Source organism: Micropterus dolomieu, linkage group LG10 (assembly GCF_021292245.1).
Source record: "Micropterus dolomieu isolate WLL.071019.BEF.003 ecotype Adirondacks linkage group LG10, ASM2129224v1, whole genome shotgun sequence".
Classification (NCBI taxonomy): Eukaryota; Metazoa; Chordata; class Actinopteri; order Centrarchiformes; family Centrarchidae; genus Micropterus; species Micropterus dolomieu.
The window spans coordinates 18,623,295-18,695,383 of record NC_060159.1 but is presented as its reverse complement, the minus strand read 5'-3'; the positions used below and the strand labels follow the sequence as shown (position 1 = coordinate 18,695,383).

Genomic DNA, 72,089 nt, shown 5'->3' with positions numbered 1-72,089 from the left:
CATTTGATACTTAAAGTGATTTATCACTGAAAAATACCAAATATTGTCTGGTTCCAGCTTCTCAAATGTGAGTTTACAGTTTATATATCTGTAAATTGAATATCTTTGGGTTTTGGACTGCTAGTTGGTTAAAACAAGCAATTTAAAGACTTTTTTGAGGGCTTGGAAGATATGATGGGCATTTTTTACAGACCAAATGATTAATCAATTAACTGAATTATGCTTTATAAATACTCTTGCCTTGCCTTAATTGAAATAGTTGTTTGTTGCAGCCCTGGAATATATGAGAAGTAATTTCAGGACTGAATGATTAGTCTATTAATCGATTTGTAAATCGGCCTAAACTATTTTTAAGTAATTTTAAGTTGAATATTTTTAGATTTTGGAGTGCTGGTTGGAGAAACCTGTCCATTTAAAGATGACCCTTTGTGGTCTAGGGAGTTGTAATGGGCATTTTTCTGATGTTTTTAAGACAAAATGATAATGAAATTCATGGTTAGTTTCAGTCCTAAAATAAATAAAGGACGGATGCCAGATACTGTAGTCACATGCGAACTACAAAGAAGCTATTATTTAATGTCTGACAGATCATGAATGCCTGAGTCATGTCCCATCAAAGCACACATTTCAAACAAAGATAGCTCATAATGACACTACACAGCTTCAGAGTCAGTTTATTTACTATAACTGCACTGTCACTGCAACATTTGACTTCAGATAAACCATTCTTCAGATAAGCATTAGCTTCCTCGCAAAGAAGAAACATGTAGCTGCAACTAACGTTAAGCCATTTGAAAGCATGCGTCTCATCTTAAGTCATTTATGAATGACAATGGTTTATGCCTTCCGTCTTTGACCAGAAGGAAGTATCTGTACTGGTTAACAACGGTTGATGAAAAGTAGCTTTTATGTGACGGCTGTTGTTTAACATCTGCATGACAAGCTAACAAGCCATTAGCTTGGTATTTAGCAGCTAACGTTACCTGCTAGTAACTTAGATAACGTTACAGTAACGTTACGTTAGCTACAACTATAACAAAACCGTAATAAACGAATTAGCTCGATTAATTAACTTATTAGCTAGCTGATAAGCAGTTAAAGGTAATTCACCTTTTGTGTTGAAACCAAGTGAAACACTGATCCTGCTCTGTTTTAGCAGTGTGATACTCCTACAGTGAAATTAACTATGAACTCATGACACCAGTAGAAACACATAATTTAATCTACTCACTTCGCCGATAACGTGTTGATAGAGCCCGTTGTGAGCATAAGCCCCGCAAGGAACAGTTGGTATTTTGTCCAAGCCATGCTGGACGTGAGAATAGGACAGACAAAACGACGATCACCAAGTTGAGACAGGTTGTTGTGACTCTGTCCGTGAGACCTGCTCTGCCTCTGAACGCCACATGACAGCTCAGAGTCAGCTGACCGCAGAGCAAACTACAGGCTGCCTTCAGGTCATGTCGGAAATGACGGAACACACCAGATCAAAAGGAGAGTCTCAGTAAAAACTCAACTAAGACACCAAATATTTACGTACAAGCAGGAAGATGAAAGTTATATTTTATAATTAATACATTTTAATAACCAAATTTTAAACAGAATTGTAAAACTAGGCCTCTTCCCTGTATTTGGAGAAGCAGCGTTCCGTTTTTATGCTCCATATGGAACAACTCCCAGAAAACTGCAGGTCTGCTGAAACTCTCAGTTCATTTAAATCAATACTGAAGACTTTTCGTTTTACCACTGGCTTTAATTAAATCAATTTCAAGGCTGTAGAGGAATAACTTACACTGCACTGTAACTTCTACTGTCCTGTTTTATGCTGTATTTATCTCTTTTAAAAAAGATTTTATCCTGTTTTTATTTTCTGTTTGACCCTTTTAAAAATGTATTTAAATGTCTTTTTTAAATTTACCTATAATGAGTTTATGTTTTATGTAAAGCACTTTGAATTGCCTTGTTTTTGAAATGTGCTATACAAATAAAATTGTCTTACCTTGCCTTGTATTTAAACAAGATTCAAAAAGGTACCTTGATACAATGACAAAGTTTTCCAAAAACCTTAAGACTATGAAAACTGTGCTTTTACTTACAACCTTTGTGTTAGTTATATTTTTATATGTATATATTTATGCTACCCCGCGACCCGATCTCGGATAAGCGGATGAAGATGGATGGATGGATGGATGGATATTTATGCTATTTGGTCTTCTGTTGTATCGGCCTGTTCCCACTGCCTAACTTTGTTTAGTTTAGTAAAATGTGCAATGTTTAATAAACCAACATCTAATTTTTTAAAAAGCAACACCTAGCAAAAGAAATGAATAATAATATTAAAATAACAATTTTAGCTAAGGTACAATGTTCTTTCTTGGCCTTGGAAACAGAAGCTGAGAAAATAATCTCAACACAAGGTCCATTCAGTAGTAGTCTGGTGTTTTTGATCACATCACATGATCTTCATCAGTAGATGGCATCTGAACAGTTGTCTTGCCATTGAATGTATGTAATTACAAACATTTCAATGAAATGGGGGGGAAAAAATTTAAATTTGAAGATGACAATCAAAAGCTAAATGGACATTATGGTGAGATGTTGTTCCTCTCATTAACAATAGTCTTATTAGTATGCAATTTGTGAAATTTGATGAGTAATATGCAGTCAATGTATTTATTATGCTGGTAAAAATCATACTTACTACTATGACATTCTTGGATTAGGACTGCAGAAGCTTACCTGGACCACCTCAACTATATCCATAAATAAGCCTAAAACTGTTGCTTTAAAGAATCTAGTAAGTTTACAAGCGAAGTAGGAAAACTGCAGTAGTAGTGATCCTTTACTTCTGCTCATCATACTGGCAGGAGTTCTCTTGGTGTTGTTGCAATAAAAATAGTGGTAAGGTTTGTTTGGTATTATTTCCCAATACACTTAAATGCAAGTTGTTTTTATGGTCATAATTAAATAAAACAGTCGTTTACGAGTGGACCTTTAAGGCAGCACGGTATGCATCAAGCATAAACAGCAGGGGGAGTCAAAGACCAGATGAACCCTCTTGGATTTTAAAATGGGACCACAGCAAAATTTCCCCCACTGTGGCCTCACATTGCTTAAAATTAGAACATGCACTCCACTTTCCATGAGGATGCTGTCCCTTAGCGCTTATGAGATCAATTTTAGGCTTTTCAAAACCTACAAATGAAAAGTTATAAAATTAAAGAAATAAATTATCTGATTTGAAATGAAGTTAAGGTATGTGTGTTAAAGGTTAATCCATATGTTCCATAGGAGATAAATGCTACCACAAGAACATGAAAGAAAAGGATTTTAAAATGATCATCTCTGAGGCTGCACACACTGAACTGGAAGGAATTAAGATGTGTCACACACACACACACACACACACACACACACACACACACACATTTCTTTGCTGAAGAAATTAAGAAATGGGCTTATTATGAGCTCTTCTCCTTGTTCCATTCCTTTGGTGTTAGAGGGTGCTAAACAGGATTCTTGGTGACTTCCCAGACTGTTGATGAGATCAAGGAGACATCTGCTCAGTGACTCTTTGTGAAGTGTCTCATCTCACTACTAGACAGCAGTAAAACCTCTTGGCTCCTCACCACTTAACATTTAGTAACTGTAATTCTGTTCAAGTGCTGTCATGAAGGCAAAAAATCTTGGGCTGTCTTGTGACTTGATCAAAAGAAATACATGTCTGGGCAGTTGTAGACTTACTAATCAATTGACGTCTCTTCTAAGAGCAACATCCTGGTTTGGCCTATTGATCATGTCATATCTTGATCTTGTCATATACCCTCAGTGTGTCCTTTCTGCCTCCTGCCCCCCCTGCTAATTTGGCCCTCTGTCCTCTGTAAACTGTGTGACCCTCTTTAGGTCTGAATGCAAATGCCTCACTTCCTGCCTTTTGCTTCCATTTGTAATTGCATTCCACCTGATCACTGCCTTACCTTAACCTTTGATCACTACTTTATACATACTGCCAAATTGTTTCATGGTATAGAAGTCCATTTCATTTGCTCAGATCCTCTCTGTGTCTGTGAGTTCAACAGTGTGCCAGCAAGCTTTAATAAACTCACACCATGACAGCAAACTTCTGAACTGGACTTGATTTATTTTAGATCTCCTACATGTGTGTCTCATAGAACTGGTATGTACTTGTAATGACGATTCCTGGGTATCTGACTGGTTGAAGTGCTGGATAATTTTACTGCAGCAGGATTTAATCCGATTATGAGCTATCACATATGCCAAATTGACATTTTGACCAGAACAAGGCACAACCGAACCCAAAATAGTGTGTTAAAAAAGGAAAGGGTTCATCCTCAGCATTAATATGTCTATTAGATTCAAATAAATCTTTTTAAATAACAAGAAAAAGTAGTACTTGTTGTTGAACGTTGATTATTGCAACAGTCTTTCCTCTTACCTTAATCAAAAAACCCTGAAATGATCACAGACTGTACAGAATTCAGCAGCTAGGCTTTCAACTAGAACCAGGCTGTACGATCACATCACACCCATTTTAGTTTCTTTGCGCTGGCTCCCTGTCTGTTTTCTGTTTTAGGACTGATTTTAATATCTTATTGATTACTTCGGCGGCTCGCTATGGCCTGGCTCCAGCTAATATTTTAGATCTTTTAACTCCTTATGAACCTCTGTGCAGTTTAAAATCTTTGTACAGGGGTCTTTTCCTGTGTCCAGGTTGAGAACCAAAGGGAACAGACTTTTTATTTTCAAAGCTCTCGAGGCCCTAGAACGACCTATCTGAGGAAAGCAGGATCTCAGAGTCAGTGTCTTCTTTTAAGTCTCTTTTTAAAAACACACTTTTATCAGAAGGCTTATCCTGACTTTATCTGAGCTGCTATTTATTTTTTAAAGTTTTTATGCTAGTTTATCTAAGCATTTTAAACTTCACAATGGTATTTTGTGTCATCTTCTCTCTGTGTGTCTTTTGTGAAGCTCTAAATACATTTGTTTGATTAGTGCTTTTTAAATAAAGTTTATTATTATTGTTATTATTAAGATGTCTTGCACTGGACCAAACAAGATGAACTAACAGACAAAGACCCCCACCAACAGTGGCATTTATGAGTCCTGCTGCTATGGGTGGGCAGATTGATACCTAAAGTAATGATACTACCAATAATAAAGTCTTCAGCAATAAATCTGAGACTCAACAAATTTATCTATCTTACATTTGATCACATTCTGGAGACATTAATTTTTCTAATTTTTAGTGGCTCTTTGCTTCTGTGCTGCTGTTGTGTACATACATCAACCACTCATGCAACAATAACCATTTATTAAATGCATGTACTGCACAAAATTTTGGCTTTACATCATCTACAGTGAACCTGTATTTCTTTAAATGTGCCCTTGAATGAGTCAGAACATTTGTGGCAGCCATAAAAAAATACCAGTGCCCAGGAGCATTATCATTTCATGCTGAATGGCCTGGAAACATTTGATTGACAGCCAATCTCCAGTGGTGTGAGGTTAGACCTGCGGGAGGGAAAGGTGACGAGGGAGCACTTTGTGTGCATGCAGCTCAACTGCGGCCATTGAAATGTCACATGGCATCGTCAGCTGAGAAGAGTGAGGCGGGTCACAGTTTATTAAAAAGCTTCATGGGGAACTGTCCACCTTTCTGCTCTGCAGCTCAACAGTTCAAGGTGAACTGACAGCAGAATTGTTCATTATCACTGGCACAGCAATGCTCACCTGTGCATACTTAACACAGATATCACTGGTGACCCTGCGACTCTGTGCTGTTATATAACGTGTAACATCTGCAGTGTGCAGAGCAAACACAGGGCTGTTCAGTTCAAAGATCCTCTGCTGACAAATGTGATCAGTAATTTAATCCCTGGGAGGCTTTAAATCTATGCTATAATCTGATTACCTTTAATTACTTTGTGACTGGTTTGAAGCCTACAGTATGTTGTGTAATAAAACTAAGAAACCTATATCACAGAATGGTTTTTATTCTACAATGCAACTAAAATCTCATATATTTTAAAAACAATTTATTGTAATTAAATAATATCTAGTCAAGGGTTACCTGGCAAGACTTTATTTTTTTCTATATAATATTTATAAACAGTTTATAAACCCATATGAAATAGTTTGTAACACACTACAATGTTGTTTTAAGCAGATACAAGGAGTATTTATTCATTTATCAGCAACTATATATTAATTAAATACGTTTATGACATGTCATTTTCAGATGCAAAATGGTTTTCCACATGCATGGGGAAAATTTCACAAATACTGGTATCACAGAGTTGTACTTATACAAAATAATACCCAAATGAGGAGTGATAGTTGTTGATACACCCATTACTAAACAATTAAAATTTCCTTATATACATTTTTTCCCCGTCTAAGGGTGATATATGCATTGAACCAGACATAGCTAAAATCAACTTCTCATCTGCTGTCCCTGGGCAGACGTGATCAAACCTTGTAACACAATACTTTTTGATTTTAGTGCTACATCTCAAAACGTCGTGCTGATGTATTGAGTCTGTAAATGAAGCTGGGGAAGCACCGTGCTGATTGGCTTGTAAAGATTGAAAGCATTCAAACATCAATATCTTCACAAACCCTTCAAAATCAGCTGTCACTGCTGTCCTTGGTCTTAAGTGTGTTTGGTCCTACAAAGGTTAAAACAGATGGCAGTCAAAGGCTACCTGTGGAGTTTAAGACCTCTGCACTGAGAGGCTGTAGAAGAAGGAGACTGCAATCTATTAAACATGGATGTAAACAATGCAGTATTTAAAACACTTCAATGTTAGACCTCAAGGATACACACAACAGGCCTCACTGCAAATCTGTGATTCATCACTATTTTCATACCTGAATTTGTTCATACTCTGGGAACATATTTACAACTAAATATGAAATTGACACCCTCTCATCCTCATCAATTATTGTCATAAGTAAAATATTCAATTTAGCTTACAATGGAATATGAACTTTTTTCCCTCCACTTTTTTGTGTCCATATTAAAATATAACAGTTTTGGCTTTCATTGGTTTTATTGACTTGGCCAAAAGTGAATAATATAATATGCCTTTTCTGGTTTCCACCTCAGACACTATTGTTTCAGTTTCTTCAGTTGTGAAATTCTTTCGCTTTTTTGCTTTGCTGGAAATGCTTTTCTCTTAGGACAACTTCACTGCTTTCTCCATGATACACCTCTGGGCACACATGTTTCTTTGCGCTCGTGTCAATTATTCATGCACACTTATTTTGTGTGCAAACTAATAACATTACTACGCACATATTAACGAACGAGGCCCACTGTGTTTTGGTTAGTGACACTGAATATAACAACACAATTTCTTTGCAAAAAACTCCACGGTGCACCTTTAAGAACAAGTGGCTTTAACCTAATCAACTCTGTTGCTAAGCTACTGCACATCTTGCTAGATACGTTTGATGACTTTTCAAGTCTCTGTAATCAATGTAATTGTTTTCTACTTTATATTTGCTTTGATGTGTGTTTTCTTCTCTTGACTGGTCACCTAAACATAAACATTTCCACAGCAATACTACTGAAAGTGTTTACTGCTGTCTCTAAAAAGTTTCCATTTTATTTTTGTGGTTGTACTATTGGTCCATATACTTGAGTTTAATTCATTTTTAAAAGATTAACATGATGGTACCATGCAGATTACTGAGAGCTGGGTTCAAATTTTTCTGATGATTTATAGTGGAAAATAGTAGGCATTGCAATACATTGTCAGGAGCTTGGTTCAGTTTTTTTGAAAGAGTCATTAATAGCAGAGACAATGCTACATGTTTGCATTTGTGCTGTTGTTAAACACTTCCATGACACAACAGATCCTTAAGTGCTTGTGTAATGTAATTATTCATCTGACCCATCTGGCACTGTTGACCGCTCAATATCCTCATGCATTTTCGTTTCAGCAAATTACCTGGAGGGCCCAGGAGACCCGGAGCCATATTGATTAAGATCAAATAATTTAATTAACCGTTCAGGTCAGCAGGATCAGTGGTTGTGCAATATTATCCAATAGGAGCAATACACTTTAATGTCTGAAGAAACAAGGAGATACAATCAAGTTTTTTTTTTATTGGCCAGTATTATGTGTATGTGTTATTATTGCCATCTTAATTGCAACATACAGTATAATGTTAATATTAGTTGCTACAGCTGGCTGAAGTTGATGGTTAGCGTCTGATAATTGTAAATTTACAAGATCAGTATCACATTTATTCCTTCTTGACGCAAATATGTTTTCAAATTTTTTAAATCAAATCATAATGTATACCTTTTCTTTCCACGTACTCCCTGGCAACTGTAGAAGGACCACCTGGTTGGGAATCACTGTTGAGTAAAGTAAAGTTTTATCATCACTTATGCAAAAAGAACAAACAGAAAGTGTCAGTTGTAGGGTTTGTGTGATCACTTTCAGATGTGTACAGTCATCCTGTGACTGCACTATGGCCTTTCCTGTTGAAAAAGTGGCTCATAATTACTGGCATTGCTTATTCGTCATTTTACCTGACTACAATTTATTGTGTGAGCTTTTAATACCAGGATAGCACACAGCTACAGCTACCATGAACTCTGCAGACACAAAGCAAGACTTCCAGGCAGAGCTATTCCTTTAAATATCATTCTTTCCATTTAGGTGTAAGTGTAAGGTTAAGACAGGAGCTAATTCAGGGATAAAGATCAAATTAAGATTGAAAATCTGTAGCTAAACTATATACAGAAAACTTTAAGGGAGTTTGAAATTAAAATGATTGAGATATTATTCACCATTGTTCTATGACAGAGCATGGCTTGCAGCAAAACGAGTGAGATCAGAAGCCCAAGTCCATATTTGGCAACAGTAACACAAAGACAGATTGTCTTTCTGTGAGGGTGAGATCACCATAATAATACTGGACTGTAAATCTGCCTCAGCATAAACTTGCTGGCTTTGAAAATACAGGACTGGTTAAATGTTACTGGTGTTTTATGGACAAGCAATGATTGATGACAGCTTCTTTGATTTATAACGTGGCTAAACCCTGAACAGAAATAACTATCAAATGGAAATCAATCATCTCTGTCTGTTACAAAAAATAATTTAAGAGTCACAATATCTTGCTTAATTGCATATTCTTTGTTTCACAAACTGCATGCTGTGACATTTTACCTTGTACAGCAACTTTCCTGTTGGCTTTGCAGAATGTTAATAAAATGCTTTGATATGCTGTGCATTTTAAATTATGACAAAATCTCTGACGCAGATGCGCCTGACCTGTGACCCACTGTCTTCCCTGTCCACTCGTCTTCTCTGTAACTATCATCTACTGTATCAGCAACACACCAGGACAGTTGTCGTGATTATTCATCAGCCGCTGAGGGCTGTCATTCGTTATGCAATCGCTCTCCAGTGGTCCTCAGTGTGCTAGTAGCTGGACCCGGTGCGCTCTTGAAGAGGCCATCAAGCCCCCTGTGGCTTTAGAGAAATTATTAATTAGCTTGTCCCTTTGAGAGATTTCAGTAGGCCCAGAGAAGGATTGAATGTAAATTATTCTTGAGACAGAAAAGAAAATTCACTGATGGCGTCCTAGTGAATGCACTTTCCTTGTTTGTCAATGTATATCATTTGTTGGTTTCTTGTTGAGACAGGACTATTAGTGCTAATTTGCTATGGAGCAAATTAATTAAAATTTTTCCTTGCTGAGCAATATACATTTTAAATACAACATACAACATGATTAGAATGCCTCATTCCAATTAAAGAATACATTTTTGTGCCACATGTCTTGTTTTGAAAGTTGAGTGTCTCTGAATTTAAATTAACATCATCAGAGAGGTGCTCAATGATAGATAAAAAGGGTATGTCAAGGCACTTTCTTTTAAATGCAAAGTGTAGTTTCTTTCTACTGCTACCCCTTTGTTACTAGATGCTTCATTGGGGCTATTTTGAATCTTTGCAGAAGATTTTGAGACTCTGATTGCCCATTTATCACTGAGTGATTCCTTAATTAATAGAGCCTTAATCATATCTATAAGCTGTGTGGTTAAAGTGTTTTTTGTCTTACAGAAATATTGTTGGGTATGATAATTGTGCTAGTGACTACAATTAAAAGATCATTACTAGTGGGGTTGATATCATCATTAATCCCTGTAATTCACTGTCCAGAATCCATGTCACACTCCATGGTGTTGATCTTACAAAAGTGGTGTGTATGGATTTCACAACAATTACTTCAGCTCATATCTGGGCTGATTATCTAACCTTCGAGGAGCTTGGCGACATGGCCGGGACACGGCGGGTCTTGCAAATTTTCCTGCAGATCTTCTTGGAGGACACCTAATCACAAGTGACACAGGGGCAGCACTGCCGATTTGATGTTAATCCATAGTGAAGTCAGAAACATTTCCGAGGCTCTCAGCCATTCCTTCTAGATAAAAGGGCACAATTGAAATTGTGCCAAGAAGGCTGTGATGTGATACCTATTTCAGTCATTTACACACACCTTAAGCAAGGAGTAAGGAGTAAAAAAAACTTCACTTTATGCATCAAAGTAATTTACTGTCAAGCTTGGAAATCTGCCAGCACCCAGCAGCTTGTATCTGTGCAGGGTTTCTCTGTTGTTCTGGTATGTGTTGCTCTGATTGGCATTGAATATAAGCTTTTCTTGATCCCTTACAATTTGTGTGCATGTCACTATGTAAGGTGTTAACATGGGCTCAAGATTCACATGTTGTCTTTTTCCTTACCTGAATCTATTCTTAACTTCTAAAATTTTAATTCCCAATTATACCAGTAAGACATGTGGTGAGGATGTTTTAAAAAAGTATAAAACAAAAACACAATGAACTCTTCTTTTGGCTGTCATAGCAGAGCTGAGGTTCCAAGGTTGACATATGACAGAGCCTCCCTGAAGCTCTGTCTACTCTTGTAAAAGAGGGTGTTGCTTTTTCAGTTTTTGAACTCAATGCACTGTGACACAGAGGAAAAGTCTCCGAAGGAATAGGTAAGTATGATATTAAAAATATTAAGAACAGGATGTGAATAAAAGATGAGAAATATTTTTTTCAGTAACAACACAGGTGAAATTATAGGCAACCAACATCCAACCCACTTTTGCTTTACATTTATTCATTTAGCTGATGCTTTTGTCCAAAGCAACTTACAATTGCTATATATGTCAGAGATGACAGGCCTGGAGCAACTAGGGGTTAAGTGTCTCGCTCAGGGACACATTGGCGGATGTGTCACAGTGGGGAAATGAACCTGGGTCTCTCACACCAAAAGCATGCATCTTATCCACTGCACCATCACCACCCCATCCTACATGACTTGAATGAAGGAATGAAACAGAAATACATTTGCTGAATCACTTGAATTCTTCCATAACAGCCTCAATCCTGTCAATAGAGATACTGAATGAGTTTGGTTTGGTTGAATGAATGTATGGCCTTCTGTCACAGAACTCTACTTTAGCAGATATAGTAGACTGTGTTCACTGTTGGACGGTAATTTTATTACTTTCTGCAGTAACAATTAGTTTAACTACTTACCAGTAAACCCCCCCCCCCCCCCAAACTAACTTGTTACAACCTCATTTTTGTTGTCACCCCTCTACTGATTTAAAATCCGACAATACAATCACATCCTCAGATTTATTTTCATAATATTTCGTGCGTGCATGTCACCAAGCAGCCATCTTAGATGGAAAGGCTTACATTCAGCGGGTGGTAATATTCCCCTTACTTTGATTTGACCTTGTTTGTTGTCAAATATAAATTATGTGCAGGTTGTGCTCTTTCCACTGCAAAGAACACAAACTCAAACCTCCTGAAACACCTTAATTGAGGACATCAGGCTGTGCAAGTGAAAAAGAACTAAAGAAGCCTGAGGCTGGATATGTGTGGTGGATGAAATGTTGCTTTTCTCCAAGACTGACTCTCCATCTTTCAGACAGATCCTTGCAAAAAATAACTGTCAAAGGCAACTGCTAGTTTGAAGCCTTAGGGGTGCTTACCAGCGATTACATATGAAAAGTCTGAATCTTGTGGGACGTGAAGAAATATAATGAGTAGTGTAATGAATTACTGTTGGCAGGGAGTCATAAGTAAAGTAATAATATTGAAAAAGAATAACATAATAAGTAAGTAATGATGAGTAATTAATTAAATGATAACGAGCCAAACACTGTGTTGATGCAGGAGGTGCAGTACCTGTTCTTTGATGTCTGAAGCACTTTGATCGTCCCTCTGCCGTCCTACTCAACCAAATCAACCTGGCAAACCTCCCCATTAGCCGTGCATTAGCTCTGACTCCATGCACAGACCCACTGATGATCCAACACCAGATACTTAAACCACACAAAGACCTATTCGTATATTTTTCCACTGTTTATTCAGCTTTTCTTCACCAGGCTTGGTGTGTTGAGACAAAGGATGTCTTCCTGGGCCGAAACGGCAGCAGCACATTTACAGACAGAGAAATGACACAGTTCAGTATAGATAAAAGATTACTGAACAAGGAGAACAGAGAGCTGAGGAAAGGGAGAGCAGCACACACGCACATACGCACACACGCACACACACATACACACATACACACACAAACGCACACACACGCACACACACACACACACTTGTTTAAAAGTTTAATTGCTTGTTTGGTGCGTACACATGTTTGGACTTTTAAGAAATTTTAATAATTTGCAGTTTAATTGATTTGGGGGGTTTTCAAGACTTTCCAGGCCTGCCTCTCTGGCAATGTAAGGTTATGTTGCTACAAACAAAAAGTCTGAAATAAATTCAGTTAACCATATATAGAGAGAGAAAGTTCAGATACTGCTTTACTATATTAAGACCAGTGCATCTGTTGTGTCTTAAGAGGAGAATATGTTTAGAAAAATCTACTGCTATGCTATAAAAAAAACCTTCTTCTTGGGGTTAGCACCCCCCAGGTTATAGGGACCACTGTATTAGAGGGTAAACTGCTCGATGCTAACATACTTATTTTAGACTAACATGTAGGATCAATAAGGGGCGGGTGTGGCTCAGGAGTTATAGTAGGTCATCCATTTCTCACAGGGGGTTGGTTCAATCCTCAACTGTTCCTGTCGATGTGTCGTTGATCAAGATACTGGACCCCAAATTGCTCCCGATTGCCAAACCAGTGCCTTGCATACCAGCTCCGCCACTATCCATGTGTGAATGGGTGAATTAGAGGCAAGTTGTAAACACACTTTGTCTGAAAAGGTTGAAAAGTGCTATAAAGGTGCCAACCATTCACTATGAGTAATTCATGTGGTGGAGCCATATGTTAATTCTTGTTTTTAATTATCTTCTATATAATCGGAACAAAAGATTTAAAAGTATATACCAGTATCACTCATCGTCAACCACTTATCCTGTGTACAGGGCCGCGGAATATACCAGTAACAGCACAAGTGAAATGAATCATTCAGCATTTTCTGTACCAAGCATCAACTCCAAAATAAAAATATCTTCCTTATAATGGTAGCGGCTTTATGTTAGTCACAGACAGGAGATCATAGTTCACGCTGCTTTGTAGTTGCACTGTAGCACATCAGTGATTGTAGTGAAATCAGTAACATGACTCCTTGTCTGGTTCTTCATTCTATGGCTTGTGTCTCTGCTTGTCTCAGCTGACGGCATCAACTGATAAGAAGAACATCTTGACAACTGCCAACAGCTTGTTTGGACACAAAGCTGGGTTCATGTCTGAAGCCATGCAAGCAGAATGATTACAGAGGAGATGGGAGGTGGGCGGGTGGGGGTTGGGAGGGCAGTACCAGACTCGGCAGCAGCAGAGCCTGAGGTCACAGTTATGTAACACCACTAATGTCAGCCCATCACATAAGATGAAACCCTCCCCAGCATCGCTGTTGCTCGATGCCATTTTCTCTTTACATCAGTTGGAGTAATCACATTACAGCTGATCTGAAAACTGCACGCTTCAAATCAGTGTGTCCAGTTAATGAAGATGTAACCGGGTCAATATGTTCTGACTTTACTGGAAATGTTATTTTTCTTTGAAAGCGTGCCATAAAATCCTATCTATCATCTCTGTAGCTCCTATTTCTGATTTTATTAGGACACACATACATTCACTTGTACGATGCACATGTAAATATTTGCCACATTGTTCTTCTTTGCAAATAGTTATTATTATATCATTATTAGTTATTATTTTTCTCTATTCTTTTATTATTCTTATAGAACTTGCATTTGTTATTTCCACTTTTATATATTTCTACATTTATTTATGTCAACTGTATGTTTGTCTACGTGTAGCACCTTATGACCAAAGCAAATTCGTGTATAACACTACTTGGCAATAAAGCTCCTTCTGATTCTGATTCATGTAAAGCATGTAGATTCCTCCTGTTATTGCCTTTACATTTCAGCAATAACACACAAAAAAGCACAAAATCAGAGTTAAACATGAGAGAAGGAGCGTAAGTGGTTGTCTAATTACTCTACCTGCCATTATGACAAGCATCCCAAAATGTTATCTGCTGACAGAGAGAGAAAAGCTCCAGATTGTATGAGGAGAAAATGAGATCAGACTGTCCTGCCCCCAACAAACATCCATATAGGTCGTCTGTGCAAGCTTATTATGACCTATATTTATGTTTATTGTTAGGCACTGGACTTTCACTCAGGAGGCCAGTGTTCATGTCCCATGTGAAACCAAAATTCAGTGTTGACTTATTGATTTAGTAAGTGAAATAACTTAACTAATAATATACTTATTTTGACCCAAACCACAATCTTTTCCTGAACCTAACCAAGTAGTTTTGGTGCCTATCCAAATTGCAGCTCTTTAATAACATCAATGACGATGAAGGTCATGTATGTTGTTTTGGGAGTCATTGACAAACCACCTATTCTGTGTTTTAGTTATGAGGACATGTTGCTTTAATTATCACCAAATAAGAGAAATCATCCTACCTGAATAGGCCTTATTATAAAAAAAAACCTTTGCATTATCGCTCAATTATTAGATTTCATTTTTTGAAATCACGTTTTGGCAACACACTGTAGATCCCTCATCTCTTGCCAGTAAAATCATCTGAACTGAACAAAGATTAAATTCAAAGGCCGAGAGACAAACAACAAAGAAACCATGGCTGGCTGCATCTCTTTCTGTTGTAAATGTTGTAAAGTAAATGTTCAGTGACATCGCAGCGCAGACTGTTGTGAACTGAGATCAAGAACAGAACATATTCATGTCTGGATTTCACAAAAACATACAAGGAGCAACAATGGATGCTTATGTACTTTGTATCAATTCAGATTTTGCTTTATTTACATGGGCTTTTAGTGTTGACGGGAGTTGGTGTTGTATCAACATGTGGTTATCATCAAAATGTTCTTGCAGTGCCAACATCAGTCAACTGTCTGAGCTTGCTGTCCGCTGACAGTAAAATGGAAACACTAAACAGTAAAGCCAACACTTCTATCATGGTTAAACAATGCATTTATCTTTCGTTAAAAGAAAACCTATATGCATTTTCGCTTTCTTGCCTAGATGACAAGGTGGATACCACTTTTGTGTTTGTGCGGCAAATACGTAGCTACAGCAAGCAGCCAGTTAGCTTAGCTAAGCTTACATATTGGAAACTGGGGTAACACCTAGCCTGGTGTCAAACTTCTCATATGTGCAAGAAAAGCAAATTGATGTATTGTTCTCAAATTGTAAAAAAAAAACAACCTTTATTTAAACTAGGTAGGCTGATTGAGAACAAATTTTCAGATTAAGCAAAAGTTGTGCAGTACAACATGTAGTTACATATTTAAATACATACCTGGTATACGCTCTGAGGGAGGCCTATATCAGCAATGGTGTTTTAATAGGACATTAATGAGACAGAGAAGAATGGTAAGAAAAATAGTACAATAAAGAATCGAACACATAGAATTTATAACACCTTCCAGAGAAAGAATATAATGACACAAAGAAAGAGAAATTCCCATTTCACAGATTGGAAGTGATGTGTAGAGGTCTGTTTGATGGCTGACATCATGATCATGATTTTCAACAATTAGTGTGATATTTAAGTGTTTCTTTGCTGTCAGTCTCATGAAACCAAATAAAGTGGCCATGTGCTTAAAAGATCAAACACTATGCACACTGACGAGAAATAAATATGACGGGAAAGTTTGCAATTTCTGATTTTGACATGTCAGATTGTAGTACATGCCATCTTGTTGCTTTCCTCAAGAGAGATGGTTTTCAGCACATAAAAAGACTAGTGATTAACAACTGAGAGTGGAGTGGGCCATTAATGGCAATGTCTGCTTGTGAAATAAATTATTTCCAGTTTCTTGTGAAAAATGAGTCGGTTTAATGCAAAGCAATGGGATTGAGATGTGACAAGAACTGAATATTTGACATCCAGAGATTGAGGCTCTGCAAAGATTAGAAAACCCATCACCCACTAAACAACCACCGCCATCCTCTCCACTTTGATTTATTCCTGTGAATATGCTCTGCTACCTCTGAAAAGGACTCATCCAGAGAATATTCTGCGGAATAATGACAGTGTATTCTACAAGTAGCCAACCTCAGGAGACAAAAGAGTGACAGGGAAAGCGTGAAAAAAATTAAGGAGGGGTCATTGTGTGTTTGCAAATGTTGCTCATTCACAGAGTTGGCACATTTTCAGGCACAAATACATCAGATGTTTTTGAAAATATTCCCTGTTTATGAGGAATGTGTTTTTCGTCTCCTGACAGCCCTCTTTTAGCCTTCATGTTAAGTTACGAACACTAGTGTTGCTTCTTCTGTCAAAATCACTTACTTGATTTGACAGCATGCTGATTACGCAGCGTTGCCCCTTAACAAGACGAGGTAAAGATGACGCTGATTGAAATGGCTTTTTGAGTTGGATGTATAGCAGCAATTCTGTGCAGAGAGTACCACATTTAGAGTAACTACTGTCTAATTACACTGGAACATTCAGCCTACATGAAATTGGGTCTTACATATTATTTTTCCACTCATCTGTCACTACTAAGAATCTTAATTTTTAGTGAAGAAAAGCCTTATTTCGGAAAACAGGCAAAATAGTCGTTGTAATTAAAATTTATGTTTATATTTGTCATTAACCTTTTCTGGTTTTTATACAAGTTAAAATCACAGCACAAATGATTTAATATGAGCATCACTTCAGATTGAATTTTTCCTTTTCTAATACTTGGCCATCCAAGCATGAAGAACTGCAGCCTGTCAGATGTCATTTGTGTTGTAAAGCCCGTAGATCCATGCATTTTCTGCAGCTTGCCCAGAGTACACGATTCCAAAGAAGTGCTTTAGAACAGTAGTTTTCAAACAGGACAGAGATCGACAAAAGGATTTGAATGGTATTGCAACACTTGGCTAAACAGTACAGAGCTAGAAGACTTAACACATTAAAAATATGACTAGGGCTGCAGCTACCACCGAGGACACAGAGGACAGGGTGTTCTCAGTATTCTTTCAGGGAATTTGGGACAGGAGCAGACTTTTAGGCCTGTTTCTTACAGATGTTTGAGTCAATTTTGTTAAAATTTTGTTAAAATTGACTGTTTTACATCCCAAACCAATATGGCAAAAACTTAAACAACAAAAACGCATGACACACTTTTTTGATGGCCATTAAAAAAACTTTATTATGGCCAGGCAGAGTCTAGGATGAGCTGAGGACAGTTTGAAAATCTGCTGTCAATCGTCGGACTTAGCGTCACAAAATGACGACTACAGGGAGGTTTTTCTTATTTTTTTTGGTAGGTTATGTTTGTTTTAATGTCAACGCTATATTTTGGGTTTAGGCTACCATACTGTTTATCTAAAACCCTAAAAATCTGACAGGTGATGTGAGGCCTACATTGTAACATTACATAGCTAAACATTACGACGATAATGTTGATTGATGAAAGTAAGCTAACACTAGTTTAACACAAACCATGCTGCCAGTAAACTATTATTAAAGTTAAAATGAATGAAAACAACTTACCTGAAATCTCAAGCACCACACTAATGTGCCTCCAGGCCTGCTGTTTTCTGTTCAAATCATGGTTACAGCAGTTAGTATAATCATAAAGCTCCTGCAAAAACGTGAGGCACGCCGAGCATTTAAAACATGAGGCGCACAGGGCTCATTAGCAGCGCGCAAAACTCTTACTGCCAACTGGGAAACAGCGACCAAGAAAGACAAAGAAAGTTTCTACAACTCTGTTACTCCTGCATGGTTACATGTGTTCTTGTGTGTGGTAGTCATGTATAAATCAGAGTGACAGGTGATGTAAGGATGAACTGTAGACGAACACCGTGTAGCTGCTGATCTGCAGAGTGCTGCCACAGTACATGTCAGTGAATCAGGGACATTGAGATCTCAGCTGATCGTCTGGGAACTTTCTCCTTTGGAAGTGGAGCGGAAGAGTTCATGGTTTGCAGCTATAAAGGTGCGACTCGGACAGTTACATAAGAGGGGTGATTAAACTTAGAACTATCTTAACTTTGGTTATGTAATGCAGCTGAAAAGTTAGCCGTCATGAAAGCAGCAGTGACAGAGTTGAATATGAATCCAGAGATTTACTGGTGATGGAGTTCCCTAAAATGTTTAAGCTTCATTTATGCAGCATGTTTTGATCAATTAGAAAGCAATTTTCTGTGTTTTACAGAAGCAAAACAGAAAGTAGAAACAGAAGCAGAAACAAGTCCGGCAGAACGACACAAAAATTGTGAACAAAAAAAAGTTTTCTCCTGTTAGGAATTCCACAGAGCTCCAATTTTCTACACAACTCTACTCTCAATGAGTGCGTTTACATGCGCTATTGAGCTTTATCCTGTTTTTGATCTTATTCAGGACATGATGTTCACATGGAACAAGAGAAACCTGGTTATTCATGACTCCTAACAGTATCTAAAAGGAGAGACCAGGTGTCTCAGGAATCTGGTTTCTGTTGGAGTACTCATAGGTAGCATATCATAACACATAACGCGTTTCATAACACATAACCAGCGCACTCACCTGATCATAACCAGGATACAAGTGCGCATGTCAACACACTCGCTGACGCCATTATAGCAACTATGTGTGGATTTTTTTATGTGATTATAGCGTCTCTATAGTATGTAATTATTCTGATGGCAAAAGTTTGCAGTTCTCGAAAAATGAGAGAAAACTAGAGAAACATTAGGTGCCATCAGATTAACAGTAACCAATGAGCACATTTTTATTGACAGAATGATAAATTATGTAAACCTATATAGAATTAATGTGTATAAAAAATTACGGCAACATGACATAATAAAAAGGTGTTTGTATCTCTAGGGAATTATTTTGGCGTCAAATGATTTCTCTTGTAGTTTTCAGCAGGCCGTGGCACTATTTTAATACTCATTACGGTAGATTTCTCAGCAATTTGAGTGATTAACAGCGGTTTTCATTACACCTACAGAAAGCCTTAATGAAGCTTTACACTGAACACTACTAATATCAAATAATATGCAAAATGAAATAAATGTGTATTTCACCATTAATAATCAAAAAACACATTAGATCAGTTGAAACTCAAATGAACAACAACTGTTTTAAATGTATTCATATTTTATTATGATTAAAGAAAAAATATATACTGTCAATGTATAGCCACACACAGCCAACTGCAGTCCCTCTTTTGGTTCATGAGAGGTGCTGAACAATGATAACGGGCATATTGCAGTTAATAAGAATTTTCCAGTAGAAAAAAAGATGAAAATGTGACTGAAAGGAAAGTGACAGGAATAAAAAATAGAGACATCGTAAAATAAAACTACAAAAATAAAATACAATATAATAAGGATAATGTAAGAAAACTCCTCCAGAGGTCTAAAACAAGAACAAAGTGTCAGTCAAGTGTGTTTAGGTGGGGCTGGAGCAAAGACCCCCTAAGTGCATGAGGTGCAAACTCTGAGGCCATTTTATTAATGAGGTGTACTGCTATTATTCTTAATCATCAATAATACAGAGTATCAAGTCAAACATTTCAGACTGATAACACAAGAAAGGGCGTATCATTTACGTAACAAAACATCACTTCTTTCCATTAAAAAAAGAAATTAAATAAAATGGTGCACTGATTTCCAGTGTCCTAAGCATACAGTCTTCTAAGGTGCAGCAGTGAATATGATATGACTCTACTATGCACAAAGTGAGCTTACATGCTCTCAGTTAAACAATCAGAATATAGTTGTGCTAGATGACAACATATGACGAGCAACAATTAAAGAAAATAGTTTGAAGTACAGGCAGTAACTATGAAAAAGAAATTCATAGCGATTTATAATACAACAGTGAGGTCTGAAAGGGTTGGCAGGGAGGCCTAGTGGTTAGACACACTCTCACAAGTTGGACCTCCGCAACACAAGTGTCCTGTCCTTCAGCAAGACATTTAAGCCAAACCTGCCGGATCATTCGCGATCAAAACAAGATGTCACCCAAATGCCATTAATCTGAGTTTTCTCATGGGAAGAGAAAATATGAAACGGATGAGAAAGTTTGGCATGAACCTGATCTTCAGTTACAGACACACAGGAGAAGAAACAAAATATTTTTGAAAACTTTCAATGAAAAAATAGGCTTTCCCTCACCTACTAGTGAATTGTGCAAATATATACACATTTTTATCTGACTTAAGTGAGTATGATACTTACAACCAAAGTTTCCTTTTGGAAAGTGGATTTAAGATTATTAAATAAAATATTTCTAAGCGGGGCGTTATATACAGCTGATACACCTCCAAACATATCTCACAGTGTACTTTGTCCCTTTTCATACTAGAACATGAAATTCATTCTGAACAAAGAAAATACTGAGTTCAGTATTGTATTTAATATTACAATTCAGAGGTGTGGAGAGAGCCGCATGTGTTTACTTCCCTGTCTTCTAGTTTGTGTAGCATTTCAGAGTTTGTGTGGCGAATGCTTCTTAAACAGCCATTAGCGTTATTTTGTCAGTGACATCAGTAATGATGTTAGTCCTAAATGGTTTGTGCTTAGCTAATGGAAGTTAAATACACGACTGGAGTCTGGAGGCTGCAGCAGCAGGCTCTTCAGTGCCAGAAAGAAGAAAACATCAGGAGTACTGTGTCTTTTTAGGACTGGAGTTGTGTTCCCCCTGATGTCAACAGCTAATATAGTACCATATTAGAAGGACTCTCTCCCACCACAGGGTACACACAAGTGGGACTTGACCTTGAAGCATGAATTCTTCCTGGTTTAGATGGAGCTTCTGCGTTTATTGAGTCTTCTGTAGGTGCTGATGCTGTGCAGACCGGTGGAAACTGAGCTGATGCCTGAGTGGCGCTGCAGGCTGCACACACAGCCGTTAGAGTGCAGGGTGTTGGAAAAACCCTCTCCCTGCTCCATGTAGGTGTCTGAGGTGGAGAGGTCACGTGGGATGATCATGGGTATGGAGTATTGCAGCTTGTCTCTACTCTTGTACCAAAGGCAGGAGCACATGGATTGGAAGTGGAGCACCTCAGCGTAAACATTACGTAGACCCCGGCTCGCTGCCCCTCCACCTCCCCCATTCCCTCCAACTGCGCTTCCTCCACCGCACCCTGACGCTGTGGAGGAGGAGGAGGCCGGGTCAACAGAACAGTGGATGTGTCCTCCCGCCTGACCGTTATGAGCGAGGAGAGCCCTCTGCTCAGCATCCCTCTTCTCGTCCTCGGCGTTCATGGTCATGAACCGCAGTACTGCTAAGTTGAGGAAAGCTCCGATCACAGCCAAGCCCGTCAGGATGTAGATGAAGCTGAATGCTACATACTCCGGCTTGGTCTGCAGAGCATGCTCTTTCTGCAGCGCCACATAGTCCCCAAAGCCGATAGTGGTCAGTGTAATGAAGCAGTAGTAGTAAGCATGAAAGAAGCTCCATCCCTCAAAGTGGGAGAACGCCAGCGCCCCTACGCACAGTGTGCTCATGCAGGATATGAAACCGATGGTCACCATGTTGACCATGGACACCTCAGTGCGCCTCATGCCAACACACTTCTTTAGGCGGTGGAGCAGGTACCTGACAAATGTGTTGATCCGCTCACCCACGCTCTGGAACATGACCAAGGTGAGAGGGATGCCCAGGAGAGCATAGAGCATGCAGAACACCTTCCCTCCATCTGTGCTGGGGGCTGCATGGCCATATCCTGAGGGGAAGAAGGAGAAAGGAGCAGGGTTACTGGGGCAGAACTAATTAAATCTACAGTGCAGAGGACAGGGGTCTGAGAAAAGAAGGCTGAAGGCTGGGTAATATAGTCAAACCTGGAGTAGACAGACATAAATGATTTGTATTCTTTGAGCAGCACTTCAGATAGATCCAGACTCTTCATTTCACAGCGGCAGAATGCAATTGAAGACAAGAATGCCCAACAGTGTAGGGGCAGGAATGGCCAAGTATTGATGTCGTGTTTGGGAGAGAGAGTCTGAATAATTAATTGACAATTGGTCTCTGTGGAGTGGCTCTAGCTAATGAGTGCATTTGCACCCAATTAGTCCTCTAAATTTTTCCAGATCACATAAACAGGACAGCATAGGGTACGTTGCAAATATCTGTGTTTATTTTGTTTATGTAATAAAATCACTCTTTGTCATACAGTCCAGTCTTCAGATTATGAAACCCATGTAGCATAATGGAAAAGCTCAGCAGTGTGGTTTGTGCTTGCTCCACTGAGTCTTCTGAACAGTGACACAGCCCCCAAAATAGATTTAAGGAGTTTTGCATTAATTGCATTTATTTTCCATGAAACAGACAATGGCTGATAACCATTTTACTATACAGACATATTGTTGTCAGTGACATGCACATTTACTGAAATGGCCAAGTGGAATATACTAGTGATTGCTCACCACCAGCCAGTTTCAGATATGGCATGACTCACACTGACTCTGGGTGATTCTGTATGCACTAACACTGTAGAACTCATGAATTTCAGGATGTATTTGAGCTTCCTTCCGGCACATTTCAGGTTAAGCGTCAACCTTTTGTCTCATAACGTCATCTTCTCACTCCTCACAGGTTATGGCGCCTTCGCATGCAACGTTATCATTACATATCTTCCTCACATGTGGACCTGTTGCACACAGGAGCTGAGAGGTGATGTCCCAGATAACAATGGGATCAGCAAATGGAAAAGATTGACCAATAGTTTGAATGTAATTACTCCGGGGGTTGATTTAATTCTTTGGGCTCTGGTTTTATTGTCACACTGATCCGTGCGGTTGAGCCATCTGTCTGTCTGGTGCCAAATCTGTTTAAAGCTTTCCCAGTTGTCCCGCCAAAATGAGAGCCATTACAACTGATGTATCTCCTTGTGGAAGGAAAAACCTGACCCATTCACCAAGCAAAGAGACATTTTGCTTCTTAGTAGCATTGCCTATTTTTAGACTCATCCCCACAAGGAAATTTCTTCCATTAACTGATGCCAGAGAGATGACTGACGAGTACTCTGTTCTGATTAGTAGTCAATTATATATCGAGTCCATTTCACCAGAGAGGCTGATAGTCTTGCCAATTGATGACGTTAAAGAGGACTTTTGTATCTGTGGATGTGCCTTCCAACCTTTTTTTGTCTGATGTACCACTGCAGCGCTGTCAACCGAATTCAAGTAAAGTCAAGTAACAATTCCATAAATCAAAAACAGCAGGTGTGCAAAGCTGTATTAAAAAGTAGCGTGAGTCTATTTGACCTTTTTTGAAGTGGATGTTGCAGTAGGAATGAAAGAATTTTTGTGGCTTCTCTTTTTGGCCAGAGGTGCTCTGAAGTGGTGGTCTGCTGGGAGTACCTGAAAGGAGTGTAGAAGAGGGTGTAAAGGGTCCCTAGTTTTGGAGTCTACCTTTCTTTTTATTGCGAACAAATGGAAACCTGGACATTTGAACCATTTATCCATTACTTAAGCTTTCTATTTCAATTATTTAATGAAGTCAAAATTTCTAAAAGTATTTACTTTTAGCTATTTCAACTGTTTATTCAATATTATCTAATAAAAGGTTACTCTAACCTTAAGAAGTATTTGCTATGTCCACGCCTGAAAGTAAATAAGGTAAATACACTTTTAGAAACAGCAGGACAGTGTGTTCAGGAGGAGGCAGAGGCAGAGCTGCAGAGCTGTCAGTAGCTGTCAGCAGCAGGGATCAGCTTATAGAGACACAGGGACGACCGGAGTGACAGACGCACTCATCAACAGCAGACGAAGGAGCTGGAGGCGACAAGGCCAGCAGTCCCGCCTCTGTGTGAGAGAGCGGCGAGGCCCGTGTGACAAGCTCATCCTCCCCGTCTCCTCCCCGAGCCTCTCCCGCTCCCCACAACAGTGACAAAGTTATCATGAGACAGGACATCTCCGCGGCTTGTCCTGGCACGCAGGGGATGAAGCCACCAGTGCCACACGCTCTGTTTACACGGATTACAGTCATTGCCAGTGGCAGAGGAAAAGTGCAGCCTCACCGCCCTGAAAGGTGAAAAAAACAGTGGACCAAAGGGGTTTGATTGACATCTGAAGAACCCCAGACTCATGCACCGCCTGTCTGTAGCTGAAGCATTAATACTGAACACGTTTGGGTGCAGCTATTTGCACATATTTGATGGTGAGATGTGGAAAAACATAGAGGAGACATCTGGGAAATTACAGGCTATCAGATTTTTCCTAAGGAAACAGTTTCTTGATTTGTGTAAGGATTGTTGCAACATATAAAAGCAGTATCAAAGACTTTGCCGCAACCCGGGGCTGATTGTCTCATAACCTAATTTCTGTAATTATCATCAGAAAGAAAATTTGAAAATTGCATAATACTGAAAGGCGATAAGAGCCTTTAAAAGACTTATTAGGCAAAACTAACAAGCAGGGGAGGCTTATAAATGTCAGCAGAACACAGGTGCATGATACTCTAAACATTCCCTCCTCGCTGCTGCCTCTCATTAGGGAATCATAATTTACAGCCAATCATTTAAGGTACAGCCTCTAGCAAAAGGCTAGCCCCCAATTTAAATGCTTCAAAACAAATCATTTCACAGAGAGGAGAAATATTCCTTTCTGATATCTTTGCCATTCTACAACACTGCCAGTATTATGATTTGAGTATTAACTTTGTGACACGTGTTTATTCACTAATTCATTCCACAATTTTGAATCCTCCCACATTAATTTTAGCAGATGGCCGCACAGCTTTATTCAGGGTGTGCAGTGTCACATTTTCTAAATTAAATGGCCATTATCTTCAGACACAGTTCTTCTGTAGCAATGCAAGTAATATCTGTCTGTCATTTCACCTTTTGGTCCTGTGATTGCTAGTTTCTCACCAAAGATGACACCTCAATGAATACAGTTCCTTACCCGTAAAACACATCACCCACATCACCCACTGCATCTAAAGTCTTCATTATACTGATTAATTAGGCAGAGATAGAGAAGACAGGCTTTCAAAATACATCAAAGAATGGCATAATATTCCTGTTAGGGCTCCAGCTCTCTGTCACTCAATTCAATTTTCATTGATTATCAGGCACAATTTATTCTCGCCAACAAGATGAGGAGCACAACCTATTCATCAAGCACATCACCTCGCCTAATGGGGCAGGATTCTCAAAGAGGCACTGCATTTATCAGGGGCTGATTCATCAGGAATTTGTTAAAAGGAGATGCTGTTGGCACCCATTTTTCAAACGTCCACAACATGCAAACAAAAAACCACTAAGGGATAACAAATCATGTTATGAAACATTGCATGTTATAGACATATATCTAACCAGATGGAAAGTCTCCACAGAGTCTAGAGAGGAAACTCATTGCTCCCTGGGGTTCAGTGTTGACTGATAATGTCCTCAGACATCCCTGCACCCTGGAGATCTGCCAGTGCCACACTGTATAATATACTCACCAGTGTGTGTGTGTGTGTGTGTGTATGTGTAACAGTAGCTGACTGGATACTGTTGTCTTTGCATAGTTGCACAGTTGCACAGTATAATGAAAGGATGGCAATCCCACCTGTGTAATTCTTCTGCTTTTTGCAGTTACAAACTCATGCTCTGCACCTAAATATTGTTCAAATCTATATAGATTAATCTTTTATAAAGATTAAATGTATAAATGACGAGCTGTTTATCTACTATATTGACAGAACAAGAACAGTGTAGCCATTGAAAACCATGGAGTCTTGGTTTTGAATATATGCCACTTAGTGAACATCATAAAGCTTCAGTGGAGAGGAACACGCTGATAAAATGTAAATTAGATTGTGTGGAATTACATGCCTTTTGCAACCTTACAGCTACCTAAGGGCAGTTAGTTAAAGTTAAATTGTAAGGCACATCCCAAATGCATAAATCATGCTATATAAATAAATGTGCCTTGCTATGCTAAATGTATCCCACAAATTGACTTTAAACCATATGAGCAGTGTTGAGTGTGGAGTTAATTTGGATCCTAATGTTGTTAGATAGAAATCCATTAATTAGACAGCAAAATTAACAAAAAGGAAAATCAAAAAGGTGCGACAAACAAAAGGGAACATTAAATCTGTAACCTAGCATATAACAAATTATGATGAAATTGGTTGCTGTGCTTTTGGTTATGGCCAAGCATTCACTGCTGCTTGTAAAGCTTATTGCTGTGAGTGCATGGTAATAACTGAACTCAGATGATTGTTTCAACATTTTGATCAACTCAGAGCTTCTCTCATCTGAATTATGGCAGTTACATACTATGCTTTAAGAGATTGAAGTGAGTAAATCAAACTAAAACCATAACGACCTTGAGAGAGAAATACTGATGTTAAATAGCTTTGAAAATCAAAACACTTTCCAGAAATATAGATTACACACACCCAGGAGGAATTATGACATCAGGGTTGAATAACTAAAAAACAACAACTTGACATCTTTGAAATACAAGCAGAAACTTTTCCTCACGTCAGCAGCCAGTTAAAAATTCCTACTGAAGCAAAATAACTGGAGTAGTTGTAATAATTTACAGCTCTACTATGAGGGCATGACTGTGTGTATCCTTCTACAATGCTGAAGTGTGCTCAGAGGTGTTACACAGAATCATAACATTCAGCCGTATATGGTTAGCCTAGTTCTTCAACGTACAGGTGGCCTGAGCAGCCATCCTGGCATGGCGTCATTCTTATTTGCGCTTACGCCATCCCTGAAATGCTGCGCAGATCCGGGAATGTTCTGTACAATTGTGCAAATAAACACAGACCATGTCATCCATTTGGTACAGGCTGTCTTTGAGCAGCAGCCCATTCTGCTTCCCAGCAAGCCTTCTCCACAGCTTGCTTTCATCTCCAGCTGTGTCTGGCCAAAGATATCATTACACGACCCGACAAACTGTGACTCTTGTCCACTTGTAAGCATCAAGCATTTCCATGGATAACACCCAAAGATGTTACATTAAAAGACGACTATGATACAGTATTTCCCACGAATTATGTCCAATCTCCATCTCAAATGTGGCCTTGAAGACCCCAATCAATTTTCAGTCACAGACACCTTAAACTCCAGGCGACCCCGTGATTGTTTATTCAGGCACTCAAATGCAGCTCTGGTCCTCCCGCCTCCCTCCATTACTCCGTCCGGCTTTTGAACCACAAGCACAAGGTCTTGCTGACAGCTGCTGTGTAATGTCCATGTGTGTGAAAGCAAAGAATTCTAGGAATACGTTTGAGTTGGTGGGGGGAATTTTAAGTCAATGAGTTCAATCATGAAACTAGAAAAAAAGAAGCGTAGATGAGTTATCGATTAGAAAGAAAGCCTTTTCTGCAGTTTTAATGCCTTGATGTCATTTAAGTACAGTATTATTCAGTAGGTGCAACAGTGAGTAGCATATGTCAGTGCCATCAGTTAATCAAGTTAGTTTGTCCTGAAATAATAAATACAAAAATCATACCCTTGGTTTAACATATTCAGGATATTAAAATTTTCCTAGTTAATGCACCAGTCTTTATTTACTTGACCACAATGGCACTTTGTATTATGTGTTATGTGTTTAAACAAAAAAACTGCTGTTGTTTTTCTGGTGATGACAGCTTCTAATCAGCTGTAGATAAACGAACATGGTGTTTTTAGACTGTGATTAACCAAATCAAGGCGAGAAAGCGTGTGATGGATGAACACTGTCCCAAGAAAGACGATGCATCAGTCATTTCACCAAATGCCCAAAAAGGTTTCTTACCATCAGTCAACCTTGGTTTCTTTTAATCATGAAGATGATCATTGCCTGACCTTGGGCAAGTAGTTATTTTATCCCAAACCATTATCTTTCCTGAATCAAGAGCTTTAAACTAACCAAAGCTTAACAGATCAGAAAATTCTTTAAGACACTAAATTTATGTTGCTGCCGATAAGTGTGTCAGGTCCGAAAACATGTGTATGGCTTATATAATGTTATTGTGGTACCTGTTGCGTTTGGCTACAAAAAATGCTAATTTGTGTCGTTCTGGAGGGTATATTTGTAGGAATTGATGGATGGATGGTAACATGTAGCAGGTGGTTTAGTCTAATCATTTAAAGGGGGCAGGTTTAATGTCACCAAAAAGAGCACAAAAGTTCCACAATTTGGCACAGTTAAAGTTGATTTTTTATAATATAATTACATGTAATGATGGATTGACAGGTAGAGTAATGTCCACTGCAGGGTTGGGGGTTCAATCTCAAGCTCCTTCTGTTTGAATCTGTCTGACATGGTTTGAATGGTTGGGCAAATGTCTTGCAGGGTAGCTCACTGCCATCATTGAGTGAGCACGTGCAGGGGCGAATAAGAATTGTAAATCCCTTTGGATAAAAGCACTAAATAAATGCAGTCTATTCACCATGTACCAAATTAAGATACTTACATTTTACCGGTGATACGTTTAAATGACATTGGACATCAATAACTCTGGAAATACATTGGCTTTTCAGGACATACTTTCGTATATTCTGCTATGTCAACTTCTTAATCATTCTGTAGTTTCTGTCAGCAGACTGTAAAATAATAAGAATAATAGCTCTAATCAGACTTTCATTATATGCCTCGACAGTGAACAACGAGCCTGTCCAGCCAGTAACAAAAGAGAGAGAGAAACACAGAGAAAGATACAGGATGTATTCATCACAAGCAATCTGATGTAACACCAGAGGAGACAGCACATTGGCAAAGCGTCTGTCTGGGTTCACTTTAACTCGGTTACCCCTGTGTGGGCTCCAAATCTGGCCTGGGAGCATGTGCTCTCATCCAGCTCACAGCTGAGGCCCAAACACTAAAGCATCACAAGCCTGAAGACCAAAGTGACCAGTGGTTAGATCGGACAGCTGTGACTCAGCTGCCTGTACCTTGAATGCACCTGTGTTGTAGTAAAACCCTCTCATCAATGCTCAATGCACCCACAACATTTACACATTATATGTAGAAGCACTTTATTCGCCCTCAAAAGCACCAGTCTGTGTCAGTGTGTGTCCGGCCACCCTAGTCTTATGTTTTGCTTTCACTGTGAAAAAAAATCCCTATCAGGGTCTATTTCCAAAAGTACTCCTTAGGTTCCTTTTTAGGGGATATGAGAGGAAACCTTGGCAGGCCGCAGTTTTCCATGAGGTCAGTCAGCAAGGCATTCCAAGCAGAGTGTGAGATCTGCGGGAGGGTTGGCTAATTAAATAAATCACGTGATTTATGTACTTGATACACAATTGATAAGGAGTTGTTTTAAAACTTACAAGCTGGACAGCTGGACTAAAATGGGGTTTGCATATGTAGATACTATACACAACAGGGGAGTAGGGGGAGGACAAGGAAGAGGAGGAAAGGGTAGGAGAGGACAGGATGGATGAAATATAAAGGGAAATTTAAAGCAAGAATATTAAACGTTAAAAAAGGGTTAGCTGTCTTTCATTCGTAGGCATTGCTAATGTAGGAATTTCTTTCTGGGCTTTTAGGAGATCAACTCACATAACAGAAGTATCTGTTTCAAGTGCTCCATTTGGGCTATCTGCTTTAAAAGTGTGCCTGTGTGGGCACGAAGAGAGAAAGAGTGAAGAGAAAGCGGGAGCATGTTGTGTAATATGATACTGAATTTGAAATTGTTTCTTTAGGGAAGAGATGATCATTCCCTGTGGTAAACGGCTGGCAGCAAAACATACCTTCCTATCACTGCCAAGAATGATAACACATCAAAACCAGTAGGGATACACAGAATAAAGGCATATTGCTGAGCTTATGTGCTCTATTACCTGACCACTGTCTTTATGTTGAGCCAAGATAAGTGAATCCCAACCAGGGATACTTGTACTCCAGGGGATACTATGGAAAGAGTAGCCCAACTACTTAAAAAAAATGATAGGTTAAAAAAGAAATCCACATATTCAGTAACACCTGAACACCACATGTTGCCATTAAGGGAATGTGAAACAGTAAGCTAAATGTATTTGATGAAAGGTTAAAACAGTAGAAAGCTAAAGTGTTAGTTGAAATAGCTACGTCAATAATGGATTATTTGCTATACATACCTAAAAGTAAAATGTAGCTAATGGGACGCTAAATAAAAGTTATAGATAAATGGTTGACAAAGTAGGGATACACAGTTTAAATACCAAAGTTAGCTAAAAAATGAAAATAATGAACAAGCAGTTTAAATAGCTGTTTAAAAGTAATGATATATCTTAGTTAGCTAAAAGTTATGGAAATGGTATAGCTAAAACTATTGGATAAATGGTTATTTAGATAAAAAAATTATATTGTTAATAGATAAATGGTCATAATAGACAGTAAAAAGTAAACAGGTAAAATAGTTAACTAGTAGTAATTGATTAACAGTTTAAATCGCTAATGGGTACATGCAATGACTGCTGGAATAAATTAATGATTCATGTAATAGGCTATATACTTAGCAGTAGCTGAACTAGCTAAAAGTAATGGATATTTGTTTGTAATAGCTAAAAGTAGTGTACAAACAATTGAAACAGAAAGCTCCGAGTATAGGCTTATGGATAAACTCTAAGTTGTTGTATTTCCAAAGCAAACATGACCAAACTGAACTAAATATTGAGATCAATTATTTAAAAAGTTAAGAATCATCCAGTTTAAAATCATTCAAAACAACAAATGAGGAACATGACGTGGTGTCAATGAAGGAGTTTATCTGAAAGGACTGCAAGGGTACGACAGAAAAGGTCGGGAGGCACTTGCCTAGACTACAGTGTACATAATTAGTCACAGATGTCACTGCTGATGGTGGTGGTAGTGAGGATGACGAGGATCATTTTCTGTGGAATATAAAAAGAGCAGAGACACACTTACATCTAGGCTAGGAACTGGGCCAAGTGGATCAGGAGACGATTGCTAAAATTCACACACTATTAACTGACTTTGATTCATTTTGCACTCCAAACGGCAGTTTTGTTTTTGCCACACATGGCGATGAAGGGATAGCTGACACTGTAGAACATAAACAACAATTTTGTGGTGGTTAGTCCTGACACACTGGAGGGGGGTCTCTCCGGTCCAGCATATGAGATATTGCATGTGAAAACAGTCCAGCTTGTTGTCATTAAAAACAAAAACATATGTGACAAGCCTGCTACGATTTGACATGGTTATTTCACGCCTGCCTTGTGATTTCTGGTAATTTGGACTGCAGCAGGCTCATGTTTTATTCAGCTGAATGCTCTTTTTAAAAATAGCTGCTGCTTGTCTTGCTATCTTGTTCCTCTGATTATGTCTTTTTCCTTACTCACATTTATTTTCTGTGCAGTTTTGACTTTTCACCCTCTCCTCTTTCTATTTCTCTGCCCCCTTACTCTCTAATTCAAAGATATGTCTTTGCTCTCTCTCTGCAGCCTGTGCAGCACAGTCACCTGCCCCTGTCACCTGATTCCAATGATGTATGTATGCTTACACACTCTGGCCCCACTTCAGCTTGTTCAGCTGCTCTCAGGCAGCAGATGCTTTCCTAAAATGACATGTGCTGGTGAAGGAGTGGCACCTGAACGCTGGCACATAACACACACAGATCAGTTTACTCAGCAAAAAGTAAGACAATAGAGAAATGCCCTGGATACATGAGAGGACAGAGGAACAAAAATAAACATCCGTGCCTGGTGACACAAAGAATTTTAATTGAGCAATGCGACCGGCAATTACAGCTGGGATTGGCTCTAGCACCCTGGAAACCCTGCACAGATAAGCGGTTTTATTATCATTTAGAGTCATTTAGAACCTTCACCAATGTTTTTAAGAAAAAAAAAATGGTCAAGGTTTTCAGACTAGAGCCCCCCCACCTCAGTTCTATCTACTATCCAGTTATTAACAAGAAACTGACAATTTTCTTTTTCAATTGCACATATCTTGCTCACAGTTCTTTTATAACCAAATTTAAGGGATCCTTATCAAGAAAATATTTGCCCATATTAAAAGAAATATCACCCAATATATTGTTGTTATCTGATTTGTTTTTTTTTAAACTCTAAACTTTTTAAACTCTGAAATATTGATACCAGTATTACTCCCAACAATCCAGTACCATCAGGTTACAGGTAGTGTGACATTTTGGGAAATTTTTTGACAAGTGTTAGATCAAAAGACTAAAACCATTCTTGTGTGGTGTGTACATAAATATGAAGCTGGAGCCAGGAGATAGATCATTTATTTTTCTATCAAATATATGAAAAAACAAGAAATAACATGTTCATTTGTGAGCTTCACAGGTGCTGGTGGATTTTGTTACCTTTTGGATAGAGCCAAGCTGTTTACCTCTGCTTCCAGTCTGTATGCTAAGATAAGCTAATGATCTCCTCATGGTAGCTTCATATATAATGGACAGTTATGAGAGTAGCAAGTATACTTCACTAAATGTCAAACTATTTTTTTTAACAAACATGACTAGCTATGCGTAAGTTACAGAAAAGGAGGCCGATATTAAACACTGAAGATACACACACATGCCCATGAGGAGATTTTTGTGCATCAGAACACACAGCGCACACATCAACACTCTCACAAAGGCAGGAGTGTTTGTGGTCCTTTGACAAATACTTTCTACTGGAGACATGAGTGCCCATCAGCGTCTCGACGGGGCTCGTTGCCACGTTGTAAAGCTATCATATGTCATGTCAATGCCGGCACCTGGCTTAATGACCAGATGTAATTATATCAAGTAATGGATCTTATTAAGGTGTTATATGAACCCCTAACTGCACTGCCTGCTGTTCTGGATTCTCTGTACTGCACATTATGTTGTCTGTTGTTAACTTCTGATTATTTTATTTATCTGGTGCAAAAAAAAAAATGATAGCAGCAAAAAGCTATTTGACTTAATGCTGTTTCATCAGAGAGCCTCACCTGAAAGGTCAGAATTTTAATCACCACAGTGTACATTCCTATTGAAGTGACCTTGAGGCCCTGGCTGCTTTTTCTTCCGCCTTTTAGCCCATAATGTTACATGCAAACAATGGCCGCACATGTGGAACAATTCCCAGTCAATCCAAGTAGAGTGTTATGACTTTGTCCAAACTACTGAATGACCGTTCAGTTTTAACAATTTGTCAGGTCTCATTGTCACCTTGGTGAGGTAACCACTGCCTCAGGCTGCCCATATGGCGGGAGCAGACAGACAGACAGGGAGCAGAGCATCAGCTCCACCTCCGCTCAATCTGCAGGTTCACCTTACCAGACCTGGGTCACACAGTATCTGCGAATCCACCCGTTTGCAGCATTTGATTTAACCTACTTGGAGAATTGGATGGATGAGGTTTATTGCATCAGTGCCATCTTTTGATTTTGATATATTTTACTTACCTACGTATGTACCACGCAGGTCATTTATTACAAAAAGTAAAATTTATTATCTTGAATTTTGTGTGAACTTTAGTATCAGAAAACAGCGTGTAATTGGCTTTTTCTGTTTTAACTGATGTCTTAACTTTGTGTTGTTCAGTAATATTTCTACTGTGGCAAACTCAGACAATCTTGGACCTACAGAGAATAAAACTACTCTTATAAGGACACACAAATGTCACTGCACTCAAGTTTATGTTCCAGCCTGATATTCAGTAGGAGCCCAAACAGACTGTCCCACTGATTCGCTAGATAACGATTTAACTAAACAAAAGATAAAGTGGTGAAACTCATCTTCTGACATAAAGCAGTTCTTATTTTTTTCTTTTTTTTTTTTTTTACAGTTTTCAGTTTCTGTAAGGCAAAAAACGTCATTGTGTATAGGGACATACATGAAGCCTGCAGCAGGTTGAATTTCTCATAAATTAGCATTTTTAGTTCTAAAACTAGAGTACATCAAAATTGTTTTGTTTTTCTTCTGATGGGTGACACAGAGCACAGTAACCAAAGACCATAATATCACTGGTCATTACATTTAAATGTTGCAATGATAGCCAGTAGATTTACTGGCAAGCTAGTGTAAATGTCTTTTTGTTCCCGCACCAAAGAAGGAGTTCAAAAGCTCCCTGCTTTTGTATTTGGATCACTCCAAAGTGGGAGGTGCTGCCTCATTAGTGTAGCGTAGTAAAAACAAATATATAAGATTTCTCAATCATATTTGACCAAAATTGGACACAGGAAAAAATATCCTGTAACTCTTTTGCAATTTTTTCACAGTAAAGTAACTTTTTCTCTGTAAACAGGAGAAAGCACAACTCAATACTTGGTGATAACAAAAAAAACATGGCTGCCATTGTCATTGTAGGTACAATCAACACAGTTGGAATGCTTGTAACGCATCTATTGGATTGCCTCAGTTCCCATTGGTGTAAATTGCCATGAAGAAACTCTGGCACTGTTTTCCGGCGCCACACATCCACCATGTGGATGGGGAGCAGACACGTCACCCCTGACAGCTTTGATATTTTGTATTATTCCAGAGAAAATAGGTTAGCAGGCTGTTGTTTTAGCCCAAGGTGGTCACAGGGTGTTTTTTTGTAAGGATATTAAATGTGTACTCATAAGCTCACGTTCCGATCGCAGCCTTTGGGGGTAAAAATGACTCACCTATCATTGTTATTGTTATTATCATTAGGCCCTTGTGTGTGACAGTTCACTTCATCCAGGTTGGCTTGTTAAGAGATTAAACAGATGCTGGAAACAAATTGGAAAACAAATTCCCCTGGGAGACAGTATATGTGCCAGGCCAGCTAAAGTCACTTGGCGCCGTCCGACCAAATAATTCCACTGCTCTGAGCCAGTTAGAGTAGCATAAGCTAATGTAACACCCGGGTTACCAAAGCATTCAACACAGTCCCCCTCTCTGGACTTGGAGAAGGTTGAAGTCGTCAGGAGCCGGTGAGTTGTGAGCAAATCACTTCAGGTTGTTATGATTAGGACGGCAATGAGAGCGCTCCGTTTTGTCTGTGAACCATAAACATGCAGTAATAGCTTCTCACCCTCACCTCGGTGTTTAGACGCTAGCCACACTGCTGAGAAGCCTACCAAGCTCGACGTGGAAATAGTATTATTTTTTTGTTTGACACATAGTTTGTACTGAGGCAGAAATGCTAAGGCTACTGAGGCTCCACCATCTCTGGGCACTGGGGAGACAGTTCAGCGCTTTTGGGCGCATAATCAACAGTCAGCTGGCTGGTATAACCCCCCCCTCCTCGTCTGAGAGAAATGTGCGTGAGAGTGCGTCTCATGACATAGTGTTTTCCTCGGGGAGAGTTTTTCTGGTGTGGTCGTGTGACTAGCTGTGTATCTGCTTTTTATAGCAGCAGAGGTTAGTTGTAATTTGTGCCCTGCAATGCAGCCTACACATAGCTTCAACTGCTATTTGATTAAATATGCAATGTGAAGTTGCTTTTTTGCTTTGATATTTAAGGATAAATGTCAGGTGATTTATCAGGTTGTAGTGTTTCAAATATCGGTTCTCAGAGTAACTTGCTTGAATTGACTTTGGTACACTGAGCTTTTTGTGTGTTGTGTTGTGGGATTACATTCTACATCACTACTGTGGCTCTATACAGTAGCTCTAATGCTTATCGAATGGGGTTCAAGGACACACAGACACACACCACACGCATATGGACACATATGGACGCTTCTCTGTGCACACTTCCCATCAGCATTCAGACATTTCTCGATGAAATGAATGTAATTTGCAGCTCAGTGTGGGCTATTACATTGTGTCTCTTAAGCATCATTGAGGAAAATTTCTAGATGCTTTTATCAGTGCCTTCTCCACCATTTCTGCATTATGTGCAAGGCATAATGTACACAATGTCCTTTCAGTCAGTTGATATGAAATGGCTTGCGTGGATGATTAACACTCTCATGGCCTATGAACTGCAGCAGGACAACAACCGCAATTATTTCGATTAGTGACCTGTAGGTAGTGTTGCCAGATTTGACTGACACAAGATAGTCCAATCAGAGCCTCAAACCTGTCAAACTGTCATAGAAGTAGCCAAATTCCTTATTTTAAATTCCGCAGTCGGGAATTTTGATATTTTGTTAAAATAAGACACACAAATACGACTTCATGTAGACGTCAGAAACATCAGTAAGTAACATACTTTTCAGGAATGGCCATGATTGTGTTGTGTGCTGTAGTGCTGGGAAGAAATCCGGCCCCTGAAATCAACCCCTCAACGTGCAAGATAAAAAATTTGGTTTGTTCCTAAGACACTTCTGCTTTAAATGTATATGGCAATCCCCAAACTGTGGTTACAATAATGCATAATTGCATTTGATTTGAATGAAAATAAAACTACAGAGTGAGACTGTTTGTCATGTTATTACCGTGTTTTTTTGAACCTCTTTTGTTGAGGTCGCACCTTGAGGGGAAAATATGTATATATCTTATTTTGGTGGAAATTCTCCAGTCTGGCAACATTGTCTGTACAAAAAGTTTATATAAATCCTGAACATTCCCTGTAATGCCTCCTTCTCTGCAGCACATACTCCACTGCTAAAACAAAGTGCCACAATAGCCACAGCCTTATTACCAGCATTGTTCGTGGAATCACATCCCAACTGAACTATCTGCGCACTGAACAAGTTTCCAATACCTTTCCTTTTCAGGTCAAGAGAGGAGAAACACAGTGACACAGCCTTCTTCTAGAGACAGCCCTATGACACTTTTACAACCAGTCAGTCTACTCTGCACCAAGGTGCACATTACATATCTCATTTTCCTTTGTGCCTCAGTCAGTCCTTGGACACTGATGATCTTTTTTAAAAGAAAAAAATGTTTTTTATGACGGTTTAGACTAAGCTTGCTGTTTTTCAAATAATATATCATGCACACAAATATAGACCATAGAAATACATGTATGCGATACATGCATGTGCATGATATTGCTTATTCTGTGCCATAGAGCAGTGCTGTCCAAACGCCATTAAAAACACGTGACATGTTCCTTCAACAACTACAAACATGGGCAAAGTATCTTACTTGCAGTTAATCCCATATACATCATTCCTCTGATGTAAATACTCACTAGAGCACCAAATGTGTATTATTACGCTGCTGAAAACAGTCCCCAACAAAAGCCCTATTTACTCCAGTTCTAGTAGTGTTTTGCTAAAATCTACAATACCCAGCTGTTTTACAAATGCGTACAAGTAGCTTTACAAGTATAAGCAGCAAAAAATGAAACTATATATTTATGACTCATTCTTTAAAGATTCACGTCTTCAGTAGGAACTAAATGTGTTTGCACTATCGCAGACATGGTAGGGGGATCAGAAAGTGTTGAGAGGCAAACTAGCATGTTGTTTGTTTTGCTCTTTTCACAGGATTTATTGACAGTGAGAAAAGTATAGAATAACACTAGAATTATCTTTTAAAAGATGTACATATTCTTTCTCATATAAACGGAGGTAGTATTTTTCCTTTACGCAGTGCTGATGGAATTGTAACACATATTTAGCGTCCGGAGCACCGCGACACATCTCAATTAATCTCAAATGGAAGGATTAGGACATTTATCGAGTGCCTGAGTCCCTCGCTAAAAGCTCTGGGTTGTAGAGAGCCACATAATTCAATATTCCAGGACTTGAGATTATAGGCATTCGTCCATTCAGAGAAAATAGCCCTCATTTCTGATCAAATAAGCCTCACACCAATCAGTTTACAACAGTATAGCTGAGACTTCACACATCATGCAGTGTCTATTAATACTCTGAAGGAGAATCAGCAGGAAACAAGATTCAGATCTCACTACTGTGTACTATTTTATTTGGTTAAACTCCAGTCAGCCCTGGCTAGATTATGAAGTCTAATGAATACAAAGTCATGTTTTGTTTAGTGAGTCAGGCAAGCGCTCAACTTTCCATTGAGGCATTGGAGCATAAAGCAGACGTACAATAGGTAAACATTCGCTGGTCATGTGAACGGAGCAGCAGCAGCAATGAGAGTCACTTCGATCAACTTTCTCAGACGTTACTTTTTCAGATCCAGAATAGCAACAAATTCTCTCTCAGCCAATAATAGCTGTGGATATTTCAGCGTTTCTCACTCACTTTGTACCTACAGCTCAGTGAATCTGGGGCCAGTGATGTATTAGATGCTTTTAATTAAAGAGTCTGAAAGTTTTCACATGCAAAAACTGCAGACTTTCAGCTTTAATTTGAGAGTATTTACATCCAAATCAGGTGAACGGTGTAGGAATTGCAACAGTTTGTATATGTGCCTCCCACTTTTCAAGGGACCAAAAGTAATGGGACAATTGGCTGCTCAGCTGTTCCATGGCCAGGTGTGTGTTATTCCCTCATTATCCCATTTACAAGGAGCAGATAAAAGGTCTAGAGTTCATTTCAAGTGTGCTATTTGCATTTGGAATCTGTTGCTGTCAACTCTCAATATGAGATCCAAAGAGCTGTCACTATCAGTGAAGCAAGTCATCATTAGGCTGAAAAATCAAAACAAACCCATCAGAGAGAGAGCAAAAACATTAGGTGTGGCCAAATCAACTGTTTGGAACATTCTTAAAAATAAAGAACGCACCGGTGAGCTCAGTAACACGAAAAGACCACGGAAAACAACTGTGGTGGATGACCGAAGAATTCTTTCCCTGGTGAAGAAAACACCCTTCACAACAGTTGGCCAGATCAAGAACACTCTCCAGGAGGTAGGTGTATGTGTGTCAAAGTCAACAATCAAGAGAAGACTTCACCAGAGTGAATACAGAGGGTTCACCACAAGATGTAAACCATTGGTGAGCCTCAAAAACAGGAAGGCCAGATTAGAGTTTGCCAAACAACATCTAAAAAAGCCTTCACAGTTCTGGAACAACATCCTATGGACAGATGAGACAAAGATCAACTTGTACCACAGTGATGGGAAGAGAAGAGTATGGAGAAGGAAAGGAACTGCTCATGATCCAAAGCATACCACCTCATCAGTGAAGTATGGTGGTGGTAGTGGCATGTATGGCTGCCAATGGAACTGGTTCTCTTGTATTTATTGATGATGTGACTGCTGACATAGCAGCAGGATGAATTCTGAAGTGTTTCAAGCAATATTATCTGCTCATATTCAGCCAAATGCTTCAGAACTCATTGGACGGTGCTTCACAGTGCAGATGGACAATGACCCGAAGCATACTGCGAAAGCAACCAAAGAGTTTTTTTAAGGGAAAGAAGTGGAATGTTATGCAATGGCCAAGTCAATCACCTGACCCCGATTGAGCATGCATTTCACTTGCTGAAGACAAAAGGGAAAATGCCGCAAGAACAAGCAGGAACTGAAGACAGTTGCAGTAGAGGCCTGGCAGAGCATCATCAGGAATGAAACCCAGCGTCTGGTGATGTCTATGCGCTCCAGACTTCAGGCTGTAATTGACTGCAAAGGATTTGCAACCAAGTATTAAAAAGTGAAAGTTTGATTTATGATTGTTAGTCTGTCCCATTTTTGGTCCCTTAAAAAGTGGGAGGGACATATACAAACTGTTGTAATTCCTACACCGCTCACCTGATTTCGATGTGAATACCTTCAAATTAAAGCTGAAAGTCTGCAGTTAAAGCACATCTTGTTCGTTTCATTTCAAATCCATTGTGGTGGTGTATAGAGCCAAAAAGATTAGAATTGTGTTGATGTCCCAATATTTATGGACTGACTGTATTTATTTACTGTAAATGAGTTAAGGTGTGTTTTCTTTTGGCTCTGTGATATTTGCCCTATTCATTAACTTCAATATAGTAATTACGGTTACGAAACAAAGAACCTATTAAAATGCTAAAGTGCTGCTGTCTTCATTAAAATGTGTTGCTCCCTCAGGTCCACTTAGCAAACTCGGAAACTTTAGAAGAAACTTTTAACAAACAAATCAAGAGCAGAGGAGTCTCGTAAAGTTGCACTAGACATTTTATGCTATCAAGACTAGGATTGAAAGCAAAACTATCCATGTTTACAAATTTGTGGTTAAAAATGTCTTCCAAAAGTTTTGTTTGTGAATACAAAGGTTTTGCGAATCTAAAATGTTGCGGGTGGGACCGACGACAAGCCTCGAATGGCCAGTCTTGATTGGAGTGACAGCTTGGCAACATCCACTGTTAGTAAAGGGGAGTTTTGAAATCTGTGGGGAAGACAGAACTGGAGCAAGAAAAATCAATGGCGTCTTAGTAAATGCAAGAATGCTGTGTTTGCACTGGTGCATGTAGATTGATTTTTGCCTGTTTTCAAGTGAACTGTCGTTTGTGAAAACGCTGTAAAGCCATCCACCGTTTGGATTTTAATGCACATCTATTCATGCAGCTACGGTACCGGTATCAACAATCACATCATGGATTTAATATGGTCATAGCAAGGAATATTTTGAAGTGAAATACATTGCACCTCTCAGCAAAGCTATTAGGGAAATCTCTTTTTCTACTATTGCATAACATATTGTATTTTAGTGCAAGCATGCAAACAGGGCTCATGTACTATAGGAACAGAGATTATTATGGAACTTTATTGTATATATTGTATTAACATGACAAAATGGGCACAACACAGAAAAAGTAAGAGTTGTCATTACAGAGTTTCACACGGGGTCAAAAGATCAATTGGAAAGGTTGTAAGATGAACATAAATATTTTTTCTCATCCAGAAAAATGTTTCTTTTATGTAGTTTGTCCACACCGTCTAGAACAACAGGTGTGTTTTGTGTGAAGTGTTCTATGATCTGACCCCACTATTGGCAGGAAGACATAATTAGGTCAGTGCCTTCCAAAACTGTTGGAAGGACAGTTGATGTGACGATATGGCAAAGGTTTGGTTAGGTTTAGGCACCTAAACGACTTGCTTTAGTTTAGGAAAAGATCATGGCTTGGGTTAAAATAAGTAGTTTGTTAAGGTTAGGTGACCTTAATGGCCATGCTTAAAAAACAACGGTGTTTTCCCTGTTTGAATCAGGAAACAGTGACCTCATGTGTTGTAGTCGGATGTTTGCTTAACCGCTCCGACCTCGTCCCTCTGCGGACTGTCCTTCTACAGCTACGTCAGCTGACTTCCTCCTTTGTTCCTGCCATATTTACTACAACCACTAGGGTATTTTTCTTGGTGAAACGACTGATGCTGTTGTTCTTCTCCAGAGGACAGTGTCATAGTTTTACCTCTTCAAGCCTCAAATGTATTCAAAGGGAAGAAAAGAATCGCTTTTTTTCTTGCTTAAATTGCTCACATCTCATAGAAAGACAGAATGTGGTTGTGAGTTGACTTGTGTCATTTTAAAGGGTCACAAATCTAAAACAGCAGTGGATGAGCGCTCCATCCAGAGAGATGATCAATTATCAACACAACTTATTCTTTATGATGCCTTACAGTACGTCATTACAGTACGTTTCATATTTTCTGAGGTATCCAGGCCTGCCAGAGTGTCAACTTGTCAGAGCAATTTTAAAGTACTTTTGATGAGCTACCAAACAACCTGCAGAGAGGTTTTTTACGTTATATTTCTTTTTCTTGTGGATACCAACCTCCTTGACCCTTTTCTCCCACAACAATCAGTCTTATTCAGCTGCACACTTATAGCTGTCTTTGTTTTGAACTTAGTGATCTTGTAACCTTGGTGACACAGTGCTGGGCAAAGCAAACAAAGAAAGCTTAGTCATCCTTTCAGTCCTTTAAGTTTTCAGTAACAGCCCATGGTAGCAGTGACTCAAAGACCATGAGTCCAATAGTCTTTCTTATTAATGCATTGCTAGTATGCACACATGTCACGCACAGTTTGTCCTGTTACCTTCGGGACCTTAAAACCTATAAAGTCTGTTGTGTAATTTCAGAAATATACTGGCGTAAATTTCAACAGAACCTTCTTTCTTTTCTTTCATGAAAAATGTCTTTTTTTTTTTGCTAGCAGCTCTATGTCACATTACATCTCAGTGTGTCTCCATGATGAGTGAGGAGGGAAGCGCCTCACTGCAGATCACGACGCTGGGTTATGCAAGGTTAATTTACTCTGTTTTGGGACCCTTTTATGCAAGCACCAGGGAGAGTTACAGTTACCTTATCTCCCAAATCACTTAAAACACAGCAGCAGCTCAGCAGCAGGCCTGGGATCAATTCACCCCCAATTCAATTAAACTGTAAACCGAAACTGCTCTGGTTGATTATAAAGCTTCATTCCCAAATGATTCATTACAGATTGGCTGCATGAAACATTTTCACAATTTGTTCACTTTTTGAGTAGGTTTTGTTAGATACATCGCCTGGGAACCAAAAATACTTTATTTGTATTGTCACCTTTTTTAAATCTATTTGCAATGGCAACACTCACCCACCTCTCCTCTGAGAAGTGCTCAAGTATCCATCTCCCTCTGTCTGTCTGATGATGATAGGTGCCCGTGTGAAATAGCTGGTAAGAGTTATATTCTTTGTGCACTCAGCCTCTTACTGCACTAACCTCTTAAGCTGACTGAATAATATTGATGATACTAATGTAAGTAATTACCATTAATAATTCAGGATGTGTCCTCTAATTATGCAAAGGCTGAGAATGCATTCATGCCTGGTGCCAAATCTAAGTCTCTGTCAGCGATGAAAATAGAAGAATTATTATAAATTTGATTCATTGTCAGGCCACATATAGAAACATTAGGTTCACTGACCCAGAGAAGATTTGCTGAGCCCGTCTGCTCTTTTTCAGTGACAGCCTGCTTCACATTCACACACTAATGTGCTTCCACACTTGGTAGCTTCCCAGTACATCAACACCTGATGGACTGGTGGTGACAGAGCAACTAAACCAGAGCTGGGAGGTCTTCTGCTGTCTGATCCAAGCCACTTTAAATGTGCAAAACAAGCAGCAGATTTTTCCTCACCAGTCCAAGGTCCAACACTGACCGGATGCTATCTTTTGGGATTATAGCGACTCATACAGATTGCATGCCCTGAATGCATTTGGATTCTCTCTCTCTCTCTCTCTCTCTCTCTCTCTCTCTCTCTCTCTCTCTCTCTCTCTCTCTCTCTCTCTCTCTCTCTCTCTCTCTCTTTCTCTCTCTCTCTCTCCAACAGATTCCATAATCTGTTCATGTACTACAGACAATGAGTGAAGCACTGACCTCATGTCTACTGAATCAGCAACAGGCAAATGGCCAAATGATCTTTGAACAAAAACTATTTAACAAGAGGTGATTCACAATAATAAAAATGCAAGCAAAGCTGGTGATTTTGAAGGAATGTTTTTCTAACTGCAACCATATGATGACTTTAAAGGGTTGTACTCTTAAAAAGTCATGTTTTGTTTATGAGCCTAAGAGGAAGGTTAATGACTTGAGGTGGAAGAAAAAATTTCAAAACCTGACCAAATAGAATCAAAACTTTATGCATGGCTCGATGAACCAGACGTAACTGAGAAAATATATTTCTTTTGTATGTGTAATTTGCTGATCCTTTAATTTAACTTGTATAAACACACTGTGATATCAGATTGCATGTTAGACTACTAGACTTTGTCAACTTGTTAAAAAATTTAATTAAAGATAAATAAATAAAAGGCATCTGCCCACACAACAACTGCTTCACATGTTCCTGCCCATATCAGATGTCATACAGCACATCAGACAAAACACAGAGCATCTGAGCCACGTCTCATAGTGTTTTCATGTTGTGTATTTGTCCTCTACCTGGTCTAGATGACCTTGAACTGCAGCTGTGAGTGCTGTGGTCACATACACCAACATGTGACAAGCTGTAAACCCCTAGAGGTGGGTGAAGGTTTTTGTACCCAGAAGGAGAACCCCCTGAGCCCCAGACTTTTTATCACACCCGGTTACCCGACTTTGCAGAGGAGCTCCCTTAATCTCCCACCATCTAGAGAGTGCTTTCTCGCTCTAAGCTAATTTATTTTCCCCTTTTGATGTTTCTCACATTGCTTAAACCTTTTCCCCTGGCAGTGGGTGAGTAAATGGACACCCTGCCCTTTCCTCTGTGGAAAGTGATAACTGATTAGTGATTGCAGCTTCTCCCCCTTCGTCTTATTAGTAGAGCATGCTGGGGCCAGATCTTGTCGTGTGTTAGCTGCTTTCCACTGGCAGATGTGCAGCTTAGAGATGTGAATTCAAGCGTTTATTTATTCATAACTTTCCAGGATATTATTTGTCCTCATAGAATCAACAGTCAATGTGTTATACACAATATGAATTTCAAAATGGTTCGAATCCAGGCTGATTCATTGCCTGATAAAGAGAACGCTGTTTTCACATAGACTCTAGGACTCTGGTCCTTGGCTGTGTCCTGTGTTGGATCTAAATGTCCTGAGTCCTCATTTCTTAAATTACTTTAAATATAAGTTCATAGAATATGACAGGAAATAAGAGGTTTAAATCTATTTCTTTTTATTTCGGTTGGTCTCTTTTATCATCAGAAATTTTTTTATAAATCCCAGCATTATGTCAGATTTAGCTTCATAAAATCTTAACAAATTAGATGTTTCACCCACGTTTTGTGGCTCATTATTTGGACCTCAGTATGAGTCATGGCTGCATGATAATATATGTACAGTACAGTTTCTACAGCGTTAATGTTGTGTGCCAGAACAGCAAGCCTGGTCTGGTGTTGTCATTAATACTTAATGGCAGGCTGGAACGCCAATCACTGTGCTTGTTGGAGCTCACAATTACAGAATGCAGTTACAGACACCTGGGGTTGGGTTAGTGTGCAATTAGTTGCCTGCATCTGATAGGGTTACAAGTCACAGGTCACCACTGACAACTGGTCCCCGGTGACTAAATACATAAGGAAGGCTCAGACAAGGAGAAGGTGATAAGCTAAACAGAAGATGTTACTTTTGTGACAACAAATATCAAAATCTCGTTCAAAAATTAAATTTAAAAGTAATAAAATGAACAATTTCTCAGTGCAATACACTCAGGTGTTTTGCTACACCGCCGTGCTTGGTCTGGTATGACCATCAACTTATAACAATATTTAACAATATTTAACTGAAATAAATTAATACAATGCCTGACTGTATGACCCTTTTTGTACTTGTATTCCTGTTACACAATATTTTAGGATGTCACAGAATAAAACAATGTCTATAAAGCAACTGAGAATTGTGGTGTGCCATTGTCCTGCAATTACCACTTGGCCACATTGTTTGCTGTTACACTCTTAAGCAGCAGGTGATGAGTGTTGCTTTACAAGTACAGGTGAAGTAAACAATGCATCCTTTTCTTTTTTGCTTCATTTTCCAAAATTTAAAATGTCTGGCTAAGTTAAGCTTGGAGTTGCAGCTATAAGCAGATTGAAATTGAGTTCAAATTAAATCACTAAAGCAAACAGGCTAAATGTGAAGTCTGTGCAATTAAGTGAATAAAGAGCTGGGGGCCTTGTGGTGTTGTAGAGCCTTTTGGAGCAGGAATAATGAGTAAGAGCACAAGAGAAGAGGCAAATGTATGTCTCATAACTTAAGTTTCCGGGAGCATCTTCTCTAATGACAACACTTAGTTATGAGCAGCAGAATTTCCTATTTGGAGAGAAGCTTGTCCTCAATCGTCCTTCTCTTTGGCTGTTGCAGATTTGACTTTGAGGTGACCCCTTTTCAATGCTGCAATTCAATAAAAATTGTAAAAGGCTGTGACAAGGCTGTAACAACGTGTTTGTAGAACATATTTCTTTGTGTTCACTTTTTTTCTTAAAATAAAAATCTGCTTATCTGCTTAGTCTGTGTAAAGCAATACACAAACTGTTTATACTGCAGTAATGCCGCCAACACCTCATGCTGATATAAAAACCTTGTGTCAGGTATGTTTAATATTTAGATTATGTAAGGTTATCTCATTTATGGTATTTTAAACCTTCTTTGCAGTCACTATAATAATCATATAATAATCATGTAAACAGGAAGTTAAGGAAGAAGTTAGTTGTACTTTACGTGAGTATTTCCATTTTGTGTGGTGGCGCATAGATAAGATGTTTGCCTTTGGTGTGGGGGACCTGGGTTACATTCCCACTGAGAGACATCCACCATTGTGTCCCTGAGCAAGACACTTAACCCCTAGTTGCTACAGAGGTGTGCAACCTCTGAGATGTATAGCAATTGTAAGTCGCTTTGGATAAAAGCGTCAGATAAATGTAAATGTTATACTTATACTACTGAAATATTGCTCTTTTTACTCTACTACCTTTATCTGACAGCTATACTTACTAGTTTCAATGCATCTTATTAACTAAGATGCATTGTCAAAAAATTTAAATACCAAGTGGATAAAATTGTTAAGATTATCTGCAAGTGGACCAACTACAACAGTAAAATGTTCCACACAAATGTGTCATCAGCAATACAAAAATAATATAATATGTAATAATGAAACATTCACTGGTTCCTGAGTACATTTTGCTAAGTATTTTATACTGCAATGTTACTACTTATACTTAAGTAAATAGGATATCTGATAATTAAGTATCTATCTGAACACTTCCTTCACTATTGTATATTCAGGCCTGTTACTTTTCACCTGTTGTACTTAATAATTCACGAATATCCTCAATCTGTGGTTATTACTCAAATTATTATATAATGTTCCTGTAAGTATTTATTTTCAGCCCTCGGTTTTCAAAGTGAGTTCATGAAGATAAATTATTTTGCGGTGTCTGCTACAATATTCCCTTCAGGATTTAGAGGCTTACTGTGATGTTGTTCAAAGCATGCATGCTTGCCCATAACTATAACCTACAATTCATATCAAAAGGGTTTACAGTCAAGGCTTGGTCAGAAACAGACGTATAATCCAACATATCAACTTTTTTCCCGCAGTAAAATAAAAGTCAAAGTTCCCACAGATGATCTCTGTGTTGCTCTCTTACCTATGGTCGTGATCACAGTGATGGCGAAGTAAAACGAGCCGGCGAATTTCCACTGCACCCCGGCTTTGTGCGGCTTCAGCTGAAGCACCACCTTCTCCAGCTCGTCAAAGTCCTCCGTGGACAAGTTGAACGTCCTGAGCAGCTCCGCTTTCCTCAGGTCCAGCTCCCTCCTCTGAGTCGTCTCCTTCCGAGATTCCAGCGCGTCGAAGATCGCGGCGCCGACTATCAGGTAGGTGAAGGTGCAGATGATGAGGGCGAGGGTCCTCACGTTTTGCCTCTTCATGGTGGTGTGGTGTGTGTCAGGGGGACGGATGGAGTGTCAGCGCTGGTCTGGAGGACGGGGAGCTCGGCTGGCTCATGGCTGTGCTGCTCTGACAGAGCAGACAGGCTCTCTGATTACTTTATGAGCCGAGGAGCTGTTCATTCAGCACCACCCCTCCCTCCCTTAACCTCCCTCCCTCCTACTGGAGGAATCCTCCCCCTGCACCCATCCATCCATCTCTATCTCTCTGTCTTTGCCCTCCCATCTCAGACAAAATATTGCGTGCAGAATACTGTGTGGACTGAGTGCTCCCTTCATTTTTTACTTGGTTGCACGTTACATATTTTAGCGGCAGTGATGGAGAAACCATCCACATCTTTTACTAAAGTAAATGTTAATACAACAATGTAAAAATAGAAATACTAGTAAAGGTCCCTCTCAGTCCTACATTCAAAATAAGTATGATAAATATGCTTAAAACCCTACTCATCATCAGCGGTGGACGAAATAGTACTCAGATCCTTTAGGTATGAAAAGGTGGCAATAGCACTGTAAAAATACCCTGCAAAACCTTACTTAGAAGATAACTTTGTTGATGTCTCTAGGGGAAAAGCATTTAAGTATTAATAACTAAATTTACTTATATTACCAAAAGTAAAAGTTAATTTTGCAGAAAAATTGTCTCTGTCAGATAATTATTATTATTATATATAGTATTTTCTCAACCCTTAAAGGAACATTTAGTCAGTTCAGTTTTTAACAAACATTAAAGTTGGGTATACATGGTTGGATAGGCAGAGTATGAAAAATTGCCACCCAAAAAAAGAAACTAGGAACTAAAGCTGTCAGACAAATGTAGTGGAGTAAAATGCACATAATCTGTCTCTGAGATGTTGTGGAGTAGACACATAAAGATCTGATCAATCAGTCAATCGACATAAAATGAATCTGCAACTATTTTGATAATCAACTAATCATTTAATTAATTTTTCATGCCAAAATCTTTCCTGTCTCAAATGTGAGAATTTGCAGCTTTTCTCTTTTTTGTGTACATTTATCACTATTTTCTGACTAAACTGACTTCTAACTAATCGCAACTCCCTAAAACAAACACAAAAAAGCATCTCATAGCAGGGGGGTCACGTTTCAGTGGATATAACATAAAATCGTTTGCTTTTTGAAATTAAATAAATTCCTATGAGATTATGAGGACTACAGCAGCCTTGTTCTGGTGACCACTGAGCTACTTAAGCAGAGCAGCTGGGAATAAAAAGCCTAGTTATTCATTCACATTCACTCCTGTGAGAGTTTTCCTTTTAGTTTTTTTTCTAATAAGGAAACTTCTCCATTTATGAGTGATGCTCTCTACATGACTCACCAACCCAACTTCTACAGGATCCAGCTGTTACTTTGGTTCCAAGTAAAACACAAATGTCTGCTCTTTGACTTTCTCTTTCCCCCTGACAACAAGGCAATAACAGAAGCTTTTTTTTTTTCAAACTTATGAAAGTTTCCAACCTTGTTAAAATTTTGTATGTTTACACTGTCTGGCAATTTAGCTGAACTGAATGCATGTTTAGCAGAAGGAGAAACACATGATTATGATGATTTGATGCAAAGAGACAAAATGTCAAGTGAAAGTCAAACTGAGGCCAAATTTGGTGACCTTCAGTGTCACTGGTTTCCAGTCTGTGGTTCCCTGATGTGTTGTACGTCAGTGGGAGATGGAGACTCTGTTTGGCGTGGACGCTATGAAGAAGTCAAGGCAATCCCAATCAGATTTCATTGCCTTGTATTCCATGAGGACAATAGCGTATAGACAGTATTTTAGTTAGGTTAGGTTTTGGAAAAGATCATGCTTGTGGTAAAAATAAGTAAGTTAAGTCACGTTACGTACTTGACTTAAGTTAAATATGTCATGATAGTTAACTTTTAAGTTAAAATAACGTTGACTTTTGGTCACACACGAGACATACAGCATTCCGTCCTGTGTTTGTTTGACCCATTGTGAGTCATTGGCGTGATATTTCTACACCTATTTGATGGTACCAGGCTGAAATTCTACATGGGTAATAAAAATGTGCCATTATAAAGAATTAAAAACATCCTCACCACCTAAAACATATCTTTAACCGTATCTTTGCCAACCTATGGCGTACATGTGCTGCACCTCACCTGCTTGACTGATAGATCCTGGTCAATGTGAAGTTCCACACTGCAAGCCGGCCAAAAATAGCTCTGGCTTCAATAACCAGGTTAGTCAAATCAACCGTGACTGAGCCAGCATAAATCCTCTCTTCACAAACTGAAGTGCTGCATGCCCCGGCCTGATCAATACGTTAATTAATCCATGACTCTTTGATCAAAAAATGTGGCCTTTCACAAAATGCTCTTTGGATAGGAAAAGACAGACTTTTTTTCCCTTTATGAGGGAAATGGTTACAATGGTTATTGTCTCAATCAAGATACTAAGCTAAGGTCTCTATTATTGAATCATTGAACTATAGATGTCAATGATGCAGTCGAATAAAGAATGATTAATGGGAGTAATTACAGTATACAGTGATTGTTAAAGGACAGGACTATATATATATTTTTGTTTTTGTCAACAAATCCTACAGAAAGATCAAAAACAATAATGTGTTAGTCCACCTCTTAATACCACCTGCTTTCTCCAGGCTTTCGATGGCTCCTGGTCTGAAGCTATGTGGTTCCCTCTGAAGTCTTAAATCTAAAAAAAAAAAACAGGTCTTAATATATACTTTCATTTTTAAAAAGTTATGTAATTTCCTGGGCACTATGGGTTTTAGAAAATGTTATTCAAACAGGAGTAACTTTGTTGGGAACTATTTTCAGCTGTGGATTAATACACATTTGATGCTCCAGAAAGTGCAGCAGCAGGACGGCGTATGCAGGATAAACTTGAGAAATGAAAAACAACTTTACAAGCTGACAGACCAACAGAAATAAAAACAAATGTTTTTAATATGGCGCTCTGTTTTGTGTGTGTGTGTGTGTGTGTGTGTGTGTGTGTGTGTGTGGGTGTGGGTGTGGGTGTGTGGTGCAGGGTTTCACTCCAGACTCAGGTTGGCTCCCTATCTGAAATGAAAGGCTTGGTCTCAGCTGTAGAGTCCTGTAGACCTTCAGGGCTTGCGCTGCAGGCCGGTAAGTTCTCTGCATATCCTTCACTGCTTAATCACCAATACATCTTCCTGAGCGCAAGAACTTCCTGCGGCCACTGGCCCATTATACAAAACTTTCCGGTGGCAGGTTCTGACCCCAGGCAGTTTGAGCAGGGGATTGAGCCTGGACCCTCATTACTGCGATTTTGGAGAGGCTGCAAAGTCCACACTGAAGTCAGAGCTGTGATGTACTTTGAACCTTGTGGGTGTTCAGAATGGAAACATCCAAAAAGTACACTGCTGCATAACCAAAGTTTCCACTGCTAAGTATCCACCGAGGAAAAATAATGTCAGATATTGATTTTATTGTTTTTGTGTTTTTACTCTTGTGCTTTAAAATAGCTAAACATCCATTTTTAATGACTCTACTGAGAGGGAATCTCCAGACTGCACACTGTAAATCATGTGACACTACAAAGTGACATTTACTAATTGGAAAAATAAAGCCCTTTGCAATATTTATTTTATCTCTAAAGCTTATTTAGAGATACACAAGACTGCACAAGTCAAGTAAACAGGGAAACCCAGCAGACATAGTAAGTGTCACAGTGTATTTGCTGTGCATTTCTAAACTGTGATTTAGCTGTGATTCATCCCCTCTCACATGAATAGGCCTTCGGTTTGATGACATTCTCTTTTGAAATGTGTCCTCTGTGATATGCAAAGTCACTCAGTTCAGGAGAAGAAACAACAGATACAGGCAGGTCACCAGGCACCACATGCAACTCCAACTGATCTGGAAGAAGCTGGAAGAAGAATTGTGACCTCGCAGCAAATCCTTTACCTTACAAGGCATCCCCCTCCTAGTTTGTGACAGAGCTTTAAAGGTGATCTATTATGCTTTTCCATATTTTCTGTCATATAATGTTACAATATCGGATGTTAAAGGTTGAAATTGCTATGAGCCAAAACCTCAGATTTCATACTGTTCTGAATGTGTCAGTTTCAACAGTTTTTTCCTACTCTTGGCTCCGTATGATTTTTATATGTTGCCAAGAAAGTGATTTTTCGGTTGCAAATGAAAACTAAGCTTGTTTGATTTTTCTAAAGAAGAAAGTGCCAAACAAGACTGGATACAGTTTCTTTTTTTGGGCCAACATTAGCCTGGTAAACACGCATCAGGGTCTGAACTAAGGACTCAGGGCATCGTATGCTGAACACATTGTAACGCCTGTTAGGCAAGTTTTTGATTGTGTTCTGTATAAATAAAATTGACTTGTTGAAATAATGTTGAATCATGTTTGTATAACCCTCCTGAATAGAGGGAGAGAATAACCTGTGGAGCAGTGTTGTGCAGTGAAAATACGCAGGTGTGCCTACAAATGTTGTCTAAAAAACAAGTTGATTCTCTTCTGCAGAACAATTCAGAATCTTCAAACGGGTCACTGACGAATGATCAGTCCTTTTGTAACCTGTCCAGCCATTCATTAATTCATTAGTTCGCTTACTTCAGTACTTTATTAGCAAACTGAAGAACCATACCTTCTGTAGAAACAATGCACCGATACTAACTCCAACTCTGTAGCATATGTAAACATATGTGTAGAGAAGTGTACATGTACACACACATATACACATGGAGTCCAACACCCACACAGCTAGCATGTGAGCTACACATGTTAGTTCTTGCACTCATTGGCAGGGTTTGGGGGTGTATGCGGCTGACTAAGCATCACTGGACAGCACATTACATAACGCCGTGATAATATGAGGACATCATTAGGGCAATGCCAGGGAGACAGGAACCCTCCCAAATCCCCCTCCAAGTCTGCACCCTCGCCTATTTCCTACCAGCAAAGCATCATGGAAGGGGTGCCCTTCAGTTGTCTACATCTCATTACATGAGGTTCAACGTGGCCTGCAGCTTACTGCTGACATTCAATTAAAGTCTTTCATTTTTCCATCATTTGGTCCGCCTCCGTGACTCTGCCAATGCTCCTGCTGTCATTTGATAATTATTCCAAACATCCCTCCAATAAGAGGTGAATCTATTTATTAGCTTCGGCACCCCAGTGAGTGCCATACACCTGTGCTGATCTTCAGGATGAGGATGGTGACGTACTGTAATGTTGATATTGTGGATTTTGTTTTTGTACTGGGAATGTAAAAGAGGAGCAGTAAGAAGGGTAACCTGGCTGCTCAGAAGGTTCTGGTTCACATGTCTTCACATATCCTTTGGATATTTTGTCATGGTTGAGTTGTAACATCAAAGGTTCAGTGTGTAATATTTAGGAGGATCTATTGACAGAAATGCAACATTATATCCATAATCATGTTTTCAGTGGTGTATAAAGACCTTACATAATGAACAGTTATGTCTTCACTACCTTAGAATGAGTTATTTCTTTCTACATAAACCGTTAGTCCTCTTAGATGGCATCACCATGTTGCGCCTCCATGTTTCTACAGTAGCCTAAACGGACAAACAGCTCTACAGAGCACATTTCGTCACTACACTGAATAAGTACGAAGAAAAAAAACAAGAAGAAGTAACGTTAGTAGTAGTATTAGTTGACTGATTTATTAGAAGTAAAAAAAGAAGAGAAAATTGGACAAATGGAGGCCCACACACATTATTTAGCACAAGAGCCGACAGAGCGTGACGCCCACAATAGCTTTTCCTGCACGCTTGGAAAGGAATGGGTGAGCAGTGACTGATGGTGCATTCATGTGGTGTCGAAATAATCTTATTTTCCTCCTTAAATCTTTGTTGCAAAAAGAGAAATAAAGTGTGCATGGAACATAAAGAAGTGTACATTTTGCAACCATGTAATTTGTAATATGGTTATAACAGCTAGTTTGCTGTCCATGCAGAGTGAACTAGATGTCTGTGTGTTGTTTATACGCTCTGATAATGATAATCCAACACATCTTTGTAGATCTTTGTAGTAGCTTCCACATTACGACTTAAGAGTGCATGAACACACACTGAAGTTTGAAGAACGACTTCACAACTCAGGAAATGGGAACATCCAAGGTACAAGGTTATTTACATGTCATTATACAGCACAAGGTTGTATAACAAAACTAAATTTGTAATCCCTTCAAGCTACACAAAGTGTATATTAAAACATGGTAAAAATAAAATAAAACAATATATACAGTCATTTATATACATATATACACAGACGTATACACCCCGAACATGAATGCAGTGCATTTTTTGACAGCAGCAACAAGATGATAATTCACACATAAAAAGAGAAACAGTGTCCATCTTGACACCATTTGAGCACCAAGTATCATCGATGTAAAACACAGAGTCTACCTCCTCTCATGTTGCCGGAGTCTTGCGCTGATAGCTCAGTCCACTGACCGCCCACCGAGTGCATGATTCAGGAGGTTGATGGGGCAGGTATCTGTAAAGATGTGGGCACAACAGTCTCTGATTTCCGTTTTGTCCAGACTTTTGTCCGAGGAGCATGTGAATACACCTTGAGCCGCTGTTTGCATTTTGCAACCCTCTCCACTAGATGCAATTAAAACTTAAACACTGGATCTTTAATTCTGGGTCAAACCTCAAATCATTATCCATGAAATTGGCTAATTTTAGAATTGCTTTATCTGAGAGACTACACATACTTTTCTGTCTAACTGGGAAATATATTGACATTTCAAACTATGGGTGGTTAACTATATCAATATCACTGTCCTGATTCCATACTACAATGTATACTAACATTAATAATTCATTAAATAATTACATTTTTATAGTACTACTAAACGGCATACTTTATTTACTAATCATTCTTAGTAATTATTAATTATCACATTCATTATAGACAAAATCTGCCTAGTCTTCATGTGGCTGCAGTTGTTAACAGAGCTATCGTCAATTAAACGAATGTCAATTTAAAATTTGAAAATTTCAGTTGTTTTGGTCCAGATGGAAATATTTCGATATGTATTGAATGGTTTGCATTGAAATATTGTAGTTGAGTGTCCATAACTTTGGTGATGCTCTGACTTCTCCTCTAGCGCCACCGGCAGATCACAATGTTCCCTTAATCTGTGAAGTAGCTTGGCACGTTCTGGATGTAGAGGCACAAAATTTTATGGTTCCCAGAAGATGAATCCTTTAGACTTTGCTGATCCCCTAACCTTGAATCTAGTCCTAAAAAGCAGTTCAACAAGACATGTGTTTTGATAAAAATGTACAATTATAAATTAGGGCTGCAACTGATTTTCATCATCAATTAATCTGCAGATTATTTACTTGTCAATTAAATACACATTACCAACAGCCCAAGGTGATGTTTTAAAATGTCTTGTTTTGTACAAAGAACAACTCACAAGCTAAAGACATATAGTAAATGATAACAATGAAAACTAATTAAACAGAAGCTCCTCTCAACTGAGAAGCTAGACAGTAAAGTACAGTATGTAAATATAATGTACGGTATATATATATTTTATAATAAAAAAATAATAAATCAGCTAAATCATATATGAAATAGTTGCTGATTCATTTTCAGTCAACATCCACTCCTCTGCTGCTCTGAGGATGCAGTTATAAGAATACATCTACTTTTGTATGAACCTTGAGCTGTCATCCCGCAGTCTGTCTCTGTCTGTCCGAAGTCATCCCCGCTGCCTGCATTACCACCATTCACTCTAAGGAACACTGTCACATGTCTGATGTGACATTACATAACAGTTTTCTTCCCATGTGAATATTTAAGCAGTGATCAACCACAATGGGACCAGCTTCTATTCCCACAGTTCCACAATAAACATTGCCAGCATGACCCTCATTAAACCTCAAGTGTGAAAGGTCACGTACCAGCTCTGAGTTATTGATTAAGCTTGAAATTGATCAATGGCACACAAAATACCAGGCATGCACATATAAGTCATGAGCAAATGAAGAAACAGAAAATCTATACATATGTTTACATATACAGTATCTCTCAAAAGTGAGTACACCTCTTCCTGGTGTCAAGTGACTCGTTAGTTTGTTAAGGTGTGTTAAATTTGGTGTTATCGCTCTCACACTCCCACATACTGGTCACTGGAAGTTCAACATGGCACCTCATGGCAAAGAACTCTCTGAGGATCTCAAAAAAAAAGTTGTTCTACATAAAGATGGCCTAGGCTAGAAGAAGATTGCCAAGACCCTGAAACTGAGCTGCAGCACGGTGGCCAAGACCATACAGCAGTTCAACAGGACAGGTTCCACTCAGAACAGGCCTCACCATGGTTGTACAAAGAAGTTCAGAGCACGTGCTCAGCGTCATATCCAGAGGTTGTTTTTGGGAAATAGACGTATGAGTGCTGCCAGCGTTGCTGCAGAGGTTGAAGGGGTGGGGGGTCAACCTGCCAGTGAAGACAAGCAGATTAAGGGCATGGATTACTGGAACCATGTCCTGTGGTCTGTTGAGACCAAGATAAACGAATTTGTTTCAGATGGTCAAGCGTGTGTGGCGGACACCAGGTGAGGAGTAGCCAAGCATGTCTCCAGACCTAAACCCTATTGAGCATCTGTGGGGCACCTTAAACGGAAGGTGGAGGAGCACAAGGTCTCTAACATCTGTGATGTCTTCATGGAGGAGTGTAAGAGGACTCCGGTGACAACCTGTGAAGCTCTGGTGAACTCTATGCCCAAGAGAGTTAAGGCAGTGCTGGAAAATAATGGTGGCCACACAAAATATTGAGACTTTGGGCCCAAATTGGACATTTTCACTTAGGGGTGTACTCACTTTTGTTGCCAGCGGTTTAGACATTAATGCCTGTGTGATGTGATATTTTGAGGGGACAGCAAATTTACACTGTTATACAAGCTGTACACTCACTACTTTACAGTGTAGCAAAGTGTAATTTCTTCAGTGTTGTCACATGAAAAGATATGATCAAATATTTAGACAAATGTGAGTGTACTCCCCTTTGTGAGATACTGTATATATACAGACCTATAGAACAAATTGTTAGCAATAATTGATGTTTTCATATGGATTAATCCATTATCTTCTGTTAATTTCCCTTATTAAACATGTCTTGCCAGGTCCTGAGAGTGCTCTTTATATCTTCTACATTGAAAACATAAAGTCTGATGAAGCTCAAATTAATAAGGACAAAAAGAGAATAAATCCCCAATAGAGTGAGTGACAACCTTTTCACCACCGCTGCTCTGAGGTAACAGCATTTGATAGGCTGGCCCTCCTGGGGTATTGATGGATGCTAATGATTGAGAGAGTAAACTTGGGGTTCTTGCTGCAGATTCGACGTCCCACTGAGTGACACATCTGACACACAGTAATGAGACACTTAACAGCTCCTTAGATATCCAGCTGAGCTTCCTCTGGACTGAACATGACACTGTCCACCTGTCTGGCTGCCTGCCTGTGTGTCTCTCAGGTAATTATCTTTCAAACTAAGAAAAATGTTTATTCTTGTTAAGATGGTCCTCAGACATATCTTGTGAAGAGCTTACACGATTTATGTAAATATCAGAGTGAAGATTTCAGATGAATCTAGATGAAAACTGACCATTTTCAGTAACTAATGACTGCACTTAAAAATAGTGTCTTGAAACCAGATAACATCTCTTTTTCTTCAGAGTTTTCAAAAACTTCAAACTTAGAAGTACTTTCCCCCAAAGAGTTGACCAGGAATAAGCATAATATCATAATTTGGTCTTGACTTGCTTAGCAGAGCTGAGATTGTTAAACGTTCATAGCCCCTTATTTAAATGATTCATTTCAGAGTGGAAAATGTCAAAAATTCAGAATGACATATTTTCAAAGAGTTGTAGACAGTCCTCTTGATGTTTTTCAGTGTTTTAAGCTTTAGTTAGCTCATGATAGCTTTTACATTTGTTGTTGTACACTCCTAAAACAGCATGCGGCAGGTTATTCTTGGTAAAATCTAGGTAGATGATGGAATGACACATAATATTTTGCTTTTTAATAATATACTATTTTAAGTTTCTTTCTTCATATTGTTATTCTGATGCTTCTCTTTGTATGATGCCTCTCTGTTGCCTTTTGAGGGGTTTTTAAATATTTTTATTTGCATATTTAAATACTGTATAAGCAGTTTCATTGGAGATAAGCACAAAGGAAGTGTTATTATGAAGTTGATGAAGTGTTGGGAAAGCTGCTTTAAGAAAGTTATCAAGTCCATCCTGCTGTTCAAATTGATGAAGTTGTAATAGTGTTTCCTTGTGTTAATTATTCAGTAACATCTTGTATAAAGGCCCAATATATTAAAAAAAACCCAATAATAATGTTTTTGAGAATTTTACAGCAAAATCCCTCTTTTTTCTCTTCCTGTAACATAAAAATATTTTTATATTTGAGCTTGAACTTTGTGAGACATACATACATTTGTGATCCAACCCCCATATATTGAACCCTCAGTGTACATAAATAACTGACATGACATGACAATCTCCAAGGGGTACTGGAAGACAACTTCAATCACCACAATCAACTTTATTGAAATGAAAAGATGGAGCTTTTAATTTATTTTGTCAAGATTTTGCTGAATTTCAGTTGTACAGTCAGCTGTTTCATTACAGTGTTCATTCATTGCAACGTTTTTCTGCAAGATATTCCTCTCTCTGTCGTTGCTATTCCTGCACAATGACAATCACATGTTATTTTTTTAACGTACAAAAATCAGTCACAGCTTCTGTTTCTGTCATACAAAAAATTTAAATTTATTTTTCCAAAGGCAGCGGAAAGTGCTTAAAATACAATTAGCAATAGTATGACAAGCAATAAGCATCATTATGACCAAACCAACCTCATATTTTATCAAATAAAGAGAGTGTGGTGCAAAAACACTACATCAAACTAAAGTAAAACCAGGTCAGTTTCTCTGGTAAACACAAGTATAAGTGTTCGATACTCGCTTGGACACTGCTGTCATTCTTCTTGCACATTCTTAGATTTTTAATATCCCACATGAATGGGGTCATAAGGGACTGTGTGAGTGAGTCACACTGATTGCTGTCTGTAATTGATTGCACTGCTAACCTGTTTCCCCTCATGGCAAGTTCAACAGTGTTCAAAGGCTGCATTAAAGAAACACCACGGCGATTACTTTTTCACACATTATTTCTACAACAATACTGTAGCTATACTTAGTCAGGCTTGTACTTTGAGTTTCTCTAAAAATGACTGTGGATGTTTGTTTATCATGTTTTAATATAACCCCTCATGTAACCTCAGGGTCACTGCTGCTTTCTTCAGGGAAAAGCTGATGGTATAGATGGTAAGTTAACCCAGGTTCAGAGGACAGAAGACTGAAGAAGAAGCTGTACAAAGAAAAAGAACACTGAGTATGGCTGCAAGGTGCAAACAAGTGTTACTGATCGGGGTTGGCAGGCCGCATGATAGAATTTAATCCTGGGCTGAAAATTTTTGCAGCTGCAGACACTGACCATAACTCCTCCACAGATATATTTAGGTGTGGAGAGATATGGGTACATCACTGTCTGTTAGTATATGTCCCACACTATCACTGGATGTGGTGTCCTGCTGTCTGTACTTTCCCAAAATATATATTGTTCAGTGACAGAAAGCTCTAGCGACATTCACCTCTTTCCATCCCCTGGAGTATGGTTAAGTTTTATTTTTTATTTATTCTTCACACTTTATTTTTTATATACACACTAGTCCTTACAGTATTCACTTGACCAGTGTGCGGGTTATATGCATTGGAGTTGTTTGTAATCACGTAGCCACGATAATAAAAGGCTTTTAACTTTTTTGTGCTTTCAGGAGGCAGTGCACCTTGAATTTATCGAGGGAATATGTTCCCTTTCTTGTCTAGCTGTGTATAAGGACAACTTGATTTTCATAACTGTCAGATCGGATAGGAGCTTGATATATATATATATATATATATATATATATATATATCCCCCTCTCACCCCTTGCGGGGTGGTATGTGTCATCCTCAAGCTCGGCCTCTACCAGAGGCCTGAGAGTTTGAGGTTTCTGCGCAGTACCTTAGCTCTCTTAGGACTGCACTCTTCTGGACAGAGACCTCTGATGTTTTACCTGGAATCTGCTGTAGCCACTCTCCCAGTTTGGGGGTCACAGCACTCACCACTGGCACCACTGTTGCTCTTACTTTCCACATCATTTCTAGCTCCTCTTTCAGCCCTTGGTATTTCTCCAGCTTCTCGTGTTCCTACTTCTTGCTGTTGCTGTCGCTTGGGATTGCCTCATCTATCACTGCAGCCTTCTTCTGCTTTTTGTCGATCAACACGATGTCTGGTTGATTAGCTATTACCAGTTTGTCAGTCTGGATCTTGAAGTCCCACAGGATCTTAGCTCGGTCAATCTCAACTAACTTCCATTTTGACCTTGGGACTTCTGGTGTTCCTGTACACTATGCCAGCTATCTGGTTATGGCGTTCCATGTACGCACTTCCTGCCAGCATGTTACACCCTGCTGTTATGTGCTGTACTGTCTCAAGGGCATCCTTGCACAGTCTGTACCTTGGGTCCTGCCTGGTGTGGTAGACCCCAGCCGCTATTGATCTTGTACTGAGTGCCTGTTCTTGTGCAGCCATGATTAGTGCTTCTGTGCTGTCCTTTAGTCCAGCCTTTTCCAGCCACCGGTAGGATTTTTTGATATCAGCCACTGTTTCTATTTGTCTGTGGTACATGCTGTGCAGCGGCTTGTCCTTCCATGAAGGTTCTTCATCTTCCTTGTCCTCACCCTCAGGCTTCTGCTTCCTGAGGTATTCACTAAGCCCTTCATCTTTGGGGTCCATCTTCCTGAAGTACTCTTGGATCTTTGTCGTTTCATCCAGGACAGTGGACTTGACACTCACTGGCCCGCGGCCTCCCTCGCTACGCTGGGTGTACAGTCTCAGGGTGCTGGATTTGGGGTGAAACCCTCCATGCATTGTGACGAGTTTTCTTGTCTTGATGTCAGTAGCCTTTATCTCCACCTTTGGCCAGTTTATTATACCTGCGGGGTATCTGATGATTGGCAGGACGTATGTGTTGATGGTTCGGATCTTGTTCTTCCCATACAGCTGACTTTTCAGGACCTGCCTTACTCTCTGTAGGTATTTGGCTGTGGCGGACTTCTTGCTGTCTCCTCATGGTTTCCGTTAGCCTGCGGCACCCCAAGGTATTTGTAGCTGTCCTGAACATCTGCAATGAGGCCTTCTGTTAGTTGAATCCACTCGGTTCTGATGATCCTCCCTCTTTTTGATACCATGCGACCACACTTGTCCAGTCCGAACGTCGTTCCAATGTTGTTGCTGTAGATCCTGGTAGTGTGGATCAGTGAGTTGATGTCTCGCTCAGTTCTGGCATACAGCTTGATGTCATCCATGTAGAGGAGGTTGTTCCACTTCAGAACCGGTATTCGTAGTCAGTCCTTGTGATGATCTGGCTGAGGGGGTTCAGGCCTATGCAGAACAGCAGCGGGGATAGTGCATTACCTTGGTATATGCTGCACTTGATGGTGACTTGTGCAATTAGCTTTGAGTTGGTTTCCAGACTAGTTTTCCACAGCCCCATTGAGTTCTTGATGAAGGCTATTAGTGTCCTGTTGATCTTGTACATTTCCAAGCATTCCAGTATCCATGTATGTGGCATTGAATCATAGGCTTTCTTGTAGTCAATCCAGGCGGTGCACAGATTTGTCTGCCTGGTCTTGCAGTCTCAAGTGACTGCTCTATCAACCAATAGCTGGTGCTTACTGCCCATTCCCTTCTGGACCCTGTTCATGCATTGAGCCATGTGCCTACTCATCTTAGCCGCTATGATGCCTGACAGGAGCTTCCATGTTGTGCAGAGGCAGGTTATTGGCCAGTAGTTGGATGGGATTGTTCCCTTCTGGGGATCCTTCATGATCAGGACTGTCCGACCTTGGGTTAACCATTCTGGGTGGGTCCTCATTTGTGCTGCCAGGCGTTCATGGAGTGCAGTTAATTTAAATATATATATAGAACATGTTATGCAAAAAACTGAAGCATTGCAAAGGATAAAAAACCCAAAACATTATCTAATTGCCTGAAACCATTCAGTCATATTCCTATAAAGCAGAGTAAAGTAAGGAGGCAAACTTGTGGTAAATTCTCACAGTCATAAAAGAGCAACTTTGACAGCATCCACAGCTTTGTCTTTTTTTAAACTGTCAAATGACACCTCAGCATATTCACAGCATCATTAGCAAGAATAGCCTACTGGCGTGAATAAGCCTTTCTGGGACTTCTTTTCCCATTATACAGTTCAGTAACTGTAAAAAATATAACACATTCGTAACACATACAGAGTCAGATGTGTGCTGATTTTTACAAATATAATAAATTTAATACAAATGTTTGTGCAAGAATGAAAAGTCAATAAAAGTCAAAAACAGTAAAGAGAAGATATATACACAGAGTCACCAGGTGGGAAGCACTATTTTATGTTCAAGTTGTGGGTGAGTGTATATCAAAAGCTCTGAAAGATACTCATTAAAAAAAAGCAAAAGCAAACAGCAGACCAAAGACATTCAGCTCTGCTGTAAATCCTGGTTGACAGGTTGTCAGTGACAGATATGTCTGAGGAGACAGAAGCTTTCCATATAATGTGCTGACGTTTATGTCATGTTGAATTAATAATTCATGGCAGATTTACAAGCGCCTATAGGAAATCTACAACTGTCTTTAAACACACCTGCTGCTGCTCTTCCCCAATGTGTTATTCATAAGTCAGGGCTCGGTCTGGGTTCAAGATTCAGCACTTCACTTCAAGCATTGCTGGGGGCTTTGAAATCTTCCAGCAGTGAACAGTTTATTTTATAATATCACTGTAAAACTGATAAAAACTGCACCACTTGTTGCTGATATAAGGACCATTAAACTTTATGTGTTTGATATACACAGTCTTCCTGACTTACTCAGGACTAGACAGTATATAAATAAGCACATGCAGTAGAAAATGTAAATTCAAGAATAACAAAGGCCATTTAAACTAAATTAAACATGCACTACAGTATGGGAATTCAGTAACAAACAAATGCAAAAGCCAGTGTGTTTAAAAAATGCTTTTAAGATATTATTTGACCTCTTAACCTTTTCTACCCCCACAGACTCATCTGTGGGCCTGTTGTTTTAACACAAACCCACTTAGCTCAAAGTGTATTGAAAGCCATAAAATGTACCTTATATTGGGGTCAGTCGCATCAAAATGTGTATAAAATTATGCTGAACACATCTCTGTTTGGGGCCAAAGTGCAACCATAGAAATGGCATATTTTAATATTTTCTGGATCTAAACATGATATACTAGTTTCAGTGAAGTGTTGGAACAAGCAGATGCAGAAAATATTGTATATATGAAATATACATTTTGGGTGAAAAGTAATGTATTTTCTAACTTTGAAGCTCCTTAGGGGGAAATGTGTTGGGTTGCAGTTAGAGGGATTACTTTAAGCACAGCAGCTTTAAAGCTGCTTGTTGTGAGGATTCTTTGAAGCAATAAAATGCATTTACTGAGTGAAATATTCAAACATGAAATGACCAGACTGGGAGAGCCAGGCCTAAGGATTGGGATATGCTTATGAAAAGTGTTTCTTGGAAGTTGGGAGGAACATGTGATGAGGACAGTAAGTGCTACATGTGTAGGTCAACATCAGAGGTCATATCGTCAAGTCCAGCTGGACTGGGGACAGCTGTAGGGAGACAATCTGCTGAGAGACATGCAGTTCACTGAGCAGGACACACACACACACACACAGTGTCCCACAGTCACTGTAACCACAACCAGACACGCAAGCACACTCACACCCTTATTGCTTAAAATAACACCACGCAAATCAGGTTTATTTTCATATTCAGACACTCACACACACACACACACACACACTGAGACGAAGATAAACCGGCAGTGAGAACAGCAAACCCTGGGCTGTTTATGTATGCAGGACAAGGCAGAGGTCAGAGGTCAGGAGTTCCAGCCACATGTGATCTCCATTATCACACCGTAGGACACAACTGGATCTGAAGGAAACCTGGACCTCACAGTGCTGAAATGTGCCTGTGTTAAAGCTGTCAGGAGCAGTATAATATGTTATATTAATAGCACTTCTTTCAGCTTCATGAAAAATTTCTCTACCACAGGACAGGCAGTTTGGGGTTACTTAAATGGTGTTGCAACATCACCATCTTGTGGATGTCTCTAGATAACTGGATTGCAACAGCAAATTACATGTGTGTATGTACTGATATTTAATGACATGCAAAATTTGCTTGATGCATAAGCTCACTTTACATAATTGATTTATGAAGCATGTATAGAAACATCTAATAATAACAGAGAACAATAACAGACTTCAGAGTAGAGTATTTGTTCATGCATATTTTCATAGTGTCACAGCTCACTAGTGTAGCATGGTTTGAAATAATGAGAATGACTCAGGTAGGGTGGGACAAAAAAAAGTGTTTGCTGTGTCAGAGAGGCAGGCAGGACATCGGCAAAAGGCACACAAACACATGACTTAAGGACACTCAAAGGAGGATCTAGCGAGGAGTAGGTGGACTGGTATATATACTTCGAGGCTAATTAGGAAATGGGAAGCAGGTGGTTGTGGGATTCAGGTGACTGGAACTGGAGGTAAAACACTTAACAACATACATTGAACAACATTATAAACGCAACACTTTTGTTTTTGCCCCCATTCATCATGAGCTGAACTCAAAGATCTAAGACCTTCTCTATGTACACAAAAGGCCTATTTCTCTCAAATATTGTTCACAAATCAGTCAAAATCTGTGTAAGTGCTTCTCCTTTGCTGAGATAATCCATCCACTTCACAGGTGTGCCTTAGCCAGAAGAAAGGAAGAAGAAATAGGCCTTTTGTGCACATAGAGAAAGTCTAAGATCTTTGAGGCCAGCTCATGATGAATGGGGGCAAAAACAAAAGTGTTGCGTTAATAATTTTGTTCAGTGTATGTTACTTTATTTAAATGCGCTCTAGCTAGAGGAAAAAACAGCCCAGAAGTTCAAGTTAAAGTACATACCTGGTGCTTCTTCTCGTGACGTCCAGAAACATGGATGCTTGAGATATTCCAGAAAGCCAGAATAAACATTGGCAGAACCACTCAAGAAGCAGTCTGTGGAGAGTGATAAACTTTTAGTTTCAGTAGCTGAAGTTTCAGCAGACTATAATACCTCCATATGTTGTGCTTGTACATAAAGCTCAACAGCAATGTCATGTGTGGTGTTGTGGCATATTGGGACTACCGGCTGGCCATTACACATGATGTTCAAACAATCTGATTAACCCAAGTATTATAGTAGCGTAAACTGTCAGAAGCTCAAGGAATAGCGAATGTGAAAATTCAAGTGATATGGTTCAGGCTACTACCTAAAGTAAATATTTTGTTGTGATTTAATTGCAATAAACGGATCAATCTCATGCCGAAATACCAACAATATGATGTTGATTTGTTAAACATATGATTTCATGCTTTGTTAGGTCTGTCAGCAAGACAGCAGAACAACAACTTTTAAAATGTTTTTTTTCTGACTGGAGTTCGGATCGATCAGGGCTATGCTATGCTGACTTGTTCACAGTAAAGTACAACAATAGCTGGAATAAAGCAACAGACACATATTTTATGAATTCACCAGGTAATTCAACCTCCTCGCTTTCTTTTCTCGGAGCAATGTCCAGTTTTGACTGTTTTTTCTATGAAGTAGTAGTCCAACAACTCTGGGTGCCCACTGACGCTAACAACATTCGAACCGGATGTGCACCAAAGGTTGCTGTCCCGAAGCTCCAGTGAAAATAAATCAACGTTGTAATCCCAAAAACTAAAGTAAATAGCTAATTTAATAAAAACAGTTTTCTCAGAGCATAATCCAGACGGACTACAGGTGTTTATTTGTCAAAAGCTGCAGTGCTGCTCCCGGCTCTGTCCTCAGCTTTCCCCTGCAGTTTAGTAGCTCTCTGTTGGCCAGCGGATTTTCTGCCTGGTCCTCTCCACACAATGCTCTGAAGTTGTCCGTGATGTTTGGATAATCTCGACGCTGATAGGCTATCGTGACTCAGCGTCATGCGACTTTCTCGCTTGAGCGGCTCTCCGCGTCTTTGCATTGACTTTGTATATAAACACTGCCCCCAACACTCACGCTTTTGGTCTGAAAGCACCTTTACTCTCTCTCTCCTGCAGAGGAGCACAACAGACAGACAGAGGGAAAGAAAAAGTGAGCAGCAGCATGACAGAGGCCGGGTCAGAATTACAAAGAGCTGTTCGCTGTTCTCACTTGTGATATGATTTTGCAAATTGAGCGTTTATTTTACAATATAATGTAACAACTATATTATTTCAGAGCTTAGCAAATACCCCTAAAATCAGTAAAGGGGGAAAAAAACTCACATACTCTGATAGCCACTGTGCCAGGCCTACAGGTTCTCATTCCTATCCTATCAGAAGGTGAACAACAGACAATTTGTGTGTTTTCATCCAGTCTCAGTTTATAAGAATTTCTTTGTAAAGGTGTGAAACAGGAAAACTGTAATTCCTATTAAACAGTCTGTTCATGAAAGGACAAAAATTTAATTAAATATGTCTATTCTTATTGATATTTATTAATTATCAGTATTATTTATTAAAGGCAATTCAATCAATATTTTTCCTATTTCATACAAGGTAAGTTTAGTGGAGAATTATTTTCTTTCTTGCAATTATTGATGTAGGGTTTGGCGCTATTTACCCTGGACTTAAGATGTTCAAATTTGTCTTGTTAACAGGGTGTTTTATACGACCATTCCCTGCGCCCAAGAAGAAGAAGAAACAACTTTAACTGAAAAACAAAAACAAATTCACTCATTTTTCTCTGCCAAAATTTTTTTTGTGTTTTTAATTAAACTTTCATAACCAGTTTAGTCCAGCCTAACCACAAGATGGCGGCAACACTCACTGCACAGAATCTTTACATATTCATCTAACTGCTTCTTTGACTGTTTGTTCTTGTCATACAGCTGAGAAATAGGACGTGATAGACACGTATAAACATAAATATCCAGGATGAGTCTGTCCATTTTTTACTCAATGCTCCAACTGTTTTCCAAAGTTGCAAAGTCCTGTAATATTTAGGTTACTGTTGAACAGACGCTTGAAATGACACATTTCTTTAATCAGCCTGGTAGCCTCCAACTCTCAGATCAGTCACATGCTTAAGACTTCAAGAAAAAAGGCGGTGCTACACTTGAGCAGAGGGGTCACATCCTACTCACTGCATACACTCCTCACCAGTGGACGGGCTGCCTGACACTCAGTTCCTCCTGGAAATCACTGGCAGGAGTTTGTAGCGCTCAGCAGCATGGAAGTAACCAAAGGAGAGGACCGCTCGGCTGCACAGGCTGCGTCTTTATTTGGGACACCAGAGCTGGAGAGTCAAGGCAGAAACAATGAGCGGGGAAAGAAGAAGAAAAACCACTGTAAAATCATAACTGGGGTACGTTCAATAATACCTACCTACCTCTCTGTCTGCTCACCTAACTCTCCTCTAACTCAACACTAGAAACCCACTTGAAGCATATATGGTCACAATGCAGCAAAATATGACCGTTGGTGTTTTACTGAAACTGAATCAAACTGGGTCTTGCCTTTAACTATCTTATCAACAACTCTAATACTCACGTAAAATTATACATAGTGCATCAGTATACCTAATGGAAATAGTCATTTTTATCTTCTGTATCGTTAAAAGGCTCCATAGTGACTTAAAATGTGTCCATAAACTCTCTTAAAGAGTACTGACTATATAGTGAACGATTAGTCGATTCGTTGATGGACCAAAAAGCAGTAATTTTGATATTGTTTCAGTCTTTTTTCAAGCAAAAATAGTCGGGAAAATGGCAAACATTCTCAGGTTTCAGCTTCTGAAACTAGACGATTGGAGCTTGTCAAATATTAACGTTTTTGTTTTGTTAGGACTTTTGGTCCAACAAACAATCTGACCTTGGGCTCTGTGGTGTTTTGATGGGAAGCTTTTACACATTTGGCATTTTAAAAGGCTAAAAGATTAAGCAATTTATCATGAAAGTAATCTGCAGACTAAATGATAATGAAAATACTTGTCACACACACTGTCTGCCATGCGGTGTTTTGCACTTTTGTGTTTAGTTAGCGTTATTTTGGTCTGTTGGGTTTTGGGGGTCTGTCTTGTCTTTCGTCTAGTATTCGGTAACCCTTGTCATGTCTGTTACCCCAGTGATCCCTCTGCATGTCTGTCTCTGTTTTCCCCTGCTCTCTCTCTCTCTCTCTCTCTCTCTCTCCCTACCTGTGCCTCCTTAGCCTCATGTCTTTCACCTGTGTTGCTCCCGCCCTGCTCCTTAGTCCCTGTGTGTGTGTATATATACCTGGTGTTTCTGTCTTGTCTTTGTTGGGTCATTGTTTATTGTCACCCAGTGCTGCAGTTTGTTCTCGTGTCTCCAGCCTTACTCACCGTGTCTCCCTGTTACCCTGCTCAGTTTTGGTTTTCTGTTGGACAGCCTTTGTTTTTGGACTCAGTCAATCAGCCACTCTGTAAGTGTGCTCGCCTTTTGTTATATTAAAACTCTTCACTGAACTGCACCTGCTAGCCTTCGTGTCCAGCGTTTGGGTCCTCCAACCAGCTCAACCCTGCCTCACCCACACCAAACCGTGACAAGACTAGTTTCAGCTCTTGTGACAGTTTCTGACTTCATAAGGCAAAGGCATTACTCCTAGGGAATGAAATACCACAGCCTCACGTCTACCTTTCTACACTATTTATTCTCAGTGTAATTCATTCACAACTGTCAAACAGCCCAGACAGTCAGTGCTGCCAGTGTGAAAGTGGAAACAAAATGTTATCACTTCAGTGCAAACAGACAGAGGCCAGAAGTGTCTCTGCAGGTGGAGATGATCGACAGTAGTGTAAAGCAGGACCGGACCTTTTTACACCACAGTGCTGATCCAAAAGAGTAAAGTTTCAGCTGAAGGTTTGGCGCAGACACATGCACTAGACAGAGAAGTGTAGTTTTAACGATGACTGATATATATATATATATACACTAGGGTACAATATGTTTTCATCAAATAGCTTGTTTTGCGCGACCAACAACCCGAAACTCAGCAAATATTCAATTTACTCTAAAGTAAGATCAAGAAAAGACAATCAAAAATAATGTAACTAATCAGTTATAATAGTTATTGATACATTTCTTTCGAATGACTAACCAGTTAAACACTGCAGGTCTATTTTGCTTTGACATATATGCACACTAAGGTGAGAGGTAAGGCTAAGGTCAGAGTATCAGTTCCCATTGTACATATGGCACTGTAAGGTTATTTGCATAACATGTGGAGTTGGTGGTATATTCATATCACCTTTTTATCCTGTTTACCTTGGAGATACTATAGTAGGTTTTTAAAGGCAAATACTGCTGCTTTTGGACTTAAACTTGCTGAAAGTCAGCAAACATCGAGCCCAATTGCCTTTCCCTAAGTGCCTCTATCTATCTTATGACCTGGTTGAGAATCTGTTTGGACATTAGAATGACTGTTTTGTTTGTCTTCCCCAAAAGGTTATTCTTGACACAGAGGAAAAGTCTACGAAACAACAGCAGCTGTTATTGTTCACAGCTCCTTGAGGCATTGAGACAAACCACACATATTCTGCAGAGAAACTAAATCTGGGATACATTTGGGACTTTACATGTAGCCTAAAACCATAATTGAAAGAATTGCAAAGAAATATATAATTACATGTATTAAATACTGTTTTTGTGGAGCTGTGGTTGGAGCTGTATCAGAAGAGTTTTATCGTATTAGGCCAAATGGCACATTCTAAGTGAAATACTGTATGTAGCTGTATGATTACTAATCTGCCTCATCACTGAAGTAAAACTGTATCACACCTTTCAAACTATACAAGCAAACTATAGCTGGATCCTCAGGAAGAGGTGTTTTCAGCTGATTAAACTGATTAAATACACATATGGCGAAGTCTAGACAACAATCTGCTCTGTCCTGTCACATTTCAGCTGCAGTACATCTGTTAATAATATTGATATTGGGACATGTTTCACTGCGTTGTTCAAAAGAATTGCAACATTTTGGGAGTCAAGACAGTTTTTCACTCTAACATGACAGTTAGTCATTCGTTTTTTAGACTGGTGACCTTAGGCAGACATTTTATTTCTGTAGAGACAATAGAGACAAAGCTGTAGTTAGTAGTGTGTTTCAGAGTCAGACGTGTAGGTTTCCACTAGACAGACCGTTTACTTTCACAACCCACAAATACCACGTCTTTCCCAAGGTGCCCGTCAAATCCAGGTCTCTTTCTCTCTTCACCTATAGCTGGAGAAAATAAGTGCTCATACCCAGACACCGCACGCACACAGCAGCATATTTACATACCCATCTAGGAATTCTTGTGTATGTTAATCAAAATGTAATTACTTGTGTCAGAGGGCTGTATTTGTCTTACAGCAAATCAAAATATCAGACACAAATAAACTTGCTGCCTATATGGCTTTATTTTAAATGTTCGTTTTAAAAACTGAACGGAGATAAGTTCATCTGCTTTGGGGCAAAAAAAAGAGGATTTATATTCTTCACACACATTTTACACTGTACAAGTGAAAACAAGATATATTTCAACACAGGTGAAAAGATATGCACAGAAAAGATAAATAAAATGACACTTCAGTGGTTGTTTTGACTTGAGATAAGATTAAAATGTTTTGACTCCTGTGAGGGAATGGGAATCTTCCAGCAGAAAAGGTTACGACAAACACAGAAGTAATGCTGACTAAGTTAATATTTGTCTTTAACCCTTGCTTTCAGAGGTGTATGTCAGTGTCATACAGTTACACTTACAGCAGTGGTTCCTAATGGTCCCAGGTTAAATATAAGGGGTCAGACTCCTTTGATTTGATTACTTACTAACCTTTCCCCACCAGTTGGCAGCCGTCTCTGGGCAGATATGAGCCGAGCAGCTTATAAAGAGGCAGTTAGGCCTCCGTCTTTCTTTGACTATCATCTACAGAGGGCCAAGACCAACATTTTAAAATCACTGGCTAGGATTAAGGAAATAAATAACAATCCAACTTCAGCAGCTCAGCACTTCAATGCCTTTATCCTAAAATTGTTTTATTAATTAATCAATGAATAGACAAATTAACAAATTTGGAAGATTTGACCTGTTACAATTAATCCTTCGAAGACCATGAGTGTCTGTACAAGGGATTTTCCCTTGTACAGACACTCACTCATTGACCTGCTGGTGATCCTACAGAAAATCAGCAAAGTCAGAAGTATATCCTCTGGGGACCATGAATGTCTGTACACAGTTTAATTGCAGTCCACCTAAAACTTGAAATATTTGAGTCTGGACTGAAACAGCCAACATTACCATGTATAGAGCCAATGCTGCTAGTGTTCATAAAAACGAATCCTGTTGATTCTGCAGAATGTCCTGATTTATGGCTTCTCTCAAGGAGCCAGAAATCTGTTGCAGTTTGTTTATATTTTGGTTAAAAGGCATGTAGCTGACACTAGAGTGTGTCCAAAGTGCCAGTAGAATAAGTCTTTTGTCACAGCCATTTTCCCCACAGTATCATTCAAAATATTGGTGAAATCTAATTATTTTTTGTTCAGATTTCCTTTACATTGAGTTTAAATGTTGTTACCTCTATCTATATGGTGCAATCATCATTTGTAACAATAACACATTATTTGAAGAACATTGTTGATCATTTTTCAACAGTGTGTTTGACTTTGTGCAGTTTTTTGCCTCTCATTTCTTTTACCAGCTAGAGCCAAGACTTCAGTCGAAGCATCTTCAGTCATGTTTGTTGACAGCTGCATGTGATTTATGAACTGTTATCTTCAGTACCAGTAACAATCATCCTGACATTTTTTTCTCTGGATTGTAGGTTCTGTTGCTGTGCTTACTGGTGGTTATCCTGGCTATGGTGTTTTCTCTGAGAAAGAGCAGTGATGGAAACGGTAGGCACTGATGATTTTGCAGCTATAGCATGTGGCTAACGGCAGGATTCAATTACAGTATGGTATGGCTGCAGTTTAAAGCTGACCTGTGGAGTTTTGACCATTGGTATCACATCAGAGCAATGTTTTGATGAGTTGGTCCCCATCTTGTTTGTATCTCATGCACACACACATGTTTCTGCCAGTGGTTTCACACTATTCAATTGACTGACAGGTGGCAGCAATCCGCCCATGAAAGTAAAGGCAGGAAAAAGGCCACAAGCTAGCGGATATGAACAATTAAGTTTTCAGTATTAAAAACAAGTGGCTTAGTAAATAGTTTATCAGTAAAGAAATGCATTTAACACATTTTAGACCTCAATGATAGATCAGCTAATGATTGTTGAGAAACAATACCACAGTATCTTCTGTGGTATTGTCA

The 72,089-nt window shown here is 39.2% G+C and overlaps 3 protein-coding genes across 3 annotated transcripts in view; 1 reads left to right on the top strand and 2 right to left on the bottom strand.

Annotated features, from left to right (window-relative positions):
* The window catches only part of slc35f6 (solute carrier family 35 member F6), a 7,708-nt gene extending 6,314 nt beyond the window's left edge, over nucleotides 1-1,394 (bottom strand). Inside the window, exon 1 of the mRNA XM_046061516.1 lies at nucleotides 1,232-1,394. Coding sequence (XP_045917472.1) covers nucleotides 1,232-1,308 — 77 coding nt within the window. The 5' untranslated portion in view covers nucleotides 1,309-1,394. The remainder of the gene's footprint in view (nucleotides 1-1,231) is intronic.
* An 18,235-nt stretch (nucleotides 1,395-19,629) lies between these two features.
* On the bottom strand, nucleotides 19,630-47,624 carry kcnk3a (potassium channel, subfamily K, member 3a). Its single transcript, XM_046061459.1, has 2 exons — nucleotides 47,281-47,624; nucleotides 19,630-22,222 (listed from the first exon to the last, which is right to left on the bottom strand). The coding sequence occupies exons 1-2, from the start codon at nucleotides 47,561-47,563 to the stop codon at nucleotides 21,297-21,299; spliced, it is 1,209 nt and encodes a 402-aa protein (XP_045917415.1). The 5' UTR covers nucleotides 47,564-47,624; the 3' UTR covers nucleotides 19,630-21,296.
* Nucleotides 47,625-66,906: 19,282 nt separating this feature from the next.
* enpp1 (ectonucleotide pyrophosphatase/phosphodiesterase 1) overlaps nucleotides 66,907-72,089 on the top strand; it is a 30,316-nt gene continuing 25,133 nt past the window's right edge. Inside the window, exons 1-2 of the mRNA XM_046060500.1 lie at nucleotides 66,907-67,145; nucleotides 71,596-71,668. Coding sequence (XP_045916456.1) covers nucleotides 67,011-67,145; nucleotides 71,596-71,668 — 208 coding nt within the window. The 5' untranslated portion in view covers nucleotides 66,907-67,010. The remainder of the gene's footprint in view (nucleotides 67,146-71,595; nucleotides 71,669-72,089) is intronic.

Coding starts and splice junctions, on each gene's coding strand:
- kcnk3a (XM_046061459.1), bottom strand. CDS start 47,563: ATGAAGAGGCAAAACGTGAGGACCCTCGCCCTCATCATCTGCACCTTC. Junction 22,223..47,280: donor CACTGTGATCACGACCATAG/GTAAGAGAGCAA, acceptor TCTTCCCCTCAG/GATATGGCCATGCAGCCCCC.